Consider the following 72,089-nt stretch of genomic DNA (forward strand, 5'->3'; position numbering starts at 1 on the left):
AAGAGCAAGAAGTTATGCTTAACTATTTAAATAAATTGTTGTTGATCTGGTTTCTGGAGATTAAACTCTGTAATTTTATCTGTCACCGATGGGAGAAACTTGCTAGTACAGTAGCATGGTATCTTAGGGTAAAAAAACCTAACATGCATATGTAAGTACACCAAGAGTGAGTGTTTGAAAATGCTGTATAGGCAATATGTATTTCCACGACTCCCCATTAAATCCCGTCTGGTCCAACACAGCCCATTTCTGGTATTGAGCACTGTTTTTTTTTCTGTCTGCTGTAGCAGTATCTAGTAAATGCCAGATTAAGTCTGAAGACACACAGAAAAAAGGGGGAAAAATTGCTATTTGGAACTGATTTTGATTTCAATAGATTAAAATCCTAAGAAACAGCCAACTGCTGAGGTTCCACTAGTGGTTTCATCTCCAAAATAACTCTGCGCTGCTGGATGCAGCATGCTGAACCACTAGCATTCAAACTTAGCAGAAACAGGTCCCTGTGCTAGTTATGTCATCCAGAGAATTGTGAGATTTTATTTACCATCTCATCTATGTAGTGGCCTCAAAAAACAAAAATTCTCCTTATTTCTTTATTGCTTATGAATCTGTAGAGTACACAGCTGATTAACCCCTTCAGTAGGAATACAGTAACTAGCATCAGCTTGCAGTTTCTATAACAATTTTGAAATTAAGGTGCATGAATATCAAACTGTATATTTGCTTCTGTTCCTTGTTACAGCCATATAAAATGATCCAGGGATTGGTGGGTTTTTTTTGCCAATTTGCTATCTTCTGTGAAACAGCAAAAAAAAATTGTTACAAACTTGCCAAAAATGAATTTAGGGGAAGGTTACTGGTTTATTTGTATTGTTCCACTAGCCAGTGGGCTATTTTAAATGTTAGTTTTTGAATTATGATTTCAGAGCTAAAGGAAATAATGCCAGTTGTTCAGGCATTACAGCATTCACTAGAGGACCTATATTGGCATCGTAACTGCTTACTGTAAGTTAGAGATCTCTCTCTTCATGTTTCAAGATGCTGTATTCTGCAGTTTTATTTCCTTCTTGGAAAGCAAGCAAGACATTAATTAGGAAAATACATTTATTGGGAAATATTGGAACTTACTTAATTTTTTGATGACCCACTTGAAATGGGAATTATGTCATTTTTACCTAAGCCTATCTGGTGATACTAAACCCATATAATCAGCTTTGAAGGAGATCAAGTCTTTGTTGCAAACTATAAAAATACCTACCTGCCTTAGCCTACAATTCACATCAGAAAACAGTCCAGTATTAACAATGCCGTGAGTTTAGAAGCTTTAAATCCTATGAGAAATTTTCATATTTTTGTTCTACATAATTTGAGTTAAACTGTAGGGGTTGGGAAGCACTAATCATGCCACAGGATTATTGAAGCCACCAAAGCTGTGAGGGCATTGATTTCTTTGTTGAGAATTCATACGCAAGCAGATGTGTGAAGAGTGTATTTAGCTCATTTCCATTCCACTGAATGGTACTCTGAGCATCTTGGAATCCTATATGAAAGAACTTACCAATTACTACAGAAATTGGATATTTCACACAGGTTTTAGAAAGTCTACAGAGTGGCAAAATGTAGTTGGATGAGGAAGTGAATATTTGTAATTAAAGTGACTGCAGAGGAATATATCTAGCAAAAAGTACTCTTCCGAGTATTTTGTAGTTTGTAATTGCGCATGCAGAATAAAGTACCATCAGATGTAAAATCATCATTATCCTTACAAAATACCAGTATTATGGAATGACACAATTACATCCTATTCTGACAGCATCATCAGAATGCTGATGGATAAATGGGAATTTACTTTTTACAGAAATACAGCAGTTTAAATGAAGACTTAAAGATCACAGTCACTTATTGGCAACCAGATTTCAAGACAAAGTGGATTGTCACATCAAGAAGTATTGGTGTTAGTATGCCCATGGAGAAAAAAGCTGAGGGAAATGCAATTTGCTTTTCCTTCATGGCAGTTGCACCTCTGAAATCTTGAAAATAATTAGAGATGCCTTTTGTGCTGAAGTGGAGCACAGGAGTATGCAGCCTGTCCAAAGTCACTCTGATGTAAAAAATAACATTTTTCATCCAGGTTCTTCCTACTGTTCATGTCCACTCACAAGATGTGGAATCACTGCAAAAAATTTGCCACTGATAAACAAGTGTCTGGTAATGCCAAAATGGATCGCAGATCAACAGAATGGTTTGCGTTAGAAGGGATCTTTGCTGTCTAACTTCACACCTGTGACTAGAGTCTCAATACTCAATCAGAAAGTTGGGCAATTAATGGTTAGACTGATGTCACTGGGAGCAAGTCTCCAGCACAGGAGATTTCGAAAGAAGACATTAAGACACAGAAATCTGTGAGAATGTATTTTAATGAGCAGTTTGATTAAATCTATCTTAAGCTGGCTAATCATAGGTCATAAAAATGCTGTTTTAAAGTTGTAATAAACAAAATCTTTCTTATTGAAAGGGAATGAACTTAAAGAAGTAAAAACCAGACAAGATCCAGAGCAGGCAGTCAGTAACAACTTCCAAATGCACGCTATAAAATTGTTTCCTACTCATTATAATGACAATTGAGAGACTTAAAAAATATACATGATACAGGCTTAATTTTAGAAAAAACTCCTATTAATATGGCAACAAATCACCAAACAGTGCTTTCAACTTCTAATTAAGGGGTTGTTCTCACTTTCTTCTCAAGAATGAAGGCTATTATTACTTTCAGAAATGGAGACTTAGAACACGCTTAATGTTGCTGCAGTAGAGCAGGATCAACAAATGCAGGTTGTTGAAGTATGAATTTCTAAAGCACACCAACAAAATGTCCCATTAGTTCTCAGTCTTTTTTCAAAATCATTTTTTGCATCTGAATTTTCATTCCTCCCACTGTAGCATTTGTCAGGATAAAAAGCAATGATTTTTCAGCTTTGTTTGTTTCTTTGCTTGTTTTAACTCTCCTTTTCTTCTTGGATGTGTTTACAATAAAAACCGACTGCTAACATCTGTCAACCAGCTGAGAATAACAGCACCCCCTTCTGGTTTTAACAGTGCGAGGTCGAATCTGGAACTCTCATCATCATGTAAGAAACCTGTGTAGGAGAAACAAGATAAAAGTAAAAATATTCCAATAGTAGACATTGTGTCATAAGAAATAGGCAAAGGAATATTAGTGCCACTATATTAGCTCAACCTATTCGATTTCAGGGGCAGAGGAGCAATTTTAGGATGGTTTTCGTGGGCCAATCTCTGTGCAGATGTGGTAACCAGCATGTCTTCATCACTGTATGCAGTGGCAGCACTCCAAATACCTGTTCATGCAGAGACTCACTTGACAGCAAGGCTCCTGTCCCACTGCTTCCTCCTGTAGTGTGGGCATACATACTTATGATTCAAGTGCCTGTCTGTCCTGGGCTCACACTGCCTGAGCAGCCATTTTTCATCTCTTCTGATGCAACCATGGTGGGTGGAGAGGATTATCTGATGGGCCAACTGTGCAACAAGTGGCCTATCCTGTTTAGACCACCACTTTGGCCTAACAACTCCTTTATAATCTCAGCACTGGTATCTTTAAACTTGCTTAGATTTTCAGGAAGAAGTGTCCAAGACTTTGAAATGTTATGCTACTGCTGTGTTTTGTCATACCAAGCAGTATATTGTTTATGTGAGAGTTATTTCAGGGATCCTTCATGTAGAGAACTGTATGTGTTATGCCTGATCAGTACTTCAAACTTCACAGAATCACAGAATGGTTTGAGCTGGAAGGGACCTTAAAGATCATGCAGTTCCAAACACCTGCCATGGAGATGGTCAAGGGCAGGGACACCTTCTGCTAGACCAAGTTACTCCAAGCCCCATTCAACCTTGCCTTGAACACTGCCAGGGAGACTGGACAGCTTTTCTGGTCAAGCTGTGCCAGCACCTCACCACCCTCACAGGGAAGAACTTCCTGATACCTCACCTAAATCTCCCCTCTGTCAGGTTAAAGCCATTCCCCCTTGTCCTCTCACTACAGGCCCTTTCAAAGCCCCTCTTCAGATTTCCTGATGGCCCCTTCAGGCACTGGAAACTGCTCTAAAGTCTCCCCAGAGCCTTCTCTTCTCCAGGCTGAACAAGCCCAGCTCTCTCAGCCTGTCTCCATAGGAATGCTTGATAGAATTATGTTTAAAAAAGCAATTGCACTTCATGCAGTACATAGATGCTAAAATACACACAGCACATACTTAACTATTAATACATATCTTTTTGGTGCATTTGCAATAAATAAGCATTATTTCAGGCACAAATACAATTGCAGCAGAAATGGAGCAGGGTGGGGGAGATGTGTAACACTGAAGCTTCCTAAGTGGGAAAAAAGGCTGAAGTAATGGTGTCATGTGTAGTCTCTCCCCCCAAACAGATAATTTCTATAGATAAATTCACACCTGAATATAAATGTTGTGGTCATTTACAAGATTCCATTTTCTCCTGTTGGATGTTTTGAAGGATCTAGCCCATGCTGCTTCATCTGCACTGCGATATCAAACAAATAATCATAACACTCGCACCTAGAATTAAAATGAAAATAGAAGCAAAATGTAAAGTAAGGCCCAAGTCTTGCCATGTTTTTCAAAAAGTAGTGATTTACTTCCTTGAGCTTTACATCACCAATGTAAAAGTCTGAATGTACCGCCCCATTACCATTTATTTCCATTACTGCTGTAAATGAAGCTCCCAGCATTTTTGCTACACGATCCTGATTTGCTGCATTTCCATCAGCAAATGAGGAAGTAAATTCCAAAAATGGGACTAGGGAAAACTAATCAAACAGTATTGGCTGGTGTCATATAAAAGCAGAGATTGCCTGCAGGTATCATATGAGGAAGGACTTGTCCCTATGAAAAGAAAATGTTGGCAACCCTATCAGCCAGCATTGATATGAAAGGAAAACCATGTGGTGGTATCATGAATGAACCCATGGCCAAAAGCTCCTTATACATTCAGTGAGGCCAGAACTTAATGTTCTGAATAATTGTCCATGGGTTGGAAATACACACGCCATAAAGGTCATTATTAAGATTTTGAGGTATAATGGCAAAAGATACCATATTCCTAAATTGTACTCACATCGTTTTGGCTTTTTCCCATGTTTCTCCCCATACGTAAACTCCATGACGTCTGACCAATACAGCACAAGAGTCTGGGTATTTTTCCATTGCACGTGCCATTCTTTCCTTGAGATCCTTCTCTTCTGGTGTGTTCTCAATAATGGGAACCACTAGTTTATCATCATAACTAAAAGAAAAAATAATGGTCATGTGTTTAAATAAAATGCTGTGTCTGGATGCACAAAGCTTTTCCTTAAGAAACAGATCCTCTGAGTGTGTAAAGATGTTAAATTCTCAGCATTAGTCACTTTATGCTCTTCTCTTTTGAGTCATGCTGTAACCCAAGAACTCTCAGGAACACCTTTCACTCCCAAACCTATGTTATTCTGGCAATACCTAAGCTATACTTGAGGCACAAAAAGAAAAAACACTTTCATGTATAAAGTGTAGCTATTCAGATATATCACTTTGTAGTTGAGGCCCTTTACAACTTTTTCAGACTCTTCATCCTGTATTGGCATCACCTACAAGTTTTATCTCAGACTAAATTATTTAAAGGAATCACATCATGAAGAAGGAAATGAAACTGTTTGCTGGAGAGCAGAAAAAAAATAATTTTGGTAGTCCAAAAAGCCCCTGGAAATAAGATTCTCCTGCTAAGGCATATAAATAGAAAGTAGAGTCAACACATGAAAAATAAATTCTCTGTGATGGAGTCATTGGTGGGCTACATGTGAACTTAAGGAAGCCTGAGAACCCTAGTTCCAAAGACAAGATGATGCATGTTACTCAGTGGAACTTACCTAAGAGTTTCTTCTGAAGGAGGACTATGATATTTGGCATTGCTTGTATCTTAATTAACACTGGCAGAAACTTGTTTAAATAGTTTTAATAAGTCCCCAGCTCAAGTTCAGATTTATCAGTGAGATCACACAGATATTTCATGAGTGGATGCTAAAAGTAGTTACTTTATAAAACAGAGAGGAAGCAACAGTAAAAATAATACAGCTTGTACTTTAATTCAGATATTCAGAAAATTAAGAATTTTTATCTCTTACAATTTTCAATGCTGATGCTTTCCCAAGGAAGTCTATACAAACAGTGAATGAAGAAAATTAAGTGGCTCTTGTAGGTTTACTTGGACTCTTACATATTCTGATCATTAAAATTGGATTTGGAGTGTTTGTTACTAGAGAGGCCAAATGAGCTTAGACACTGGTCTCCTAGGTTCTGTTTTCTACTCAAATGTGAGTTTGGAAGCAGGTATAAATAAATACCATAACCGATTATTAATCACAACATAAGCTTTTTATCACAAACCATTACCTGTAAACCCCCATGGAGACTGTGAATGACTAAAATACTTGGTATCTCTAGTTTCATTGAAATTTAAGCAGCCTGCATTTAGCCAAACCTTCATATAAAATACTGTGGACAGTCTGAGACTTTCAAAGCTATTTACTTCAGATCTAGTTTTCTTTCTACTGAAGTCAAAGGTATAACTATTCTTGCATTGCTAGGATCATATTTAGGCTGACATATACTTCTGATTATCCTACCTGCAGCATTTTCCTGGATAGCTTTCAGAAAAGGTTAATGTAATTAGAAACAATATATTGTCAATCCTTGTTTTGAAAGGTCCTATTCTGTACTACTGAATTTCTTCTGAATTCAATGGGGAGCCTTGTGAGAGGCAAGACAGTGCAGTCAGTCTAGTATAAAAATATATCCTTAGGAATCATGTAATCTGGAACTCTATTTCTTTCGTTTTTCTGGTAAATTAACAGCATGACTCAGGATAACTCAGAGATATGGAACCTAATAAATATAATGTCTCCTGACTAACATTTAGGAATTTTTGAGAATTCAAAATGCACATCCAAAGAAGAAAATTGTTGTGGATGTTTTTTAAAAACAGTGTTGTGAGACAGTTTGTTATGAGAGGTGTATTTTGCCACATTAAAAATACAAATGCTAATGCTGACAAGAAAGTATAGCTGGCAAGTTAACCGAGTAAAATGTGCCCGGGTATAAAATCACATGCCAGACAAATGGCTTGCTCCCTTGCCAAAGGGCAATTGATAGTTACAAAAATTAACATGAAAAAGGGGAAAGAATTTAGCATTTCAATTTTTCATCTAATTGTCACATATTATATACCTCATAGCAGCCTTCCAAGATCTGAAGAGGGGCTTTAGGGATGCTGGGGATGGACTCTTCATTAGGGACTGTAGTGATAGGACAAGGGGTAATGGGTTCAAACTTAAACAGGGGTAGACTGGATATAAGGAAGAAATTCTTTACTGTTAGGGTGGTGAGGCACTGAAATGGGTTGCCCAGGGAAGTTGTGAATGCTCCATCCCTGGCGGTGTTCAAGGCCAGGTCGGACAGAGCCTTGGGTGGCATTGTTCAGTGTGAGGTGTCCCTGCCCATGGCAGGGGGTTGGAACTAGATGATCTTAAGGTCCTTTCCGACCCTAACTATTCTATGATTCTATGAAATGTTTGCAGATCCCAATTCAACACTCTGTGGTTGGAGTCCTTAAAACAAGCCATCACACATAATGTGAGTTTGGAGTAACTCTGCACTTATCTCAGAGCTCATCCTTGAAAAGTAGTAACATTATCTTTAATGAGCTGTTTATTCTGAATTTTCTTTCAAAGTCTGTCAAGTAAAATTTCAAATTCTCCACTCAACATACTCTCAACTAGCAGAGGCAGTGATACATGAAGTCCACCCAAATGTAGTTTGCACGTTATCAATCCAACCTAATGTTGGTTGGCTCCAGTTTCAATTTAACACTGTATAGATGTGTTCACACCTCTGTTCTTGAGATATTTGTCAGGACGCAGCTCTTTATTTGGTTTGTTTCTATAGCTCAACAGACGGCCATAGCCTTGACATTACAAGATTATATCTCAGATCCCTTCCACAGGCTTGAAATCTTCTTATAGAAAGCCAATGACTGATTTATTCCAGACATGTTTTTACTTCTATTACTACTACTATTCCTAATACTTCATATTACATACTTTTAACACATGTAACTCAAATGACTTGTCATCTACTTATATTTTTGTAAACACACGATCAAACAGCATGCCTCTTTTCTTAAATATAGAGAAGTACCGGTAATAGCCCCCTGAAGTACACTTCTGGATTCCTTTTATCATCTCCTGATGGGTAATAGTGAACTCACTTCCTGGGTAAAGAAGGGTAGCCATAACGGCAGCCTTGGAATGAGTATGGATCACTGCCCCTGCCCCTAAGAACAAAAAAAGAAGATAAAAATATATTTTTAGAATTAATTATAAAACATGTCTATTAAGAAATTTTTTTTCACATACTTGATCAATTTCAAGTATTTACCATTATTCTGATAACGATAAATATTTGAAGTGAATGGAAATGATGGAAAGACAGGTAGACAGCAATTATTATTTACTTACAAAGTTGCAATGTTGCCAAAAAAACAAAATGAGTTTTCCTTGGGTACAGATGTAAGTTTCTTGTGTGGGAAGGTCAGAAGAGACTCTCTAAATCCTTTCTAAAGCAACACAAGTAAATCTGAGCCAACAGCAAAAGCTGTCTATTACTGTCTGCTTGCAGAAAATGTTTCCTATTTTTTTCACCTGTTCATAATTCAGAACCTTCTATCCCAGCCAAGTGTTGTAGAAGGAATTAAACCATAGCTGCTGAATTGGCAGAACTACTGGTATAAAATTGCTGTAAATCCTCCACCTCCTTGCCCAACCTACCAATATACTGCACTAAAAATTAGTGCCAAAAAGATGATCACAGGTACAGCTACATGAGAAGATGAAAATGTAAATGACACTCACAGGATGCTACCATGGATTACTTTCCACTGTACATACTCCTTTGCAAATCTATTTATTTTACAGTTTCATGTTTATTTCATTGTAACTTCCATGTGTAAATAATATAATGAATATCAATTTTGTAGGTGTGTAGATACAATATTTCAGTCATCAGTGGACTAAAAGCTTTTGCTACACACCTCTCATAGTGTAAGCATTCATAAAGAGAGGTGTGCACTGGCTCTTCTTCAGTTTCTTGTGCGGTGGAGGACCACTGATGTCTTGTTCGTTCATGTCACAAACAAACATATCTTCTGGCTGTATGAAAGAAGAAATCATTTTAGGCTGTGATGACCCCTTCTACTGAGATAAAACATATATACACCATGTATTTAATACAGAATGTGATTCTAACTTTATAAAAGTGCTGTAACACACCACATTTATTGTAGCTTCTAATACTAGTTACTGATAGCATGAAATGTGAATTAATATTAGGTCTTTTTATTCAGACTGCTGCTAAGCAGATATTCGTAAAACTAAAATTTTCTCAAGAAAGCCTGTTTTTAAATAACAGACAACAGATAAAAAGGAAAAGTAGTAACTGATAAAGGAAACGTAGATGTACTTTTCCTTTCCCCCTTGAAGAACCAACAAAGGACATGATTTAAACCTACATATAATATATTTAACTTGACAAACAATTTTTTAAAATATTTTAGTAATTGTATGTGAATATAACCTTTGCCTCAATCAGGTAGTAGTACAAATAATAGTACAAAGAATTGTTCAGGGCAGCAATAAAACTTTCTTCTTTAATGTTATTTTAAGTATCAGCAGGAAATACAAGAGATTTCCTTACTGTGATGAATTCACTGCTACTGCTAGCAAAGAACAGACCACCACAATCTTGCCATATCACCTTATGTGCCTTCACCTGCCTTACTTGCTAACATCCACAACAAGGACTGCTGCGAAGCTTCAAGTTTCTATCAGTGAAGAGATTCCTTTAACTTCTCATTGTATTTACCCTCAGATCTATAAAACAACAAAGTCCTTTCACATATTGTTCTATTCTGGGGGAGTTCCTGCTGTCAGAAAATAGTTACAATTTACCATTCTCCCCCCACTTTGGGGGTTTTTTTGGACAGGAGGCAGACAGGTAAGGTCACCTTTTCATGGGCAGAGCCTATATATTTACTGCGAATATTAAGACAGAGATTTGTAATCACTCAAATGAAAATAAATAGATACAAGGTGTTAATGCTTAATTATGTATGTGCCACTGTAACTTGACACTGCAGCCAGACATCTAGAAAGCTTTCCAAGCTTGAGGAAGAAAATTATGTTCAAATCTCACAGTCTTCTGCATTAATTTAAAGCAAAAAGACCATCAAGACTAATCTACACTGGCCACTGAAATACATGTTGGTTTGCTGTTCTAGTGGAGTACTGGGTGAAACCCTCAGTTGTTTCAATAAGACAGTCAATAGTATAACAAGTTTCTAACTTTACATAAGAAAAAATGAAACTCTGAACAATGGTACTTTCATCTATTTCAAGATGAACTCTGTGGTAAAAACACAGTTGAACATACCTGTATTCTTTCTTTTTGGACTCCTGAAGGAGCGATGTAGATTTCATCCCTATGAAGAGTTACAGACAGGGAAAAATTACCAAGACAGGGTTGTGCAACTGCATGGGCATCGGAGCTCTCAATCCACTGAAAAGTGAACAGTAAATCTGGCTCCTCGTATTGTAATAACTTTCTTGCTCCTTCTACAGGTTGACACATAGATGGTTTTCAGAACAGAATCAAATCGTACAAGGGCATACAAAATCTCTAACTTCAAAGAGTACAAAATCGCTTTCAACAAGATGAGATCCCAAATGTACACAGGAACAGCAGCTTTGTTTTTCCTACAAACACCTAGCCCCCACCTGCAATAATTCCAAACTCATATCCCTAGAATTCAGAATAAAAAAGAAGCTAGAGAAATCGCAAGCAGATAGTGATTTGACAAAACAGATGACAAAACTATTACTTAAAAATCTGCAGGTTACCTATAAACAGTATTATCTGTAGTATTCTACAACATAAATATTTTACATTTTTGTTATAACTGTATAGTGTAGGTTTTTAATGCATCTATATTACCTGTATTGATAAAAAGACAACACTAATTCAATGCAATTAAATGATGGAAATTTAATTCTAATTGCATCAGTTCTTGCAAAGACTTTAAAATACTTATTTAAATGAGGATGATTTTAAAATGTAATCTGAAATTATTTTGATATTAGCAACCTTCCCCTTCCTTGTCCTGTCCCCCCCACCCTGCCCCCTGCGCCCTTATCTCTCTTGATTGTAATCACTGTTTGGTTTCAACAGTAACATACTAAATTCAGGAGCACAGAGACATCTAGTGAATAATTGGTCAAGTTACAGACAGACTATCTAAGGAACATGAGATGTTTGTATTTCTGGACAAGAGAAATTTCCGAACACTTGCAGATCAACAAAGCTGGTGAAGGGTCTCGAGCACAAGTCTTATGAGGGGAGCTGCTGAGAGAAATGGGATTGCTCAGCCTGGATAAAAAGAAGCTGAGGGGAGACCTTATCACTCTTTACAACTACCTGACAAGAGGCTGTAGTGAGGTGGGGCTAGTCTCTTTTCCCAAGTATGAAGTAATAGACCAAGAGGAAATGGTCTCAAGTTGTGCCAGGGAAGGTTTAGACTCGATATTAGGAAAAATTCTTCACTGAAAAGGTTGTCAAGTATAGGAACAGGCTGTCCACAGAACTGGCGGTCACCATCCCTGGAGGTATTTGAAAAACATAGACATGGTGCTTAGGGACATGATTTAGTGGTGGACTTGGCAGTGTTAGGTTTATGTCTGGACTCGATAATCTTATGGGCCTTTTGCTATTTAATTGATTCTATGATTCTAAATCTTAAAAAAATAAAGCTCTTTAGGATGATTTACTCTTCACAGTGGTAAAATGGCTGAGAATCACATAAAAACATGGCTTTATATTTGTAGTTATTAACATTCATGAATTAGCACTGCAAACATCACATTAATTTACTCTTAAATTCTTTGATGAGCAAAATGAATGAAAGTGCAACATACCGAGAATTCAAATGGTAATTTGGTTTCTGACAAAAGACATGCATTTTCTCCTTAAAATTATGTTTTCCTTCTTAGAAATAAAAAAAAATTAGAAATTAAATCATAAATGGAAAATCTGATGATGAAATACAGCTTTCAAAATACATGATACCTTTGAAATACAGAACACCTGACACAGAATTCTAGATCCCTTTTTAATATGTTATCCCATGTCCGAATCATCATTTTTGTTCTAGGTAGTTGATACAAACTACGCAGTGAGTAATGCTGATTAGAATTAGCTGAGAAGACCAGTTGTTAGAATTTCAATCAAATTTCAATCATTCTTTCACTATTTCCAATGCAACAGTTCTAAGCCAGTTTGATCTCTGCCTTATAGCTATTAATTTTGAAACATTTATGTTATTGTAGCTATAGAACAATACAGCCACATAGATTCCAAGACCATGTACAGTATTGGTACCAACTTGAATACGTATTTTGGTGTAGTCTGTGCAACCAAGCTATAGAACTGCTGGGGGAAACTATACTATGTCAGTGTGCTCTCTGTTGACATCATTTGTCTTGCCACAACCAACATCACACTGAAATTACAAAGAACATAGGCTACATTTAGCTACTGATGAGAAATTAGTGCTAGAAATACATTTCCATAGACAAAGAACTTTAAAAACAAGAAAAAAAACCTTACAATTCCTGTAATTACTACTGCTGCTGCTATGCTTGCAAAATCAAGCATGGAAGTGAAATTACCTGCACAAAGCCATCAGAATGGCACAAATATTAGCATTTAGAGCCTTTCCTTCATATGTATCTCTCTAGTATATTTGAATAGCAATGGCTGCATGTGTCTGTATGCAAGTGTATGTCAGAAAAATGAGAGGTCGGTCCCTTTAGAGTTAGAGTGTCACTACACACTGTGACTGGCGAGAGAACTGCAGGCACTATGGAAGGTGTTTTGAAGAATGAGGACTTGGCCTTTTTCAGTGGCCACTGAGAGAGCTCTGTCTCCATTGAAAGCCTGGAAAGTATGAACACTGGGAGACTAGCAACTTAAAAAGCAAACTGGTGCTTCTCAGTAGTGGATACAGACCAAAAATTATTTTGCTGTTACCCGTTCTGCTTTAGTAATATTTTGAGAATATCTCCTTAAAAATTAACTCAGTAGAACAGTAATTTCCTCCTAAAAGGAAATGTCCTGCCTGCAAAATGGACATTTGAAAGCTCTGTGCCAGGAGTAACCCACCCTAAATTCCATAGTCAATGAAATGAAAAAGGCAGAATGCATCTTCCCTTAAAGACAATTCATCTACCTTAAACTAAGATAGGAAAAAGACAGAAAAAAAGACACTCTGTGAATATTATCTCTATTGAAGGGACTGCAGCAACTAATTCAGACTAGCTACCTACCACCTTTCTATATGGTAAAATTTGGTGTACTGTTCATTCCTCCTCTACCTTCTTGCTCACTCTTGACTTTCAAATATTTTTTATGCAACTGAAATGCCCTCACCAATTATTAAACACAGCCATCCCCACCCCCCTCTAACCATCACATTCTTTTTCTTCTATGTTTACTCACCCATGTTTCAAGCTGATTCCTCCACCAGTTCCTGTTACCCAGCCTAAACCATAAAACAGTCTACAAAGCTCTGGGATAAGATTTCTTGGATGTAACTTCTCCTAAAAGTAAAGAAATAAATTAAAACTCATGAGAAACATCATAAATCTAAGCATTTCAAAGCTGAAATTAAGTTTAAGGGGACCATACTTTTATACTGCAGTATGACAGTCTGATTTATGTTTATGAACTTCAGTTACAACATGACTGCATGTTTGTACAATGCCCTTTATCCTTTGCAGGAGCCATTCACACCTTGAAAGGAACAAACAAAAGCCTCCCCACTCCCCAAAATGCATGTCTGATTATCCTTCACAGGAAAGATTTAATCTCAAATTTATTTAAGCGCAGTGGCCCACAGGTCTTATCCCAGCAAGGTTAGGTTGTAGACTATTGCTATTAAAAAAGAAAAATAAATGCATCTAACATTATCCATTTTGAAAAGTTCAACTATATTTTTTTCCAATTGAATCAGTTTTCTGTAGGTTTATTTTGCTTAATTTACAAATTTCAGTAGAAGAGACTTTATTTGTTCTGTTCTATATTTTTACATAGCAGTCAAAAATACCATAGAAAATATAAGCAAATTATTTGATGAAGTTCACATTCCTACATTTTTACAATGTGAGGTTACCTCACATGCAGTTTAGCCAGAAGGCAAATAGCATTTTTTAGTATTTCTTTCAGAAGGAAAAAAGTTCTTAATTTTTTCAATATGCCACTGTTCAGTACATCAATAAATATCTATTAACCAAAGTATCTGCAGTGTCACAGATTAATCACATAGTTCATCTAAACCAGAATGGGTTTACAGTACAAGACAAAACTATTTATTAGAAATTCTAAACATTACTTTGTACTGATCATACAAAACAAAAAAGCTGTACCTAACAGGCAGTGATCTTTGATTGAGTGCTACATTACAGAATTAAACATTTTTCATGTTGGATTTATTCACATAAGAAATATAACCAGTATACATAGAGAAAACTGTGAGAAGTTACTTTAACTCATGCTGTGTGCTTGAATATATGCATTTGCATGTTGTTTGAAGTATTTCTTTCAGGTTATCTGAGAAAACAAAAAGTGAGATTCCCTCCCCCCCCCCATTTACCAGTGTAAAGATAAAAATCATATGTTCTTTCAGAAAGATCCTGATACGACTGAACCCATCAAGTAAGGAAGTAAACAGCAAAACAAAGCAGCAATTTTATTTATGACAATTTATCTCCTTGGGATAGAGTAAGATTTCCACCATATTATCCCAGCAGTACAGATGGGTTTGTATCTTAAATGGGTGTGTGAGAGAAATCAGAAATTAAGCATAAGAGATGTGCTTCTTGCACTGCTTTCAACAGAAAAATGGAATAGTTTTAGGCAGACTAAACCCTTAGGTCACCAAACACAGTCTCCTCCTAATGCAGACAACTGTCACATAATTCTTTTTTAATATGCATTACACCTGATCAATACTTCAAACTTCACAGAATCACAGAACGGTTTGAGCTGGAAGGGACCTTAAAGCTCAGTTAGTTCCAATCCCCTGACATGAGCATTAATGCAGGTGTTGCATGCTTACAAACACAAAACAAGCACAGCTATGTGTAAATTATGGGTTGCTGTTTCATTGTTCTGATTTATTGATACAGAATAGCTGTACCTAATTCACCTGTTGCAAAACTGAGTTCCACAGTACCTTGTTTAATTCTTATTCAAAATTACATTGCTGTTGTCTATTCCTAACCTAGGTACTACAATCACTATTTTTTATTTCAAAGAAAAAATATGTCTTATACCAAGTAGATTTATACTGTTATTATTTATTGAATGTACACAGCCATGAAAACAAAATAAATTATAACATTCCCACAATTGTTTCAGGTTTTCCCTGTTGGATGAATCTAGGCATTTACTGCAAAATTTATATTAATGGGATAACATGGGCACTTTTCACCACTTTTATAATTCATCTAAAATAACTCTGTAAAGTTCAAAATCAGAAGCTACTTTAGAAAAAACATATGAAAAGACATAAAATCAAGGAATTTTGACTATTTTGCTGAAGAATTCCAGGATTATAAATCAATCCTAAGAGTTCAACAGTATTTTTCCAGGATCAGTCAATACTTACCATAATCATAAACTAGCTGAACAAAAATCTGACTATTTTATGTTTAAAATTGCTGATTATGAAATTAACACTTCTTTCCATAATTAAAAGTGCGTAATTGCTATAATAAGCCTGGGAGCAAACATGCGTGAAATCAGAAGGTAACTCAACAGGATTACTCTTTGTCAAATCTCAATTAGCAGCATTTTAAGTTTGATTTTCCAGTTGAAGTACAGATCCCATTGATTGTCTCTTTTTTCATATCTCCAACTCAGGAACTGGCCCACCAGTTTCTACATGTTGTTATGTATCAATGAAAACTCCACAGATTTCTATGAACTAAAAGTGACTATTTTTTCAACCCATTATTCTTTTGAAATTTGCTGGTAAATCTCTACACAGACACTGACTGGAAGTATTCACAGAAAAAATAGCATCTATTTCCAGCAGTCAAGTCTATTTTAAAAATATATATTATTACATTCTGGAAGACTGTGATGGCTCAAGGAATATAAGCTTCTTCCTATTTTATTTAAATTACCTAATACGATTTAAAAAACCAACCAAACCCACCCTCCTGACCCAAAACCCCAGAACAGAGGGTGTATCCAATATAACAAAAATCAAGGTGGACCCAGGCTACTTGTAGAACAAACACAATTTGTAAAGGTTTGAGGATAATTTTCAAAAGGCATGAAGCTGAACTACAGTGTGGATATTTTAAGATATTACAGTAAATATAAATGCCTGAAATATGTACTTGCCTTTCCTAAATTGTTTAGAAATCATAGATTTTTGTCAGAAGTAAGCACAGGCTGCACAGATGGAATCATACCATTGATATTTCATATTGACAGGTACTAAATAATGACGAGGTTTCTCTGAATAGCCATGTAGTGATAAGTTTGATGTAGTAAACCAGATTTGTGCTACATTGTATACATGAAGTGAGAAAAGTACCAATAATAAGCTGGTAGTTTTCTGTTTAAAATCTGTATTTAGCATAGAAATTCGTCAACTAAACCAAAATTGCAAAAATAATGTCATGATCCTTCAAAAAAGTTTATTTTTTACAACACCTTCAGCACCATACAAGGATTCTATAATGCAAAAGAGAATTTTTTAAGTGAGGAAAAGGAATATTTCTAAGGAAGAGACAGGAAAGCATTGCGGTGTGGATTCTTACTCTGCTTAAAAGACATAGACTGTCAATTTTGTAACCAACTAGAGACCTCCAAATGAAACAGATCACTTATGGTTTGCCTTTTTTATGTGGGTTTTTTTGTTTTGTTTTGTGGTTTTTTTTGGGGGGGTGGTGTTTATTTTACTGCAGCAATTAGAAACTTTAATAGGATTTTTTTTACAAGTGATTAGCTGCTCTAGTGCTCAGTTTAGTCATTTATGCCCATGAAAGACCATTTCCAAGAGGAATGCTTGTTTAGCAGGGGGAAGGCACATTACCAAGGTTAAACAACCACAGACTAAAGGGAACAAATGCAAAAAAAAAACCAAAAACAAAAGTCAAAAAACTAGCACAGCCAAAACTGGGAGACAGGTAGTTACTCAGTATAATTCCTTTGCTTGAAACATCAAAAAAAAAAGGTGCTGCTGTCTCTGTTCCCTCTCCCCACCCCAATATCACAGTGACTCTTAACACTGAAGACAGTGATCCTTGATGGTCTGAAGTGAGACCATAAGACTACAGCAAAAGGGAACTGGGATTTTGTGAGGAGCTCGAGATTGTTCCCTGTCCCTTGGAATCACAGGGAGCAGAAGTTTTGTTTAACGCAGTCCCTCAGAACAGACAGCCCACAGACAGACCACTTCCATCTTAGCGATGCTGCTACTGGGGCTGCATGCCACACGTAAGTGCTTCCAGTTGCTGTTGGGCCATCAACAGCTGGGAAGGTGAAGTGTTGGAAATGTCAGCCTGGGGTCAGTTTGACAAGGTTTGGAAGCTCCTACTTTAACCTCACCTTTAAAACCTCATGAGTCACAAACTCCACAGGCAATTTGTTTAGCTGCCCCAGGTTAGAAATATTTTCCTAACATCTAATGTAAACACTGCTTGCTAAAGCTTAAGCTTGTTATCTCTTTTCAGACAGTTACAGGCATAAAGATTTTGTATATTTACAGGCTGCCCAGAGAAGCTGTGGCTGCCCCATCCCTGGCAATGTTCAAAGCCAGGTTGGACAGGGCTTGGAGCAACCTGGTCTAGTGGAAAGTGTCCCAGCCTGTGGCAGGGGGTTGGAACCGGATGAACTGTAAGTCCCTTTCAACACAAATCGTTCTTTGATTCTGTGAAAAAAAAAACCCAAACAAAACAACCCAAACAATCAAACAGAGAGAAAGGCCAAACTAAACCAAACTTAACTCCCCAGAGCTACCACGAATAGAAGGGTCACGAGCCCTGCAGGCAGACTCTCAGCCGGCAGCACTTTGGGAAGTGTAATACATTTCCTAAAACCTCTGTGCTCGCTGATAAGTAACAACGAGTGCGCCTGACGGGCAGAGCGCGAAGCCCTTAGCAGTGCCCAAGTGTCACGGCGGGGCCCGGGCACGCCAGTAAGGCTTATGCCGGTTCACTGTCACATGTCAGGCCACCAGCAGTCCCTCCCAGCCGGCGAGGGGACCGTGAGCTGCCGGCAGGGGGCAAGGGGCGGCCCTACGTTACCTTGGCAGCAGGGGTAGGGGGCAGCCCCGCGTTACCTGCACGGCATCCCGGTCGTTGGCGGCGATGCCGTTGGCGGCGATGCCGTTTGCTGCCATGGCGCCCCTGTGGGCGGACGGAGAGCGAGAGGGGTCCCCTTCCCGGGGCCTGCCCGCTGAGCGCCTGTCTACCGCCGCTGTGTATCACCGAGCCGTGCGATATCCTAGTGGGCTGGACGTGGTGGGACGTGCAGACCAGTCCCTCTCCGGTCTGTTGTGCGGAAAGGAGCAGTACCGGGTGAGGAGCGGGCCGATCGTTTTTCTGCACAGGCAGTGAGAGAGACAGCCCCGGCACCGGGGAAGGCAGGGACGCGAGGAGAAACAAGATGGCGGCTTCCTTGTGGGTGAGCTGCGGTGGCAAAGTGGCGCGGCTGCTGCTGGGGCGGCCGCCAGCTCTGGGCACTGGCGTGGCCTTCGCCCGAGGGGGCTGGAGGTGTCTGCACGGGACCCGGGAGCTGCTGGGTGAGTGATGGGTGCATTCTGCGCCTGTCGTTGTTAGTCGGGTGCCTGTACCGACGGCTCGTTGCATGGGTGTGTGTGTAAGAGTTAAGTGAGGGGTGAGGGTAGGTGGTGCTGGGGAGAAGTAAGGTTGTGTGCAAGGTGGCAGAGAGATGAGAGTGCCTGGTGCTACCAGGTAGGTAGCTTCTTGGGCTTTGAGTACACATTGCTGGCTGATGTCCAGATCTTCATCCACCGCTATCCCCAAGTCCTTGTCCTCAAGTTTGCGCTCAGTCCCTTCACCCTCAGCCTGTGTTGATACCAGGGGTTCTCCCAGTAAACCCACGTGCGGGACACCTTGCTCTTGGCCTTGCCGAACCTCATGAGGTTCACATGGTCCCACCTCTCTAGCCTGTTCAGGCCCCTCTGAATGGTATTCTGTCTCTCAGTTCATGTCAGTTGCATCACTCAGATTAGTGTTGTCTGCAGACTTTGAAATTGCACTCGATCCCTCAGTGTATGTCATTAATGAAGGTATTAAACAGTGTTGGTCCCAGTATGGATCCTTGAGGAACACCAGTCATCACCTATCTCCATCTGGACACTGAGCTGTTTACCACTGCCCTCTAGATGTGACCATAACCGATTCCTCATCTACTGAATAGTCCTCCCATATACTCCATCTCTCTCCAATTTGGAGAGAAGAATGTTACGGGAGACCATGTCAAAAGCCTTACAGAAATCCAGATGGATGGCATCCATAGCTCTTCCTCTTTCTATGATGTAGTCACTCCTTCATAGAAAGGCCACTAGGCTGATCAGGCAGGACTTGCCCTTATGAAGCCATGCTCACTGTCTCAAATCACCTCTCTGTCCTCCATGTGCTATGACAGAGTTCCTAGGAGGATCTGTTCCATGGTTTTCCCAGACACAGAGGTGAGGCTGACAGGTCAGTAGTTCCCAGGGTTCTCCTTTCCACCTTTTCTAAAAAGGGCTGCAATGTTTCCCTTTTTCCTGTCACCAGGGACTTCACCTGACTGCCATGACTTTTCACATATCATGGAGAGTGGCTTGGCAACTACATCAGCCAATTCCCTCAGGACTCTGGGATGTATCTTCTCTGGTCCCATAGAGTTATGGACATACAGGTTCCTCGGATGGTCACGATCCTGATCTCTTACAGTGTGAGGGGCATTGCACCAAGGATGGGCCTTGAGGTCCATCCACTAGAGAGGTGAAGGAAGAGAGATTAAATAACAATAGAAATAATGGAAAAATATGTAATTTCTTTAACTTTACCTTATCTCTGAAATGTTAAATACCTGTAGTCTTCTACAAATGCAATGATTTATTCCTTCATAATCCTGTAGCAACGTGACAGACAAGGTCAGTTTTATTGTATGTATTAACATTAGTGAATTACAGAACATGGGTAAAGCATTGTGCATTAGTTGAAGTTTCAGTACTGTCTTTGTGCTCTCTTGAGTTCTTCACCATGGTGACTTTTAGGACTTGGAAGTAAGGATGAGAAGCACTTTCACTCCAGGTAATGTGCTTTTAAGCACATAATGGGGAGAGAAGGAAGGGGTTAATTTTTGCGTTTTCAGTCCTACTTGCTGTAAGCAATACGGCAACTGGTAGAAATGTGGTCGTGTTTCCTATAGAATGATAATAAGCCTTAATGCTGGTTATCAGAGAAGCAGAATTGATTCTTGCTGATGTATACAATGTGCTTTCTATGTGTCTACTTCTGTTCTCTAACTGAATAGAGATTCAGATATATAGTTCAAGAAAGAACCTCAAAAATCTGTCAGGTTCTGGGAAACTACTCATACAGAACAGTATCTAGAAAGATATATTTATTTGGCCTCAGAACTACCCTTAAAAGCTCAGAAAGGTAATGTATTACAATCTGTATGACAGAATGCTACTTGGGTATAACTGGTTCAAATGACAAGAGATACAGTGTGCTTGGCCAGGGCATGGGCTGTATCATGAGCTCTGTCCTTGGAAGAACCCCCTGCCATGGGATGGGTCTTGCTGCTCTATAGTGCCACTTTTCCAGGTCTGGGTTTACTAAATAGAATCAATCAGCTGGCAGATTGAAGTGATCTGCTGCCTGGCTGTGCCTAATATTTGGTGCTGCAGGGTCTGAGAGGTTGTGGTGGTGTGTTGCTTACCTACACTGAACTTCTCATATCTTTATATTTTGCTTGTCAAAGGAAAGAAAAGGCTAAGAATTGACCTTGTCTCCGTATATAGACAGTCACAAGGAGGGAATCTGTAACAAGAAATCTTTCAAGCTTTACAACAAAGACATAAGATTTAACCACAGAAACTTGAAATTGGTCAATTTCAACCTTTTCTTGGTGTAAGCCCAGCTGATAACTCAGTACCATGCAGCCCTTCACTCACTCCCCACCTTTTTCCCCCTGCTCCCAGAGGGATGGGGTGGAGCATCTAAAGAATGTAACTCTCATGGATTGAGGTTAGAACCATCCAGTAAGTAAGGTATAACACAAAACCACTACTGCTACCACCAATAAAAATAATGATAAGGGAAATAACAAGGGAAGAGAATACAACAACTTGCATGATCAATACGGATCAATACTCAGCTTAACCCAAGCAGTGATCTAGCCCTTCTGGGTAACTGCCCCCAGTTTATGTAGTGGGCATGATGTGCTGCGGTATGGAATGCCTCTTTGGTTAGTTTGGGTCAGGTGTCCTGTCTCTGCTTCCTCCTGGTTTCCCCTCCTCCCTGGCAGAGCATGAGACTCAGAAAGTCCTTGATCAGGGTAAATATTACTGAACAGCAAGTAAAACCATCAGTGTTATCAGCGCTGTTCCCAGGCTGAAAGTCAAAAGCACAGCACTGCACCAGCTACTAAGAAGGAGAAAAATTATTGTTACTGCTGAACCTAGGACAAACCTGAAGAGTAAATATGGTTTCCCAACAGAAAGAATAAGTATACATGGAAAAGTTAATCGGTGAAAGAGGTGGATTGTCAGTGTTTGGAGTACTAGTATCATGGGGGCTTTATTAATTTCAAAGATACACTTTAATCCTGAAAAAAATTCCACAGCCTGTGGCCAAGAGGAGGAGAGAGGAATATGTAGTGTCTGTGCTGGATTTTGATAAGACCACCAAAGCCTATGGTCTAGGAATTCAAGGCTCTGAATTCTCATTTCTTTTTTTAGTGCTTGAATTTTGGGGAAATGGGATTACGTGCTTTGCATTGGTGTGCTCTTAATGTTGCAGTTCAGCATTAAGACAGAGGTCATAATCAGGGCGTGAGTATCTAGACCTTGGTAAAGAGTCAGAAAGGATTCTAACAAGAGGCCAGATATGTTCTGCACATTTACACCTCATTCAGTCTTCATGCTTGCAAGCCCCTGTCTAGAAGCCTGAAGATGGAGCAGTCCTCTGAGACAGAAGATGCTTGTGTGTCTGGTGCGTACGTAATTGTACTGCTGGCATACTGCATAACTAGGAAGAACTATGGTAGATACCACAGAGGAATTTGTGAGTGGACTTACACTGTCCTCTAGTGCATCATGGTTCATCAGCAGGGAACATATCAATACCTCTAATCCAATTTCTTCTGAGTACAGCAGTTTTGGTCTCTCTTGAGGACTGAGGTATGTGTGTGTGTGTTCTCTCCTCTGGGCTTGCTTGTATCTGGCAAGTCTTATGTTCAGCCTTCCTTTTCTGACAAGTGGGAAATAAGAGGACAAGTCACAGAATCATATAGTATGAAGTAATCACAGCTTCAAATAGAGGCTGTTTTGTTTGTTTTATTTTTCTAATGTTTGTATTTTATAGCTGCTTTTTCTTTCTACACACAATAAGGCTCCAACCACACATGAGCTAAGCTGTGGGTTTTTTCTGCTTACATCCCTGTTGACTGAGTTATGTAACCACGTTTCACTTCCATCTGCTGAAGAATGGTTCAGTAGGTCAGGCTGAACTGAGGGGTACTTGGAAACACTAGTTTGTATATTTTTAATAATGTGCAAAATCATGGACAGAGCTTCCATTAAAAATTGTATCAAAGCTGAAGCAGGTAAGTATCTGAAGTCATCTTCAGCAGAGCCAAAGTTTATATGTCATATTTTTATGTAAGAGAGATTTTAATTTGCTTAATATTTTGTATTATTTAAGATTGCATACTGAAATTGGCCTTGTTCTCTATGTAACATGGAGGTTCTATTCTGAGTGCCATGTTTTCTTTGGTGTTCTTGAGGGTGCATGCTCATATGCAAGCCTAAAAGAGCATCATAGTGAATCTTGTTCAAGTGTATTTCAGATTCATGCACTTTTAGTTTCATTTGTGTTAAGCCTTTAACTGAAAACATAATTATATTGAAAAAGTATTTATTCTAGATAATCTTATGTGCTTGTTTTACAGGTATACCTGGTATTAAAGTCCTCATGCCTGCACTGTCTCCTACCATGGAAGAAGGAAACATTGTGAAATGGTTAAAAAAGGAAGGTAAGATAGTATTTTTCCATGGCCACGTTTGTTGTCACTCTTCAGCTATATAAATTTGTTCTGTAAGAATAAGATCATTCTTTCTGGGTGGATTGTAGTATCTTGAAGCAATATGTTTGTTACATGGATGCTGTCTTTTTGAACAATGCCTGCTTTGAATTCTTAGTTAATGAAGCTTTTTCCCTTTCATTTTCTTTCAAAATGTTGCATTTGGGCATATTTTTGAAACATTTCATTAGGTTGTTCCAAGGTGTGAGATTGTGTGTGTTGTTTTTAATTGCAAGTGTTGTCATGCTGAACTTTGGAAGTTCGAGAGCCTTTGACTTTGCAGAGGGTCTCTGTTTTATTATGCCTCTGCGTTAGAAAATAATGTGAAAGATGCAGTGTTTCTATAGTTGCTATTCAGGGCTTACTTTTGCTTTGCTAAATTATAGTCTACAATTAAAGCTGATAAAAAAAATTGCTTTAATAGTTCAAATTCCAAATGCGGAAATCTCTTTCCAAAAAGAAAAAAAACAGCCCCAAATCAAACCCAAGCTACTCTTCCACAAAGAGCCTTACCGGCCATGGTTCTTCTGCTCTGACAACTGAAAAGTAATGTACTTGTGTTAAAATATGTTGGAGCAGCTAGATAAGTAGTCTATGTTGTATCTTCACATCAGTTGTATGTAAGTCAAAAATGATCTGCAGAAGAATTGGTAGTCCCTGTTACGTCAGGAGATGTTTCTCCCTGACATTCCACCTCTCCAGTTAAAACTGGATTTTGACTGTACTTTTGGATTCCATGTAGCAGTTGTCCATTGGTATATATCTTATTCTTGGACAGTTTTAGATGTCTAAGATGCTGAACATGTTCAGGAAAAGAGAAAAATCCCTTAAAGCAAATTATTTTTAACAGACACAATTTGATGAGCCTGACTTGTGTTTTGACTGTTCTACCTCTATAAGCCATTTCCTCTAAGTGTTGATCCAGCCTCCATCATTGTATTTCTAGGAGGTACTTTCTTTTAAACATTTTTTTTAATACATTTTTGAGATGTGTGGAAGGCAACTTGTCACTGCAGGAGTGGACATGACCTTTTGCTTGTAAAACTTCTAGTAAGAATTTCTGCAGAATTTACTAGAAACAGTATGGCAGTCTGTCTGCAGGGAGGGGCCTTAGCAGAGAGGGTCTCACCAGAGTGAAGTAGAAGGGATCATAAAAAGATCTTAGAATGCAGCAGCTATGCAATGTCTTTTTATTTTCCCACTCTACTTTCCACTACTTCTACCCCAACATAAAAGGAAAAAAAGAAAAAAGCTCCACACTTACTCTCATTAAATTAAAATAAAATCTTAATTGATGGTTGGACTTCGAGAGAAAATGACTTTAGGATTTTATTATGCCTTATTTAGAAACAAGCTCAAAACTCACTAGTATATTCTCTTTATTTGGACCACTGGTGGCCTTAATTAGTTCCTATGGATATTTTTTTTCCCCTATGATAGTCTGGAAAACAAACATAATTTCAAAAGAAGTGAAGCTAAATTTTGAAGAAGTAGCAAAGTAATTTAATGCTTATACTCCTGTCTGCAAGGGATGCTCATAACCACAGAATCTTCCAGTGAGTTGTCCATCTAATTGTAGTGGCATTACTGAATATAAATATTTATTTTCTTGGATATGAGATTATCAGATATTTTAGAGTAATTGATAGAAGCAAGCTGTTGATTGCATAGGAAATGGTTTTCCCACTGTTTAACCAGCAGGGGTCAGAAGAATACCGTTTTGATAATTTTTCTGCTCTGTGTAAGTATAAAATGTTTTCATTTTTATGCTTTGACAGGATGGCCAGTACTGCAGAAGGAAATATTAATTTAATTGACAGTTTGACTCTTTCCTTCTCTCTGGTAATGCAGTGTAATATTGATTCCCTGGGGGGATAAAGTCCTCATAAAAATAAAACAGTATTTTTTGAAAACTTATTTTCATTATGTATGAATTCAGCGTTCATGAAAGGTGTTTGACTGACATCCCAGGAAACTGAAATCCTTTTGTCATTGTGGGCAGGAAACAGAATAGGTGACAGTGCTAGCAGCTTCTTGCATTATAACTCCTGCAGAGTAACTCTGCAGTGCAGTGTGACTCTGCTACCTTCTGAGACACCCTCTCCAGGTACTTCAGGTCTCTCTGCTCAGTGAATTTTGATTTCCAGAGTACAGCAAAGAAGAAAGTTTATATCATGTGATTTGGATACTGGTCTGTCAGTAGTTAAACAGAGAATCACAGACTGGTTTGGGTTGGAAGGCACCTTAAAGCTCATCAAGTTCCAACCCCCGGCCATGAGCAAGGACACCTTCCACTAGACAGGGTTGCTTCAAGCCCTGTCCAACCTGGTCTTCAGCACTTCTAGCGCAGCTGCAGCTAGGGCAGCTATAGCTTCAGCAGAGATCCTAATCGTTCAGCCTAGCTGTAAGAACTTAATAATTTGAAAGAAAAAAAACCAAACCAACCAATGAACCAACAAAAAAAAACCCACAACATAAAACACCACAAAAACAAATAACCTCCCTCCACCAAACCCCACAAAACCCAGCATGGTTTTTCAAGTGTGTTATACATAATCTTGGAGAGTTGCATTCAGGTCAGGCAACTTCTGCTGCAAATACTGCTCTCTTATTACAGAGCAGAAGAGCAAAAATATGGTCTGCCAAAGAGTTCTTTCCAGTCCTATCTATTGGAAAACCTGCTGTGAACAGCAATATTTGGAACATGTTTGTCGTGGTTTAAAACCAAAACTCCACACAGCTCGTTCACTCACTCCCCCCCTTGCTCCCCCAACTCCCGGAGAGTTAGGAAGGAGAATCCAAAGAATGTAGCCCCACGGGTTGAGATAAGCACAGTTTAATAGCTAAGGCATAACACAAATCACTACTGCTACTACTACTACAAATAATAATGATAAAGCCAATAACAAGTGAAGAGAATACAACACCTCACCAGCCACCGACCCATAACTCACCCCACCCTGCCCGACTGAGCACTGACCAATACCTCCTCCATCCCCCCAGAGCTCCAGCCCTTCTCGATCTCTCCCGGTTACCTCCTGGGTATGACGTGCTATGGTATGTAATACCTCTTTGGCTAGCCTGGGTCAGGTGTCCTGTCCCTCCTTCCTCCCGGCCTCCCCTCCTCCCTGGCAGAGCATGAGCTCAGAAAAGGCCTTGGACAAACCAAACACCCGAGCAGTAACTCAAAACATACTTGCTATCAGCAAACGTTCTCAGCCCGAAAGTCAAAACACAGCACTGCACCAGCTACCAAGAAGGAGAAAAATGACTGCTACTGCTGAACCCAGGACAATGTTCTACTGCAGCATGAATCTTGGAGTTTTTATTTGGAAGTGAAAGATACAATATGATAAATAATTATCGGTCATAAACTAGCTATAGAATATGTTAAAGAATGTAAAGTGTCTGTCTTTTATGGAGAAATACCTATCTTCCATGGTTAAATATATCTGAAAGGAAGTTTAGGCTAAGTATTCATTAGTTCTGTTATGTTTTGCAGGTGAAACAGTGAGTACTGGAGATGCTTTGTGTGAAATCGAAACGGACAAAGCAGTGGTTACCATGGAGTCAAGTGAAGATGGCATATTGGCTAAAATACTGGTAGGGGTTCTTCCTGTCTGATAAGGATAGTATCACTTCTCTTCAGACTGTCGTTCGATGCATTGCCTCAAAACTTAGTTTAGATAGCTCAGTTTCCTGCTGCTCAGCTTTCAGTTATGTCTTCACTTGCATTCTTAATGAGAAATAATTGCTGTATTTATTTTGTACATGTACCAAACTACTGGCACATGGTGCAGGATTCTATATATATTGATCGGTTTTTCAACTGACCTGATTTGAATTATGTTGCTTTTTATGTTTTATACCTTATTAATTATGTCTGGAAATGTTGCATTTTATGACATCTTTTTCAGAGCTATGAAAAAATGAGTTGCAATCAGGTAGGAATATGGAATTTTGGGTGGTACTTCACCCAGGCTTGTGTGATCTCTGTGCTACATTATCTTGTGTTGGCTATTCATGATGAAACTTCATACAGGGTGGGCTGACCCAGAGGACAATTCTTAGAATTATTAATTTCCTTTATTCTTGAAATTATATTGACTAGGCCTAACTAAAACAAGGAGAGGTGGTATGAATGTTCTCTGAACATAATTTTGGAGTATCTGTATGTATGTGCATATACAACAGAGATAATGATCAGCTTTTTAGATTTTTTTTGTATATGTTTTGTATATCCTTTTCTGTACTAAGGTGGAAGCAATAACAACCAGAATACAGGGATAAGGATGAAGGGCAAAGTTCTGACCCTGCGTTGCTTAGGTCTGCTTGCAAGTCCTCTGCTATGCTTTATATACTGTATTCTAAAAACACAAGTAAAATTCTATGTCTTTTCCTTTCTCTTCCACCTCTTTTGTAATATTTTTAAAAGATGTTTCTTATTTCAAAATGACCCAGTGTTAATTCTCATTAGAATTTAGAAGGGGGAAGCTAAAACTCTGTGGCCTTCTGTTGCTGCTTCTGTGTAAAAGTAAATATTACATTTTCTGCAAGCTCATGTTTGATGCTTAAGAATTAAGCGAGACTATATTTTTCCTGTCCATTAAATATGTGTAATGGGAAATATATTTTAGAGTATATTTTCTTTAAGGAGGGATGGAAAGTTGTTATTAATTGTGTGTAAGGACAGAGAAAGTGTTTTCCCTTCATTTCAATACTTTTTTTTTGCTCCCTAAGATTTTCCCTAAGCGCAATTCAAATTTGTGGAGTTCCCTAATGTATCCTGTGAAGGCTTGAACTCTCACTAGCCTCCAGCACTTCCAGCAGTACTGGGTTTTTTGGTTGGTTTTTTTTTTTTTTTTTTGCTTTTAGAAATTGGGTAGATAAACATGGATAATCTTAAATAGGATTTTGCACTGTAAGTAGCATTAGTATTTCAGAAGCTGTGTTTATCCTGTTTCCTGACATGTATTCCAAATGCATTCCAAATTCCAAAATGTCTTTGTGTGAATTGCTGTCATGGTATGGTTTTTGATAGATTAAAACCAGACTCTCCAGCAATTACATGGTATCAGTATCATGGAGCAGTGACACTCAGATGTCTGCATCATCCGATAACAATCATATGCCAAGAGCTGAGTCTGAGAAGGAAATGCCAGGATGTGGAAAATCATAGAATCATAGAATAGTTAGGGTTGGAAAGGACTTAAGATCATCTAGTTCCAGCTACAATGTCTTTCAGATTAAGGGAAGAGGGGCAGCTTTAATGGAGTAACATTAACAGATTATTGTGCAATCCCCATCTTTAATGGATTCTATGATTCTAGTAATGCCTCTTTTTGGAATCTAGAAATGGTGGACTCAAGTATTACAGTACACAATAGATTACCAAATAGGCTTTTATTACAGTCTCCTAAAAAGCACAGAAGAAACCTGATGGTTTGGAAACTGAAATTATAGGAGAGCAGTAAGATCAGATATTTTATGCTTTTTTTTTTTTTTTTCTTCCTAGCTCAGTTGTGATCCTTAGTGCTTCTGCAGTATCATGTGGGTATTTCTGCAGTGTTGGGTATTCAGTGGATGGTTGTGTCACATTTTAACATGAGGCTGCCTCAGTTTTGTGGGAGATGGGGAGTTGATTTCTGATTGAGAAGACTGTCCGTTCAAGGTTGATGGGAAATTAAGAATGTTTGATCTGAGTTACCAGCATCTGTTTGAAGTTCACTCCCTTGCTAAAAGAAATGAGGCAAAAATTTTACATTCTTTGATGCCAGCTACAATTCTGTACCATCTTGACTGAGTTCAGCATTTAAAAGTGAGTCAAACAGTCTGCCTAACATTTTGATTTTTACCTCTAAAAATACAAGGCTCGTTAGATGAAATTAATTCAACTTCTGTAACCTTTCCTGTATTTTCTTGACTGTATAATGTAAGTATATATGCTGTAAGAGTAGGTTAAAAGTAAAGTAGATACTTGTGAATATATTTCTTTTCTGTCTGAATAGGTGTTTTAATGATCACTTCTAATTCAGTGTAAAATGCAATCAAAAATTAAACGGCTAAGAGTATCGGAAGGGTGATTTCATAATGGTGATCATTCTTTCAGTAGAGCTGCTTCTTAACACTTTTTTCCTTAAAATACTTATTCCTTCTATTTGGACCAAAACCAGATGATGAATGCTTGTTGAAGATCTGGAGTTAATATCCATTTTATCATTCATGACCTAAATGAGAATTTGTATGAGCTGAAACTGTTTTGTATTAAACTTCCACTGCAGAGTGAGCTTTTCAGGGTATTAACAGAGAAGAATGCATCAAGAAATTAGTGGTGTACACATCAGCCCTAAGTGCTATCACTTTCTTGGTGGACAGACTTGTTATTTGGCACCAGTTATGTTAAAATAGACAATCTTGGAGGTGAAAGTTGGTGGAAAAGGAATGTTACCTTCTTAAAAAAAACAGTAATGGGGCACTGCTGTTGTGGGGTTTTGGTCTCTTTTTGTTTCATTAGTGTCTAAATTTACAAGATTCTATGTACTTTAAGAAGTAACATTCACTGCTGGATACAGGGGAGATATGTCAAAGTACGTCTGCTCAATGTGTCCAGCAAAATTTTCAGGCTCTGTTTGCAAAGATTAGGCACCCGCATTTCTTTTCAGTAGCTAATGTGACTTTATTCTTGGAGGTACTCAGTTGTCTGTAACTTATTTTGATTTCGGATTACTAGCTTTCCATGTATAAGATTCTGGGGTATAAGTTAATATTCCTCACCTTATAATAGCAACTGTAATTCATTTCATTCATGAGTCGTCTTATTAATAGTAGGAACAAAATGCGTTCTATTTCCTTGATGAATTGTCGTTAATATGCTTGAAATTTTCCCATCTACCATTTTTGGTCATATTAGTCTAGACAGCACAATATGTAACAGTATTCATGTTGCTTTAAATTTAGGTGCAAGAAGGAAGCAAAAATGTACGCTTGGGCTCAGTAATCGGTCTTCTGGTAGAGGAAGGGCAGGACTGGAAGCAAGTTGAAATACCAGCTGATGGTGGTGCTCCAGCTTCTCCAGCTCCACCAGCACCTGCACTTACCTCAAGTCCTGCAGGTCCTTCAGTTTCAGCCCCTCCTAAGCTAGAGCATCGACCTGGAAAATTGCCGTAAGTTTTATGTTTGTTGTAAAATGGAGCTATCTAGATCAGTGGAGCTGAACCAAGAAGAGTCTTTGCCCCTTTCTAGCTATTATTAAACTTTTAGTTTAAGGGAGTGTTTCAGTATGCGTGAGGTAAAAACACTTGCCTGCCCAGAATATTTCATTGGTTGGAAGCCCGGTAAGTCAATATGAACAATGTCGTTTTATTAGAGCACCTTCTATGGATGTGTCTTTATTTTGACTTACAATTGCTTTGTGAAGGATTTTAAGCTTAAATTAGGAAGAAGTTATCTTATATACAACAGACACTAACGCTTATGCATCAGGTTCTCAGTTTACCTACAGCTTATTTTCTGTTTCTTTTTCAGGAAAAAACCCAAATAAATGACACACTCCAAAACCCTTCCAAGTTCTTGCACTTTTGATACTAGAAAAATTTTCTTCTTTATTCATAGCAGTGGAATGCACAAAACAAACCTGTGGATTTTTTTGTGCTCTGTGTTAGTTTTGTTTTGATAGTTAAGGTACTCTGAAACATTACAAACATCTCAAATGGGAGAGTAAATTAACTCCAAAGTGTTAGTCAGGTAATAGTAATCTATCACTGATTTAGATTGCAGGATGCACTTCATTTGAAAGTGTTGCTCCTTGTTTGGAGTCAGTTGTAGTAAAACCAAAGCTGTAAAGTTACAACCTATGAAAGAAGAGAATAAGAAACTAATTTTGGTAACATGTGCTATGCAAACAGTTTGGTTTTCTTTATTTGGGGTTGGGCTTTTTTATCTTAATTTGTGGGTGTTTTTTTGGTTTTGTTTTTTCTTCCAGCCCTCACTACTTTTTCTGGCTGGTTTGCTATGTTTGGTTTTGCTGTCATCATTTAGGCTCTTCTCATGCAAGTGGAAGGCAACTAATTGAGGTTATCATTGCCGAAATGTTACCTGTAGTAGTTGGATCGTTCACAGAAAGGATCCTTTAAAGGACCGGGTTTTGCATTTTAGTGTGAAAGAACATCCAGATGCCTCTGTTTCACTGCAGCTGTTAATTAGAAATGTATCAGAATCTTTGGAATCAGTTGATCATTTAAGACATTTTTTTCTGGCATCTGCTTATGGACAGTTCTTAAAACTCAGTGTGGTGTAAATATGCTCGCCTTTTGGAAATAATGAGTTTGAGATTTTGTGGAAAGTCTTGAAACTAATTGTTAATACTTTTATGAAAATGTTGCTGCGTTTAAGAATTCTGAATTCTCTTTTCGAAATGCTTGGTTTTTCCCCTCATTTCAGGGAGCAAATCATGCTGAGGTGCACAGTGCACTCTGTAGTGATGTCCTGTTCTTTGTAGTTGATCACTGTTTCTGTTTCCAGTCAGAAGTTTCATTGTTGACTGATCTAGGTCAAGATGGCAGATACAGGTTTACTAGTACTATAGCATAATTTGAGTATATGCTGATTAAAATGTATGCGTGTGGGAAGGCTTGATATTTAGTCTTCTAAAGCAGACACTGAATTATGCAACTACATCTGTATGGCATTTGCTTTCCAAAAAAGTAGCCATTTCATCAGTGCTACAAAATAAAATTAAATCTGGGGCAAAGGTAATGTTATAATTGGAACTAAGCTGCGTTTATGATGCAATTACAGCTAGCCAAACAAATAGGAGGTGAACAACACTCTTGTCTGAGCTCCTAAAATGTATTTTTTAATATTACTAAAACAAGTTTGTCTTAAAATATATTTGGTTTTTCACTGATGACCCTTTTCCAGAAGAATCCACCAGAATATTGCATCACTGCTGTAAGAGGAAAGTTTGCAGCCTTGGCACAGAGCTCCTTCCCTGCCTGTTCCTTCTGAAATAGAGGGCATATTTTGTAGCTTCTCCTGATATACATTAAATTAAGTAAATTCATTTTATTGTTTAAATAGTGTATTTTTTCTCCTCGTTTCTTTAGGGTTCGCCTAAGTCCTGCAGCTCGCATCATTTTGGAGACGCATGGACTAGATACAACCAATCTTAAACCTACTGGGCCTCGAGGAATCTTCACTAAAGAGTATGTAGATAGTTCAGTAATGTTTCAGCCTCATAGTCCCTTATTTCTTCCTTTGAGCCTAGAGCAATCTCCGTGAAATTGAAATGTCCATTTATTGAAACAGCCAACATTTTGTTCCATTTTTTTTTCTAAAGGGAAATGGCTTATTTACATTTGAAAGGCCTGTTGAGAATGTGGAGAATAGGTTAGGAACTATTGCGCAAAGCCTTTGATTAAAAATAAAAAACCCATGTCTTTTTGTTTTTATGTCCTGTCTGAGCTACATGGTACTGCTGTTATATTTCTTGCAGCTCAGGCTAATGATGGCTATCAACTCCTAGGCATCGTTAGCTGCCATTGTGGATCTCACAAATTTTGCTACTCAGAGATGTATTCAGAGCTAAAATAAAATGCCAGTGTCATATTTTCTTCGCCTCCTTTTCTCTAGGGAGTTCAGATCTTCTTTCACTGTAGTTCAGTTATGAAGTCTGTCAGATTTTAACTTGTTCCCTTTTTTATTAGTCTGGGGAGAGCATTGAAGTGTGATGGTAAGAAATCCTGAGCTGTTTTTTCTCCTATCTTTGTTTTTTTTCCCCATCTTAGATTTAAAGGGCTTTTGTATACAAACCTGTGGTTTGTTACGATTGGGCTTCTAGTAGTTTAGTATGCTTTTTGACTATTCTGATGTAAAGATTGGCACTCAACCCTTGGAGTAACAAACTTGTGTATAAAAACATGTTGCGGTAGGACCGGAACTCTTAGTATCAAAATGGTGCATTACCTTCACATTACCTTCACATTATGCTATTGGAGGTGAAGATTTTGGGAGGAATATTATTTTTGTTCTCAGTAAAATTATTCCTTTTGACAAATGTTATCATTCGCCTACACAGACCTTGTTAGCTACTGTAATTTTAGTTCTGTTCAAAGACAACCAGGTCAGCATAACTTGGAATTGAGTCCAAGGAAGCAGACAGTAGAAGTCTGCTTTTTTTAGAGAAAAGCAGATTTTTTTATTTTTTTTTTTACCATTTCCTATGGTCTTTGGCTGAGTTGAGGTAAAATCGGGAGTTGAATAGATAAATTATCCTATGTAATTATAAGAATTTTACTCTTAATTATGTAAGTATAGTAGTAATTTAGGGTGTGTTACTAGGCTATGGCAGGTGGAGACCTTCTAGGACTTTGAGCTGCCTCATTACTATTCCCTAGTTGTCATGGAGATGTAGCAAAGATTTTTCAGTAGCTATAGAATTATCTAACAAAATCTTTTTGCAAAACTGCTTTCTTCCATGCAAAAGATACGACTTTGAAATGTCATTTTCCTCACCACCCTGAGAAGAATTTCTTCCTAATACCTAATCTCAATCTCCCCTCTGTCAGTTTAAGGCCATTTCCCCTTGTCCCGTCACTACCTGCCCTTTTCAAAAGCAGCTCTCCAGATTTCTTTTTGATTTCTTTTTGACCCCTTTAAGCACTGGAAGCTTCTTCTAGGTGTCCCTGGAGCGTTCTCTTCTCCAGGCTGAACAAGCCCAGCTCTCTCAGCCTGCTCCACTGCAGAGGTGTTCCAGCCCTTGGAGCATCTTTGAGGTCTCCTCTGGACTTGCTCCAACAGCTCCATGTACCCTCTTGTGTTGGGGGTCCCAGAAGTAGTAGTTGAGGTGAGGTCTCACCAGCACAGAGGAGAAGCTTCAACCTGCTGGTCACACTGCTGGTGATCCAGTGCAGGACACGGTTGGTTTCTGGGTGGCAAGTACACACTGCAGGGTCGTTGTGAGCTTCTGTTTATCTTGGGTGTATGATATAGACTTGTTATGAGAACTAGAGTAGAGAGGTGGTCTGACTGATACAGCTCTTCTAACAAATCGCTAGTACAGATGCAGTTAAAACTGCAAAACTGAAATTTTACTATAGCTTATTTCCCTTGAAATCTGGTGAAGGGGCTGTAATTGCAGTCTTCTCTATAGCCTTGTAGGTGCTAATCTTTAGCATGTTGTTCTACAAAAACCATGCACCTGGGCTGGATGTAGTGTTACAGCTTAAAGATGGGAGTTTACTTATGTCTGTCATACTGTGCCCACAACAGGGAAGTCTTGTGGTGGTAGCTATATCAGTATGAAGACCCTGAGAGGGGTCTAGGTTAGACAAGGTTCAGTCACACTGGGGCCTGTTAGATGTTACTCAGTGTTTTATTTATTACAGTGGTGCTGTCTTTCAAATTGCTTATGAAGTATGGACTTGTATGCTCTTTACACCTTTTGTACCTCTTTGTCAGAAGGGTACAGAGAAAAATTCTTCTCTGTGAGGGTGATGAGGCAGTGGCACAGGTTGCCCAGAGAAGCTGTGGCTGCCCCATCCCTGGCCAGTGTTCAAGGCCAGGTTGGACGTGGCTTTGAGCAACCTGGTTTAGTGGAAGGTGTCCCTGCCAGTGGCAGGGGACTGGGACTAGAAGAGCTTTAAGGTCTTTTCCAACCCAAACCATTCTAGGGTTCTATGGTAACAGATGAAATAACTATTATTTGAGACCTTATAGCCTGAGTAAGGGTACTCTGGTATCTTTAGAAGAATTGTTAGTGCAATTAATGGTGATGAATGTTACGCTTCTCCAACACAAATGTTTTCAGTTACTGCATATTCAAGCCCTTTTATTCACCAAAGTTATTGAGATTTACTGAAAAGACATCACAGAAGAGAAAACAAGGTTAATGTTGATTAATGATCATGTTCTTAATGTTTGGTTTGACTACAGAAATTTAAATGCACATAAGTGGTATTGGTTAAAAATTGGTTAAATTGGTTAAAAAACCCAGACAGAAGTTGCTAACTAGTTAAAATAAGTGATGGTTTAGTAATACTTTGAGAATTTTTGAAATAGTTTCTCTGTTGTCAGTATTTCACTCTGTTTAATCACCAGGGATGCTCTCAAACTTCTGCAAGAGAAGCAGAAGGGCAGGCCCACTGAATTGAAACCTGTGGTTTCTCCAGCTCCTCCCCAGCCTACTGCAGTGCCTTCACAAGCAACAGCTGTGCCTCCTGCTTACCCACGGCCAGCAGATCCACCACTTTCAACACCAGGACAACCTGCTGCACCGGTAAGGGTTCTGTTAGGTCCTTAACATTGTTATTCCTATGTATTGCCATGACTACTTCAGTAGCTTTATGAGGTTTCCAGAACTGGAGAGACGGGAAACTAAGGCTCCCAGATGCCAAGCCCAGACGTGTGGTTTGAGTATGTTTGAGTGAATCTAAAGCAGTATAATTCAAACTGCAGAGCTATCAAAATTATGGTCTGCACAGCACTTTGTGTAATTTGCAGAACAAAGCCATGAAAAACTTGCATTAGAGGCCTGGGAAAGGGGGCAGTTAGAGAGGCAACACTTTTATTTCAGTCCCCAAACAGAGATGCCACTATGTAGGAAATCAACAGTTCATCCTTTCCCTGCAGGATCAGTATATTAGTATGTATTTCCAAACTCACAGTAAAAATAAATCAGGCTTTGAGTATCTTTACTTCATTTCCTTTCCTTTCCTGCAGTGTAAGTATAGGTAAATGTCCACAGAGTTGTCTGGAAGCAAGGAGGGAAAGGTCTTAATGGTTGCTTTGAAGAGTCATTTTGCAAACTCTATCACCTAAGAACAGTTTCTGTGTTAATTTGAAATGTTAGAATAATTGCCTGTGTTTAAATCCACATTAGGAGCAGCTGGAAAGCTTTTGTGGAAAATGTAGGGAAAAAAACATTTCTGGATCTAGAGCTAGACTTGAAGTATCTTTACAAGTTGAAGTTTACAATGTAGCTACACTTCATAATATTCAAAAAATGTTGCTTTTTTTTTCCCTATACAGAGAACTGTGCAAAGTATGTAAGGCGCAAACTTAGATATTTTTCCATTATTGAAAAAATGGTTCTGTGATTGCACGAGAATATCCATATTGTAATTTATTGTGCTGAGTACTACTCAGATGGTAGCATACATGCTATAGATGAGGTGTACAAAATAATGTTCTGCAAAGTCATGTATTTTCTTGCTTTCTATAGTCACTTCTATTTTAAGAGATTCTTTAAAAGTTGACTTGCTTCTGTGAGCATGTTGGGAGAACTTCTGCACTGAAACACTACTGTATATATGTCTGGAAGGAGAGAGGAGAGTAACGAAAAGGATAAGCAATAAAGCCTGTCCTAAAGAACCACTGAAAAAGCAGTAGCTTACTGAGAAAACACTCTATTAAAGTTTAAATGGAGCAGAACATACTGTGAGCAATATGCCAGGTCTGGCAGACGGAACAGTGCAGTGTAATAGTCTAGAACACTCAATGGTCTTAATCATATTCATTTCAGTAGCTGAAATGTATTGCTTTTTGATACCTAGGAGATTTTTAAAGTGAGCAGTAGTCACTGATGATAACGCATAAGTGTTGAGGCCTGTTTCAGCAAATGGGACGCATGCTTGCTCTCTCAATATTTAATACACAACATATAATTTCTTTCAGGGCACATTCACAGAAATCCCTGCTAGCAACATCCGAAGAGTTATTGCTAAGAGATTAACAGAGTCTAAGTCTACAATACCTCATGCCTATGCTGCTGCTGACTGTGACATTGATGCTATTTTGAGATTAAGAAAAGAATTGGCCAAAGGTTAGTGATTAAACTGATTTACTATAACATGTGGTACTAACACATAGTTTGCCTTGTATCTTTAATCTTGCTCAGGAGGTGTAGATTTTTGTATATTCACTGTGCATTCAAAGAATCCTTTTAAATATTCTGTACATTGGACTCAAGCTGTACTTGCCTGTGATTATTGAGTTGTACAGTTTAGCAAGATACAGGAAGACAGAGGTGGAATGGAAAACTGTCCCACAGAAAAGTGAATAATTTTAAAATATACATTGAGAATTGCTTTAAAAGCTTTAGATCTCAATATTCATGTGTAAATGTCAATATTGATGTGTAAATCCCAATTTTTCTGTCTGCCATGTCTTATTTATACAGAAATGTTTATGTATAAGACTAAGAAGTTAGATTTTGCTATTTTATCTCAACTTGTATTCACAGAAGTGATTTACTTAGAAAAAATTCTTGAAGTTTGAGGTCATAATCAAAGATAATTTTTTGCCAAAACTTTTTGATTTTGCTAAAATCAGCTCAGTGTATTTTGCACTAGGATGCTTAATAATTTAAAAATTAACTCCGCAGGTTAGAATCTTCTTTCCAAACTCTCAATTCAACAAAGTGTATATGACATGCATTTAAAAAAAAAGTGAGATTTTTTTAATGGAACATTTTTCAGACAGACACTTCCATTTTCATGCAAAATATCACTAAAGTGTTGTTTGCTTAGTGTCCTTTTTTTTTTAAGGACTTTCACTTAGTTGGGTAAAGAACCTGCGTGAAAGCTTTTATTACTTTAACATTATAATCTTCTTAATGTAAATTTTATTATATTTAGAAATATTTGGTCAATATACTTGATAAATTAGTCAAGATCATGTAGTATGATTGACTGTAATATCTGTAAGTGATTATTCTGGTCTTAAATTTCTCTAAGATGTGGAATATTCTTCAAAAAGAATAATAATTATTCTTAGTGTCTGAGGTTAGTGTTATTTTTTCTGATAAAATTGGTGGTGTTTTCTACTGTGTGATGAGGAGTAATGTAGAAGTTTTAATGCAGCATTCCCTCCTGTAAGCTGCTTTATTTTGGGGTTAAAATATAGCAGTTTCCATTACTGTAAACATCAATGAGGGTAAAATATTATCAGACATATTTCATTTAACTATATTTGTGTATTTTCACTGTATTGCTGCCCCCCCAGTGGAATGTGACGTTTTTGCCAAGAGTGAGAAATGTAATACAGAAATCATAGTATGAAAAAACAAGATATATCTGATGACCAGGATGCCGGTTTGTCTGATGTGAAATTCTGTCAATGCAACATAGTGCTTGCAAGTTCCGTTATGTTACATTTGAATTCTGGTGCTCTTGGGTATAGATTGCAGGTCAGTTATGTGGTAAGTGGGTACTTGGTTCAGTCCTCCAAATTGATGATCACTTAAGATGATTTCACTTAATGATCTCTAAATTTTCCCTCTACAAAAGCATTTTGAAAGGTATAGGTATTGCATGCCATAAATCAGACTCAAAAATTAAGCATCTGTAGTACTTGGTCTATTCAGCTAACAGCAGTGATGATGATAGCAGAATAATGTAGCACTTTTATTGTGAGATGATACATTTGATATTGTGCAAATACCATGTATCTTCAGGATAATCTTATAGCGACTGTGGCATATTCTGCATTGTATGTATAGTCTTCACTTCTGCTGGTGGTCTGATTTTAGTTAGTGCTGTGGGTCTCCCAAAACTTGGAATAAAATAATGCAAAGCAAATATAGCCATTGTTTCTGTCCTTCCTCTCTCACAAGGTTTTGGGGAAAGAAAGCAGGTGTTTGAAATGTTATGCAGTATTTCTTAGGGTCACATAAAAAAAAATCCAGTCCTCTCAAGGTTACTTTATCTGTTTCTGGCTGATGCTGACTTTTTAGCGTGTAGCTCTGCTTGTAATTTAATAAATTTACCACTTGTATTGTTTTGCAGCCTCCTCTATAATATATTGTTAACCCATTTTAAGGATTGACAAATGCCTTCACTTTGCTAATTCTTACATTATAAGGCTCCAGGTGTCACTGGACAATAACATTCTTCTCACTTGCAGCTGTATAAAAGCTGATCTCTGCAATTATTCCAGTTAATGCATCACACTACATAAAGGATAGTAGTCTTCAGTATTGTCTCTATATATGTAGATCCTACAATAGATTTCTATGTAGGCAGTAAATATGTAAACCATAAACCATGTATGGACTGCTACTTATAAGGATGATTAATAATACTCAAGTTTGCAGCTCTTTTGACCTTCTAGTTACAGCTAGTCTCTGCTCAGGAGACTTCCTTGGTGATACTCCTTTTGCCCCAAAGGAGAGAAAAAATTTCTTGCTTTTACGGTTGTAGTTTGTCTTTTCTTCACACAAGTGATCATTGTCTTTTTTTTTTTTTTTGCAGATGACATTAAAGTATCTGTAAATGATTTTATTATCAAAGCAACTGCAGTTACTCTGAAGGTAAGTGAATAATTGATTTAAAAAATATATATTTTATAGCAAACTGACAAGGAGGCGAGAAGTATTTTGTGAGCCAAAATGGAGATATGAATATGATCTTAGCAAAGCTTGTGATTCTTTATCAGTTGTTGTAATGTTTTTTTAAGCTCTCCAGTTAAAATTTTCTACACTGTCTATGCCGTAAAAATGAGAACTTCTTAGTAAAGATCCACTTACTACAGATAATGGCAAATGCTTTGTCAGCAAACTAAAGCAGTTGCCAGGATGAGTCTTCTTTACTGTTGCATTTTATTTTCGCTTACGGTTATGAACAAATTTTTATGCAAGTCTTACAGCAGTCTTGTGTATACCTCAGATGTATACTGACGGCACATTCAGTGAGTTTTTTGAATTAAAAATTCTTCAGGCAACCAATCTTCTGCTCATTCAGGATTGCTGTCGTTCCATTTGTCAATATAAAAGTTAAATGATTGTAATACATCCTGAAGTTAAGATCTTAAATTCCATAAGAGTCTGCTTACTCCGTCCCAAGCTATAGAGGTTTTACTGTCTATTTGCATGTTCTCTGGGTAGAGCTGGTTACATTACTTCCCAAGTTGTGTTGATTGCTCTGCTTGGATTACACTCTCAGTGTTACTTAATTTTTTAAAACTGAAAGGCTTCAGAGATCCTTCTTTAAGAGTACTCCCATGCTTTGGAAATGTCTCCTCTTAGTCCAGAGCGTCTCAAATATAATCACTTGGAAAACATAACGTGAAATCAATTTTATTTTCAAACTTCTTAAAAGAAAGAACTGTGGTGGTTTTGGTTTAGATGTGGAGGGGCTTTGATTTAAATTCAATTTGCGCTTAATTTTTGAATAAGCCATAGCTGGGAGCTCTGAGCAGCCTGAAGGCCGGTATTTTTAAGATTCAGGAGGAAATAAGTGTCTTAGAATGATCACTAACAGCTGCAAAAGATCTTTGTTGTGTAGAAAGATAATTAAAGGGGACACAAGCTTGACTGTTAAAATATCCTATGGAGTTTCCTTTGTCATCACTTCTGTGTGAATGAATGCAGATTTTGAAGCAGTCTGGTAGTGCCATGGATTTGTTGCCTATGTCTTCTTGATTGCCCAGTGATCACACTTTCTAGCTCTATGGTAAATGCCTAGAAAAGCTAAACTTTTCTGTTACTATTGCATTGTTTGAGTGGCAGTTACAAACAGACAAGATAACACAGAACAAAGATCCAGACTAGTTGCACGACGTCACAACAATATAAAACCATCAGAAAGGGAGTGAGGCCCATTTTTCTTATTTGAGAAGATTATTTTAAATATTCAAAAGCTGAAGGAGGAAATTATGTTTCAGTTGGGGGATTATTTCCATGGATGTATGAAATTAATTAAACATTGCACTGGAATAATCTAAATATTAATATATAATTGCTAGAAACACAAATTTTGATAGAGAGTAGACGGGATTCTAGGCAGTTCCATAGCAAATGTTTGAGAGACATTCTGGCTTTGTAGAGACTGGAAAAAACTTCACAAGTTATTCTCTACCAGAAACAGGAGGAACTAAACTGGCTATGCATTTGTTAGATGTGAACACAGCAAGAAACTTTTGTGGCCTAATAAGACCTTATGTGAGGAAATAGTGACAACCAAAAATTCCTGTGAACTGCTAGCTGTGAGGATGGGATCACAAATCTCTGCACCACAGAGAAGGTGGAAGGAACATGAGACAGAGGGAAATAGGAATGAAAGATCAGATTTTGTGGGTTTTCTGTTATATATAAATAAAGCCAGGTAAAGGAAGATGATGGGATGTAATCCTAGCTTACAAGATGCAAGCTTTCGATGTACTTGTTATTACTTCTGCTTATATAATTAAAGGGGTTTTTGTTTTTATTTGTGGTTTCATTTAATTTGCTGCCTGAAACAGAAGATGAGTAGCTTCCAGTCCATTTAACTGTAAGGTTGCTTTACTCTACTTTGAGCATACATGGGGATTACGCATGTTGATCATTGCCAGTATTTAAAACAAGATTTCCTTATCTGCCATCACAAAGTGACCTAACCAGTGAATTCTGTAAATATGTCTTCTCTTTCTGATATACAAATAAAAATATTTTGTCTGTGATTAGATTTGTATTCTTTTTCCTAGTATTTTTCATTGACAAAGTACAGAATTTGAATCTTGAATTTAAGGATTAGCTAGTTCTATGCTGAAAACTTTTTAAAAAGTCATCTATACCAAGTCAAATTTAAAGGAAGATCAGTAGGCAAGCCTAGTAAATTTTAGTGCATACAGCTTTGTGAAATCAGCGCATCTTTGGCTATGCATGAATTGGTGCCCAAGTCAGATTCTGAGAAGCTGGAGTTCTTGTTTGTTGAGTTAGAAGAAATGTGTTTTGCTTTCAGGGATTTTTGTTTGGTTGGGGTTTTTATGGGACTTGAATGCTGTGTTTGTATGGAAGTAATCATTAAGCTACTCTGTCCTATCCTATTGCTTTTGTTACAAATCTATGCTAGCATATGTTCGACTTTTAAAATAATAAAAGAACCCCAAACCAAATGAACAAACAAATAACCCAAACAGATTTAACTCAGTATACCAGGAAATAAGTTAATGATCAAGCGGATGTCTCAACTACTTCCTGTCAGTGTTTCAGGAAAATATGTGGCCTACTAGATTAAGAAATGAAATCTACTTCCACTTGCTCCTCCCCTCCCAGAATTTGGTGGTATGAATACATTTGGAAGTTTAAATCCAAGGCAGTTTTATGGACTGTTTTCTGGGCACTGTTCAAATCTTATGTTGTTAGTATTTTCTTCCCAAACAATGCAATAAATGTTCTTCTAGGTTTAATGAGTTGGTAGTGACTGGTTTGACAGTTTGTGATTGGTTGGCAAACACCTCAAGATGCTGTTTGTATTGGTTCTTTAACATATAAAATTTCTCCTCCACGGTTCTTAGGACCACTAGTCCAATTATGAATTCTACTTTCCAGCTGGGTCTCACTGTTTGACAGACAGAGGTTTGTGAATGTGCCAGTGGGCTCACCAGGTGATAGCCTATTAGAACAGTTCTGGCTTTCCGGAACAAGAGGGGAGGAAGGAATGAAAGATTCCAGGCTTACGGCCATAAGTGAGTGGTTGGGCTTAGTAATGACAAACACTACAGTAGCTGTCCTTTAAAGTTTTTCATTGTTGAAATGATGGGAGAAATAATACTGTCTGATTTACATCAGAATTGAGATTATTTGAATTAAATTAATAGGAAAAATTCCTTGTCCTTACCATCTCTTTTGGATAACTTACAGAGAGAGTCATACTTGCACAACACTCACTTGAAGGCATCTTACAGCCGTGTGTACTCTGGGACTTTCCTAAAGTTTATATTTAATTTGCAAAGAGAAGTATTGCCCATTCTTTTTTTTGTTTGGGTGGTTTTGTTATTTTTTTTGGGGGGGGGGGGGTTGGTTGTTGGGTGTTGTTTTGTTTTTTTTTTTTTTCAAAATACCCATTCTAGTATTGAAGAATAGTTGGAAGGCCAGGTTGGACAAAGCCTTGGGCAATATGGTCTAGGTTGAGGTGTCTGTGCCCATGGGAGGGGGTTGGGGCTAGATGAGCTTTAAAGTCCTTTCCAAACCATTCTATGATTCTATAATAGGATCTGAGAGTACCATTACACTGCTGCTTCCAGGAACTGAGTTAGTGTAGATAGATAAATTGTAGATAATGGGACCGGGAGGAAAGTCATTAGTTCCAGCCCTCCTGTCGTGGGCAGGGAGGGACACCTTCCACTAGACCAGGTTGTTCCAAGCCCTGTTCAGCCTGTCCTTGAACACTGCCAGGGATGGGGCAGCCACAGCTTCTTTGGGCAACCTGTGCTAGGGCCTCAGCACCCTCACAGAGAAGAACTTCTGCCTAGTATCTAATCTAAATGTCCCCTCTAAATGTCAGGTTAAAGCCATTCCCCCTTGTCTTGTCACTATGTGCTGTTGTTTGTGTTCACACACACAGAAAAGTGCAATGCGTTCTAACATTATCTGAGTAACAGTGAGTGTAACTGCAGCATATCCTATTGTAGCTTCCTTTGTTAAGAGTCCTGTTTGAGACATGAGTGGAAATAAAAACACATGAGTGTAGTAGGGTGTCTGTTTCCACGCTTTTCAAGTCAATATCCTGTGATTTATTTTTGGGGGGAGAAATGACACTGCTTTGTAGCTTTGTATACTGGGCATCTGTGAGGTGGTATCGGTGACTCCTGAAGGATTTTGTGGGTTTTTGTTAATTTTTTCCAGCAGCACCAAAAAACCTTCTGTCTGCACTGCTGTTTTCAATTCCTGGAGCATGCATTAATTCTTTTTGATGAAATAAGTTTAAATATTATCAATGCAAGCTAATCATGTACAGCTACTCTTAGACCCTCACAGGGATTTATTTTCTGTCTTGCCTGTAGCAGTCCTGATGACAGATGTGACCTCTTCTATGCCTTCATTTACAGACAATAGTCTGTGATGCACTAAGTAATTTGGTAAATGCCTGTATGTAACTGTGTGTCTTTCTTGATAATTGATTGCACCACAATTTTTTTAACAGCTGTCTTTTTTTATTATCTCTCTTCCAGCAAATGCCAGATGTGAACGCAACCTGGGATGGAGAAGTCTGCAGGCAGCTGCATTCCATTGACATATCTATTGCTGTAGCAACAGACCGAGGTCTCATTACACCAATCATAAAAGATGCTGCTGCCAAAGGAATAAAGGAAATTGCTGCTTCTGCAAAGGTAGGTCTTAAATGTACTGTATGCTGAGGAATATAGTAGCTGTAGAATTTTCTGTGGCAGAAAATGTAGCATGACCTAGATACACATCAGTAAGAACAGAGTGGATGTAAAGCAGTTTCAACATTCCTTACACTTCAAAATTATTATTAATTTTGCAAGTCTTTTCATTTTTAATGAACTATAACTTAGCCATCATGTTATTTATTTGGATTCTTACTAAACTAAAAAATAAACCTGCACAGACTTCTGCAAATTAATATAATTGTATTTCTTTAGTCCTTATGAGAAAACTAGATAATGTTAATTTCTTTAGTATTACTGGTATTTGGGTTTGGGATTTGCTTTGTTTGGGAGGGGCTTTTTTTCCCCCCTTTCCCAGAAATTTGCTTGTAGCTGCTTGTGTTACCCTCTGTGCAGTTACATTATGGCACTTATTTCTGTCTGCACTTTTTCAATATGCAGTTCAGTTGAGAACATCACCTGATAAATAACATTAAACTCCTTAGGCTTTGCACTTTGCATAGTCCAAGTGCCAGTTAGAGTGACTTGGATCTGTGGCAGTTGTTACCAGCCACAGATGTATCCTATGCAGGCAAAAATAAAATGATGAAATGCCCCAACACTGGTTTTTTTTTTTTTTTTTTTTGTGTGTGATTTAATGAGCGCTAATCAAAGGCCTGCAGTATCTGAGGAATGCAGTGGAAGTAGATGCTAGGGTATAAAAGTATTCCAGAACTGGGCACAAACTGCACTATGCAAATTTTTGTCTTTTACCAAAAACTACAGAAATCCTGATAGTCTGTGTTGGCAGAGAGGAACAACCAACAAGGTTGTAGCAGAAGAAGGTGTATCATGCTGCAAAGCATTTGTAATTGTATGTTTTTAAGATCTTTCCAGTCCATATTGCTTGCTTCATGTTGAATGTGTTGTGAAAGCAAATCCTTTAGCTAATATAACAGCCGAACAAAGAAGGTGGTTAGCTGAGATTGTTTCATTATTCAGTGATTAGTCATAGAATGACAAGAAGAAAAATATTATGGGAAGTGAAGTATATCACATATGGGAAGTTCATTATCATCCCCAGTAGCTGTGATACTGGGATGCAGTATTACAGACCGACCTTTACCATAAATTCCAGCATTCTGCCATTCCCATGATAGGAATGTAAGCTTGCATTATGTTTAATAGGGCCTCAATAAAGTAAGCATTCCCCTTTTATTTCAAATGGAATGTGTGTGACAGGGCACACTGCTCAATATTAAAGTCATTGGGTCACATAGATTGTAGGTGTCCATACCAGCATAAGTTTGCTTTTCAGCTTATTCACTGAATTACTGAAATAAATATGTACCTGATGTACGCACGTGAAAGGCAGAAATTGAAAGTGCAGCTGCTTCTTTACCAGTCTCTCTGTAGTTTGGCAGGCACTTCCTTTGTGTAGACTGCTTATATGTCTCCTTCTACTACGTGTTAATTTTAACTTCTTTCCAGGTCATGTGCATCCTAGCACCATATTTTCATCATTCAACTAATGCAATGCACATATGCATTATGCGCATATTGACCCTGTTGTGTGAATGTTGTTCTGTCCTGGTTTGAGCTGTTCCCATAGCTATTGTCTTCTAGTTCACTACTTATTCAGAGATGGATAAAAGCCTGAAATATAATTCAGTGTATGCTTTTAATTTTGAAATTCATCACCATAATTTAAGTTCACAGGTTTTGTAAAGTTTGGTATAAGCTTATTGTTTAGTGGGCAATTAATTAGAATGAGATTCTCTTAAGCTTCTTGGTGTTTATTTCCAAGCTGGTCACTGCAGTCATTCAGCTGCTGTGGTCTTCCAGAACTCTTGCCCGAAAGCGCTTTAGAAATGTATACTGGGAAGACAGTTATTTACCATTACCATACTACAACATAAAAGGGGATTAATCTGTATATATAGCTAATGAGCCACTTTCACTATCTGTGAGGAAGTTTATCTTGTAATGACTCTACCTCCACCCACATGCAAACAAAAAGAAGTCAATTCAGTCATAGTTTCCACTTACTGACTCTGGTCCTTAAAGGTGGGGTAAAGTTTCATGGCAATTGCCTCTTGGTAGATTGAATTGACTGGTAGATGGGATATTTATAGAACACATGTAGAAAATCACTGGGAAGCAGAATGGGCAAATCCTGGAAAACAATCTAGGAATTAAAACACACAAAAAGCGATGGGGGAAAAAAAAAAAAAGGTCAATTCCTAGAAAGAACCTGGGAAAATCCTAGAAAACAATTGTAGAAGTCCTAAAAAGGGAGTGGAAAATTCCTAGAGGGATTCATGGAATAATTATTTCCAAGGAAGTTTCACAAATGTGATATATCACTTTTTTCATGTTGTGATAAAGAAGATCTTTTGAGTTTTTGTTCACTTCCACCAGCATTGCCCTAACATAAGTAAATTATTGGAAACTTACTAGTTTTACTTTTTTTACCAGAAGAAGGAAAATGTAAACAGACTGTGTTGCTTCTATAATTTTTTCCCAGAGCAAATCTGATTCTTATTTCCCTGAGTGTGCTTTTGGAAACAGTTATTTTTATCTTAAAATGTCATAATGTTGCACTTGTCACAACGTGACATTTTCCATGTGCTTTTCCACCTGCAGAATAAATATGAGACAAGCCAAAACCACTGAATATGTTCTGTATGAACATGGCAGTTCACCTCTCCTGCATATATTCCAATTTCAGTACCTGCTGTCAGTTGAAGAGTTCCTGATTTTGAAAAGGTTGCTACTAATGGAGAAGTCATCTGACACATTGCCAGTCACTGCCTTTTCAGTTGGGTACTCATGGCTGGGTGTGAGGAACGGATTGGTGGCTGAATAACTGGCTCTTGATCCACCAAGGAGTGCCATTTCTCTTGAGATCCACACAGTCCTTTCTTCCTGCTGTAAGAATTATTCATCCTGAATCCCCACTGCTTCCATCTAAGGAGATCTCTGAGCTAGAAAAATCCTAGATGGGAATAAGACTCTTTGTGATCTTCCCTTGGAATATAGCTTGAACTTCTTGGGCTGTATTTTGAACAAAATGTTTGTGAACAGTTTCGTGTGTTATATTCAGAAGTAGAAAAGCATCACAAATAAAATGGAGGTCACAGGGTGGTCCTTAAGGTAGTGGAATGCTTAGCTGGACAAAATGCATTCTCTCAATCTGCTAGAAAGTTCTGAGGTGGTACATGGCAGTTTGTTTAAATAGATTTTTAGAATACTCTGGATTTGTCTCCTCAGTATTTTGCTAAATATTTTTGTCATCTAAAAACACCAGGGAGAATGGTGGTTCCATTGTAAAAACTGGAACAAGGTTTTCAGGGTGAGAGAACAGCATTTATTGAACAGCCAATATTGTTGGGAAAATGAAACTTTCTCTTTGCCAAGTCATTGCAGTACAACAGTGTTGCTAAGGTACTTCCCTAAATCCAAAAGCAGATGACTTTTTAATGGCTGTATTGCCATAATAATGTGTTACTGAAGTAAAAAGAATTAGTCTATTACAACACTTTATTTTTTTCCTCTCTCCTGTTCTTTTACTTCTTTCATTTTCCTTAGGCTTTAGCAAAGAAAGCAAGAGATGGAAAACTGTTACCAGAAGAATACCAGGGAGGATCTTTCAGGTAAAACTCTAGCAGCATTTAATACATGCACTGTGGATTCAGAACCGTTTTATCCTCAGCTATTCCTCTGTGTTAATGCATTGCTTTTTGAAATCTTCCATGTGACGATTTTGAGAGTGAAACTTAGGCCAAGTGTCCTTTATCAGCAGGAAACAAGTATCTTGATACAGGTTTATTTAATCTGAGCCTCATGTGAAATTAATGTTTTTCATATTGAGACTAATCTGCCTCTTATTTTTGTACCTAACTTTTCCCAGTTGCAGAAGAATATTGGTTTTCTTGTGGTTTGTTTTAGGGGAGTGATTGTTGTATGTTTGGGTTTTGGGTTGGTTTTATTTTTTCCCTTTTGAGGGGAGCAGAGGGTCCAATATGCCAGACAGACCCTCTCCTGTGGTAAGTTTGCTGCCATTGTGGGCCCTGAGTTAAGAACATCATCAGGAAACTTTCTAGCTTGTATGGTTCTTGAGCTATTACCCATTAGTGCTCTTCCATGTTGGTGGTGATAAAGCTGCAATGCATAGTCCAAGGCCTTAGGATGATTGGGAAGGGAATTTGAAGCACAGGTTATTTTTTCTTCTATTCTTCCAGTTGTGGGCAGTGACACTGGAAAAAGAAGCACAAAGTTCCTTCCACTGTAAGAGAAGATCAGGGTAGTAATCACCTGAGGAACCTGAGCATACATAACTCTGTGGGATCTGATGAGATGCATCCCAGAGTCCTGAGGGAATTGGCTGATGTAGTTGCCAAGCCACTCTCCATCATATGTGAAAAGTCATGGCAGTGAGGTGAAATCCTTGGTGACTGGAAAAAGGGAAACAATGCAGCTCTTTTTAGAGAAGGTGGAAAGGAGGACTTTGGGAACTACTGACCTGTCAACAGCCATTGAAACTTCAAAGTTGTGAGGTTCAGTCTAAAAGGCCTTTGGCTTGGAACATAGATAGGCAAAGTTTCTTTGGAGATACTGATTTCCTGTCCTACTTTCTGCTTTAGTACATGCAATTCAAGGATATATTACAGTAAAGAAATTGGATTTTTAAAAAGGTGCATTGGTTGTAATTGCAAAAATCCCAAACGCTTGAGAGTGTAAATGTGCCCACCTGAAATCGAGTTTAGATATATTCTAAAGTTAATGGGTTTGGCCTTGGGAGAGAATTAGGTCATAGTAGTCACTGAATATAGATAATTTCTTCTAGGTGTTGCATAATTTCTGACATTACTGGTAACCCTTTTCTCTTTCATTTAGCATCTCTAATCTGGGCATGTTTGGCATCAGTGATTTCACTGCAGTCATAAACCCTCCCCAGGCCTGCATCCTCGCTGTGGGCCGAGCAAGAGTAGAGCTCAAGCTTGTGGAAGATGAAGAAGGAAATGAGAAACTCAAGCAGCGCCAACTCATGACAGTGACTCTTTCAAGCGATGGTCGGGTGGTAGATGATGAACTGGCTTCAAAGTTTCTGGAGACTTTGAAAGCCAATATAGAGAATCCAATACGACTTGCCTTGTGTTAAACTCAGTGGAGATTTCTTGTTTTGACAGTGTAGAAAACTGTTATGTACTTGGATTTTCCTTTATCGAGGAGTAAATAGTTACTGTGAGATGGACAATTAAAATACTTAATTTATTGAATTACTGTGAAAAACTATTAATGTTCATGCTTTTAGTCTTTTGAAATGACCAGGCTTTATACTGTAAAGCTAAAAGACTAAAGTCAAACATACTGCTTTTCTTTAAACACTTAGTACTAATGTCACATGTTTGTATAGAAAAGTCAGTCTTATCTGCATAGGAAAATTCAATAAAACTTTATGAAATTTAAAAAGGGAACCATAGAATAGTGTGGATTGGAAGTAACCTTTAAAGGTCACCTAGTCCAACCCCCCTGCAATAAGTAGAGCCATCTTCAAGTAGATCAGGTTGCTAGAGCAAACCTGTTCAAACCTGACCTTGAATGTTTCCAGAGATGGGATATCTATCATGTCTCTGGGCAACCTGTTCCAGTGCCTCACTGTCCTCACTGTAAGAAACTCCTTCCTGATACATAGTCTGAATCTACCCTCTTGCAGTTTAAAAGCATTACTCCTTGTCCTGTTGCCATAGGACTTGGTAAAAGTTTGTTCCCATCTTATAACCCCCCCCTTGAAGTACTGGAAGACCATAATAAAGTCTTGCTGAAGCTTTCTCTTTTCCAGGCTGAATAACCCAAACTCTTTCAGGGGTTCTTCATAGGAGAGGAGTTCTAACTGCCTGATCATTTTTGTGGCTGCCTTCTGGACCTGCTCCAACAAGACCATGTCTGTCTTGTACTGAGGGCTCCAGAGCTGGATGCAGCACTGCAGGTGGGGTCTTTCCTCTACTCAGATGGGATGATTTTTTCTTTAAGGGCAAAACATCTAGCTTTTAGAATGAGGCAAGCAAGAATCATAATTGAGCAAAGTGCTGCTGTAAGTCGTGGTCAATAGTGAGTTAGAAATGAATAGCTAAATTATATTGCTGCAGTGGAAAGCTTGTCAGTCTTCAGAAGACTTTTGTGATATATTGTGCCATAGAAATTAGACTAAAATAAGGTTTATAAGATTTCCGTCAGATATTTCAATGGCTTCCTATATAACAGGAAAGACATTACAAACCAAACAAAGTTGTAATTTAATTTAATTTAGATCTAACTATTCTTTATCTTCTCCTTCACTATAAGCTACATTGAAGAAAGCAAGATGACTGTGGAGATCAATGGGGAAAAGAACAGGAAATTCTGAGAAAGGTGAAATTAGATCACAGATAAAAAATAATTATCAAAATAGTAATCTAGTGACATCTACAACTTCATATCATTAGAACTCATTAAAACTCATTTGTACTGTAGGAGCATATATTTTTCCCAGTATTTTAATATAACTGCATAATCTAATGCCTTGCAAAGGTGTGGAGTAGAGAATAAACTTATCTGAATAAACTCATTCTACAGAAAGGGTCAAATTTCTGCATTGTTGATTTTCAGTTTTTGATGGAGCCAACATTTAGTAAAAACATTGTGTAAAAGAAAAAAAAAAAGGTTTTATTTGACTTAATTTGGAGTCAATTACATTTTTTTTTTAAGTTTAGAATTTACCCAGTTCAGATCTTTTCAGTACCACAAAATATAGCAAATATTATTTTTAAGGTGCTCTCCTTAACTTGAAACCCAAGTTCATTGTGTCAGCAGTATTGTGATGAAAAACTAGCCGTGATCCCTTAATCTCATAGGGGTTCCATTATGAAAGGTCAGATATTGCACACTGAATATTGCTGATTAATGCTGGTTTTTGCACGGATAGAATAAAGATGTAAGTAGAAAATGTTTCATCATCGGTATATATTGAATTGTAACTCAGGCTTAAGTGCAATGGCCTCAAGTTTAAATTAACAGAAGTAGATTGGTTTCTTGTAAATAAATATGGAACCACATATTCTGTGTGTCTGTAATGAAGTAGCTGCATTTACAGGACCTGGTAAGAATATAAATTGTGGGTAGGAATCTAGAGGTTGTCTTCTGGTTTGTGCAAGTACTTCTTTTGTTTTTAAGATTTGGAGGACTTGTTTGTTTTACTGCTACCTTAATTAAAAAGCAAACTGCAGGACAAAAACCTTCAGTTAATACTGAGTTGAGAGTTTTTACTGAGATCCTTTCTTTGATTTGTCTTGCTATAATAAATTCCATAAACTACTAACAGTAGGGAGAGATTTTGATTACCAAATCTAGCTTACTGTGCAATAATAGACATACCCATTCTGTATTTCCAAGAGTTTGTCACTGATAAATTATATTCAAGATTGGCTTCTGAGGATCAATTTGTAATTGTAAATGGTTAACCATGAATTTCTCCAAAGTCATTTGTCAATCCCATATTACTTTGAAGGAAAAAACAAAAGAACAAAACCATACCAATTTATATGTTGTCCTTAATGGTGTACAAGAAGCTCTCATTGTTTTCATAACTAAATCTGCTCTCTCCAAGAGAATTTGTAGGATAATTTAAAATCTGATCTACTCTATTTTTGTACTTGATGCTCTAGTGTTGTTTTGTGCTCCCCAGCATTTGTATTTTCTGTTCTTTAGCTGGCTAAAGAGCTGCATGACTGATGTGTGTGACTACAAATTTATGAGCGTGCATGTTCATGTTGTGCAAGTCAGTAATATTTACTTTTGATTTTGGAGCCACTAGAAGGTGCTATGGTATGTAAGTATAGAATGTTTATTGTGTTTCCTTCCTGTAGGTACTGTTACATCCACTCAACTTTCTTTGTTCAACATAATCAGGTGAAGACAATGTAATGTTTTAAAGGATATGAAAAGCTGTAGCATAGAATGAAAAACTTAGCATAGGAAAAAAAAACTGGGGGCTGAAGAGCTGACAAGTGCTGCAGTGTTGTCTTTGCAGAAGGAGCCATATTACATTACATTATCATCCTCTTACCAAGCAGGCATTTTTCCCATAAGCAAGCAGGTTATATGACACTGACAGATGTATAGTTACTCAACTGATAGCTCATGCTATAATTTGTTTTTTAATTCAACTGGTTTTGTTTTAAATTAGGTCTATGGGGTCTCTCTTGTTGGTGATGGTTCCCCCCACCCACCCTCTTCCCTAAAACATAAAAGTATTGTCTTAAGAATTCATAAGAATGCATGTCATTGACTTATTTATCAAGGAATGTACTGTCTGTGGGTTCAAAATCCTCTTTTACCAGTTTCCAGACCCCATGCACTACATAGAAATGCATGTGCTAGGAAAAAATACAGGAGATGAGTTGAGATGAGAGGTGCTCTTCTATTGTTCAACTGAGCTGCCCCTTTCTGTAACCCACACAACTGTTTCTTCTGGTAGTGCTACATCAAGAGCAAGCATTTTTTGAAATGTGGAGTAGTGTTGGTGATGTCATTTGCAGACTAACACATGCAGTGACCCTCTGTCTCACATAGCTGGATAATCCTAGACGTATTGAGTGCAGGATTGAAAATTGGCATTGAATGTTCTGCAAGTGCTTTTTTAAAAAAAAAAAAAAACCAAAAACAAACAAAACCAAACAGCTGTTAGGACTCGAACCACAGGAGGAATTTGAATAGAACTGCTGTGACTATACATGAGTGATTTCCAAGAGCATCGCAAGAGACTGTCCTTCACAGGGTTAGGACACCTTGTTATTTATCTAGACTTCTGTAAGGGCTTTGTCATGGTTCCCCACAGCATCCTTCTCTCTAAATTAGAGAAAAGTGGGTTTGATGGGTGGACTGCTCAGTGGGTGAGGAGTTTATTGGGTGGATGCTTCCAGACAGCAGTGGTTAACGGCTCCATATCCAGATGGATATTGGTGATGAGTGGTGTTCCGCAGGGGTCCATGCTGGAACCGGTACTGCTTAATACTTTCATCAATGACAGACAGCGGGACTGAGGACACTCTCAGTGAGTCTGTACACAACACCAAGCTGAGTGGTGCAGTTGACGTGGCCGAGGAACAGGATGCCATTGAGGGGGACCTCGGCAAGAACAGTAACTTCTGCCTTTTATGTAGATAATATTTCAGCTGATGTTCTATACTGCTTTCATGTTGTGGTAGGGCTGTTCTTCAACCTCTTGTTCATGGCTGATTTGCCTTAACTGCTCCAATTCCTGCTATTTCTTTATAAAAATTAGAGAATAATTTTTTCAAGGCTTCGAAACAAATTGTTCCTTATCTTCTTATGAAGTACTGCAGCACAACCAATAAAATTTAAGTAGCCGTCTACCTGCTCTTACTATTTTTCTGAGTTTTCCAGAATGGGAGAGATTCTTATCTAGTACTATAGTGCATCATATATCAGAAATAAATATTATTTCCCTCGCCCTGAAGGTTGCTATCAAGCTTAGATAAGAACTGTCCTAGAACCACCAATTTCCTATTTCCCAGTGCCTGTATGTAGACTGCTGTTTGCATTTCCTTTTTGTTTTTGTTTAAAGAGGTATTGGGTTGTACATGAATTATTATATAGTGCTGTGCAAGTAGGATGAAACTGGTTTTTCAGTGTATGTTCTTGTTTGTATGCTTATGATGATGATGGTATTTAATTTTCCTTATTTTTTTTCAGATATTAGCTAAATGATAGTCCAGTAAGATGAGATTAATGTTCTAATAACCCTTCCTAAGTAATTTAAACATTCTGGTCCTTTTCTTTTAGTCTTTGTATACTAAGTTAAATTTCAGAAACTTAATTTATGACTGTTTTCTTACTTAAATCCAGCCAAATAGCAGAGTTGAATAGAATTTTCTTTGTTGGTTTTAAGAGGCAAGGCCAAACCATTTGAGAATGTGTCATTTAAATTACAGTCCTATCAATCATCTTGTAAAAGTGGCCTAAAGTGAGCATGACAGTGATCTTACAATGCAAGGAAAATGAGCATTGCTGCAGTAGTAATTGTAGTAATATGATTTTAGCATAACAGAGGGTATCTTCAGTGTGTCTCCTATCAGTTTCCTTTCTGACTATAGTAAGGTAGCCTGAAAAGCAAAATGTTCTACAGGCAAATACGTGAAGTGTGCTTTTTTCTTTTGCTGCATTTTGTAAATCAGCAGAAATACATGCATACTTATTAAAAATTTGTGTCCAAAAAAGTATATTTATCAATCTATTAATCTCTGCACGTAGAGCTGTTCAGTGAGTCATTCTTCAGAAAGAAAAATCAAGGTACTGATGTACTCCTCACTGGTAAATTTGTTTGGTATAAGCCTTGATGGTGCCACAGTTTTCAGTCATTTCAGTGAAAGAGTTGTTTTGAAGTGGAAACTGAAATACAGAAAAGCCAGCAGAGGGCAGACCTGGATTTCTGACTCTGGATTCCTTTAAGTTTCACCAAACTATTTGAGTATGTAGCTAGTCTTTAATGCTTGGTGATTTGGTGTTTGGTTTTGAAGTGTTTCAGAAAACACTTGAGAAGAATAAATAAGGAATAGTAAACACTAACTTGCCTGGGTCTGTTAGAATTAGGATCAGACAGAAATCTTGGTCATTGTAATACACTTACTACAGATCTGGATTGTAGAAACATAAAATATCTCAAGTTGGAAGGATCGTTGAGTTCAATTCCCCACTTCTTGCAGCACCACCTAAACCTGAATCAAAACCATATGACTAAGAGGCATCATCCAGATGCTTGTTGAACTATGACAAGCTTAGTGCTTCTGGGGGGAGCCTTTTCCAGTGACTGTCCAGCTTCTAAGCATCAGCATCTGCCCCTCTGCTGCCCCTCTTGAAGAAGCTGGGCAATAAGGGCACCCCTCAGCCTTCTCTAAGCTGAAAATGCCTAGTGACCTCAGCTGCTTTTTGTAAGTCCTTCCTTCAAGAACTTTTACTGTGCCCTCCTCTGGACATACATTGTTGTCCTCCTTATACTGAGGTACCCAGAAATTCACACAGTACTTGAGGTGGGGCTGCACCACTTCACACAGCTGTGCTGTTTGATGCACCCAGACACAGATGACCCTTTTGGCTGCCAGGGCACACTGCAGACTTGTATTCAATGATGTTTTATTCCATTTGTTGTAGGCATTGTAGCAATTACAGTAGCAGTCAGTGTGGCAATTACATCATAATAGGTTAATAGAAAACAACTGATCAGTTGAAAGTGCCTTTCAATATATTCTTAGTTAAGCATACATTTTAAACTTACAGCCTCTTCTGCTTTCTTTCATTGTGATCATTCTTGAGTAAAGCAGGACGATGCTCATGGTTGCTGCTGGAGATTTGTAGAAGTAACTAGCCAGTAAATGCTCCAAGAAACAGAGAAATTTAGGATTTGTGTGAAGCACCATGTGTTGATTTGGGGTCCAATTCATGTACTGGTTACTTTGCGTAGTCACTTTACAAAATCTGCCTAGCCTGTACCTGGGAAAGGCCATCTGCTTGAATTCAGTTTGTGCTCTTTCCCTTTGATGTCAGTTTTGCTTTAACTTGTAGGTATAATTATTCAGATAAAATAACTATATTGTTCTTCCCTCTCTCCACAGTTATTGTTCTACCTAACAAGTTGAACATTTGTGTCATTGTGAGAAATAACTGGCTGGAAATTGACAGACTTTTCTGTTTGTTCCTTACCAGTTCTAAGGGAAATGATTCATGCTATGTTAATGAGTACTATTATTTATCTCCTTAAAGGTTAGAGATCAAGAGAAGATTTTTCTCTTATACCTAAAAAGTTCCTCTCATATGCCCTAGACCTAGGGAGGAAGAAAGGGCAGTTGTGAACGTTTTTCTTTATACCCATTGTAGTATGAGGAATATACCGAGTTATTAGTTCAGCGGATCTCTCTTCTACAGTTTCATGATTTTAACATCATCATTGTAATGTTCATTACAGTGTGCTGTTCACTTCTCTTTCCAGGGATCCAAGCAATTGAACCTTGTAAGATTCTGTTGACCTAGACAGCAACCAGTTCCTGTTTCAGCTGCCTTTCTTAAGAAAATATGTATGTTTCATTTTGCATCTTTGATGTACTTTTAATTTGTTCCATGTCAAACAAATTATAAGCTTAAATATCCATGGAGGCTGCTTGCTTGTGCAGATGCTTATACTTGCTGTGTCATTCCCAGTCTATCTTAGCAGCATAGCTTTCTCTGGGTTTCAGCAGACATCATCACAGTGTTTCCTCTTCCTTGCATGGAAAACAGGAACTATAACAGATCCCTTGGTTGATCAAGAAAGAAATTCCTTATACTCTTCTGAAGTGTGAGACTTCTGTCTTAGAGTGTAAATTTCAACAACATACTCTCAGTGCATTGTGTTGCTTACCCACTTGTTCATTTTGACAAGGATTCTAGAGTACCAAAACCATTCACTTTATAGTACAAGCAATACACAGATTCAGATGAAAATAATATTCACAGACACCTCCCAAGTGTATTTAGGAAGACAATTTGTGTACAGAATTATTTTGGGGTCAGTTCATTAACAAATTGGTTGTGCCCACAGAAATTTATCAGATGTTACAGCATCTTGCATTTCCCTGTTGACAAGTATGCAAGAGTCACTTCTTTTTCAGTCAGGTTAGGAGTGCTTCCTCTGCCCATTCCTGTTTTGAACCTAATCTAGCTGTTACACTCTACAAAGCAGGTGATGTAACGGGCTAATGACTCCAAGTGACTTCCAGCCTGGAGCAGGAGAGATATTTTTGGGATGTGATAAATTATCCAAAGTAATGCTCTAAGACACCTTCCTATATCTTTGTACAGGAAGATATACTTCCTATACATATATATATCTTATCATATATATAAGATACATATATATATATTTGTATCTTTGGGTGCTCTTCCTATATCTTTGTATGCTATCTGATAGACTTCAACCACTCTGACAGCTTCAGGCCACAGACAGAACATCTAGGCCCTTTTACTGAAGTGGCTAATACTAATAAAGGAGAAGAAATCTGATTATTGAAATGGACCAATGAAGGACATCTTAAATATTATTCACATGGCTTAAATATGAAGTGAGATCTGAGCTGTGAGGGAGGTGTTTTGGCCAAAAACTTCACTTCAGCAATTGCAGGAAGACTTAATTTTGGAAGACAGTCACTGTTGTGCATGGTAGAAAAGATGAAAGAAAGTCAAAACGAAGTTGGGTTTTTTTTCACCTGCGCTTGAACATCTTTCTATAGCATAATATCTATTTTATTGACTATCAAGAAATGACTGTATTGTTTTTAAGCCATTAAGTATAAACAGATGATCTCTGACCATGTACTTGTATTAAGTAAATGTTAAAGGAAATAATGCTTCAAAATTTTAATATTCCACAATACATTTAAGAAAGTGAATTTTACTTCTTGCACGTCCTTTTATAGCATGTGTGCATACTTGGCCTATGTGCCTGTGCATATGTGTGTCCTGCAACAGACTGGTAACGTGGACCAGCTGCTATTTCAACCACATTTTTAAAGGCTTTCAGATTTGGGCTACAGGATAAATGGAGAGACAGGCTTCTGAATTCTCCTTCAGCATTTCTGCTTGAATGTGTGTGTGTCAATGTTTGTGTGTATAGGTGCAACACTGGGGGAGGCCTAAGAGAAACCTGCCCTGATTATATCTGAAGAAAATAATTGCAGTGTTGCATCTGTTGCTCAAACACATGACGGTTGAAATGATGGCTAAAAGCAAATGCTCTTGGCTCAGAGAGATACCATGGAGAATCTATGAAGCAATCTTTGTGTGAGAAGGCAGCTTTCCCTTATACGCAACTCATCACAGTAGTTTTGGAGGGATGTGGCAGTCAAGAGTTGTGTGAGAATAATGTGTACAGAGAGATTTTAAATACTAGTTTTGTTAATAAAATAAAAAAACAGTCAACTGACCAAAATCTGCAACTGTTTCAGAGAACTTATATTAAGTTTGTTGATAAATCTATGAATCTAGAAAGGGATATTCTTGAAATCATGTGGAATTAGGGCTGATGGAGGCGCAGCCTAAACCACTATTTTTTCTGTGCTTTGCGCTTTTCTAAACCTAGGTCCTATTTAATTTTTACACTTTTTAATGTGGTGATTGTCTGCTTGTGGATGTGCGCTATATCCAGCTCGGTAGTATGTGTGTATACCATTTAGATCAAAGTAAATAGTCATGGATAATGTAATAACCAATTTACTTGTAATTTCAGAATTTACTAGGTAGGCATCAATGCCACAGAAGATGCCATCTTTAAAACCAGAACCCTAAACAAATACTGAATAGCCATATCCATGAGTACTGCATGCCCCACTGAGACAACAGTTTGTCTAACTGGTGACAAAGCAAGAGAGATCAGGACAGGAAAACAGTAACTGTAGAGAGCATGGTGGCAAAAGAACTGGACTCTTGCATACCTAAACACTGGGGGTTGGTGTTGTTTTGGATTTGGGGATTATTTCTTCTTCCCTCCCCCCCATTTGCAGATTAATTACAGAAAAGTTTAACTTTGTCTTGTTAAGTTCTTTGCCATATGAACCATGAGTTCTAATTAAAAACGCTAGAATATGACTCTGGAGTTTTTGGGGTTTCTCCTGAAGTTTTTGTGACATTAAAAACAGATGTTGTCATGTGGTTTGTTCTTATTCTTGTGGTTATTTAGAATGCTTGACTGGAGTTTCATATGCGAACAGCAGGTTAAAGAATTGGGTTTTTTTGCTTAAGATACACAACTGCTAGGTAACTTTTCTGGAGTGGGTCTGCATGTCGCCAATGGCAGGGAACGTAAAGATGGCCTTTTTAGGCTCTCAGCCAGGTGAGAACAACATCTAATTTTCTTTTAGTCAAGTTTTGGTTGTTTGGGTTGGATTGCTTTATTTTGGTTTGGGCTTTTTTTGTCTTTCAGAATTAGTGGCCTAGTTTACAAAATCATTTGTAAATACACTGATGTTTTCACAAAACCGTGAATCTATATAGTTAAAAATGTGTTTGTTAGAACCACTATGAACATTTCAGACGTTCTTTTACAGAAGTTTTTATTTAGATATGGATTTATATAAATGATAAAACTCTGCATAACAGTTATTTTAGTATTGCCCACCACTTTTTAAAATAAGAAGTTATTTATGTGTCGGTTCTTTAAATAATTTGAAGAATTTTTTATCTGGTAATGCTTAAACAGTTTTTCCAGTAATCCCAGGTAGCCTTGGCTCACCTTACCATGGGGTCAGTTTCTTTTCCCAAGTTACAAGTGATAGAACAAGAGGAAATAGCCTCCAGTTGCACCAGGGAAGGTTGGATTGGATATTAGGAAAAAGTTCTTCATTGGAAAGATTTGTCAAGCACTGGAACAGGTTCTCCAGGGTAGTAATGGAGTCACCATTCCTGGGGGTATTTAAAAACTGCATAGATGTGGTGCTTATGGTTTAGTGGTGAACTTGGCATTGTTAGGTTTATGGTTGGACTTGATGATTTTAAGGGTCTTTTCCAACCTAAACAATTCTGTAATCTATTAATATGAATATGTGATTTAGTTTAGTACTTGGAGACATTATAAAGATTTGAGAAATTAGAGGTGAAAGAAATTTTAACAGACATAGAGATTTAGATTTACTTTTCTCTTGTGATGATTTCACCAGTGTTCCTGCACATTTAAGATAACAGTTTCTCCACCACCATAAATGTGAACGCTGGATATTCCTGGCGTGGAGCTTATTCTGACTGTGGTGGAGATATTCTAGAGGCATTTTGTTCTTGTTTGTTAGAACTTAAGTCTTGAAATCTCGACCAGTTTGTAAGTCATATGCTTAAAACACCCAGAGCCCTGCTACCTACTTTTCTGTCAGTTTGGGTTGCCATACTTTCTCAGGTGTTGTTAGCTCATCTTCCCACTGGCCTTAATAATCTCTGCTATTGCTGCTTCTCCTTCAAGCTATCTTCTTTGCTTACCAGCCCTATGTCAGGAACTTGTTGATATTTATCTTCCCAGATTCTGTGAATAAAGCAGAGGCTTAAAAGTAAAATTTTACTTAAAATTTTAGGCTTAAAAGTAAAATTTTACTTAAAAGTAAAATTTTGTGACTATTATATACATCTATACACACACATATATATACATATATATGTATATGTATTTGTGAATGTTGTATTCATCTACCTATCCAGAAAACTGTTTTCTTTTGAAGCAACTATTGAAAGCCTATGAAACAAGAGGAAGTATTTAATTACTTTATTTCCTCCTTGATAAACTTTTCTCTACCCACTGTAATCCAGCAGGATTTGACACCCATTTGGAAGGATTCCTTTATCCACCTGTAAAGTGGTTAAATTCCTCAAGATTCCTTAAAGCAGGTCTCTTTAATGTATAGCATATACTTTGTTTTATACTTTAGAGCAGGGTACCTGGAACTGTTGCAAAATCATTTTGATAGAAGCTGTTTACTGGGAGTTGTGTAAAATGCACCATTGTTAAAGACAGCATAGAATCACAGAATGGTTTAGTTGGAAAGGGCCTTAAAGCTCATCTAGTTCCAACCCCCTGCCATGGACAGGAACACCTTCCACGAGATCAGATTGTTCAAAGACTCATCCAACCTGACCTTAGGTGACCATGGTTTATAATTTGCATTTGCTGATGAAATCTGTTTTACCCCCTCAAGTTGCGTGTTGGGATTGTAGTGGCCCTTTACACCTGGTTTGAAAAAGAAAAAACTAAAATAGAAGGGGACAGTAGCTGCTCTTCAGGAGCGACAGCTGGAGGCAGGTGAGATATCCAAAGGAATCTAATGAGGCTTGTGTGAAAATAGTGAACTCTAATTTTAAGTTACATCACTGAGTAAGTATGGAGAGAAACCACTGCGAGGTTTTGACTTGCTGTTTTTTGTTTCCCTAGAAAAAGAACTTGAATGTGGTGGTGGTTTTGTTTTGGTTTTGTTTTGTTGGTTTTTTTTTTTTTGAGTGTTTGTGTTTTGTCAGGATCTTTTGTACTTTCACTGTGATGTATGATATAAAAAAATATTTCCTTAGACTTGGAGACAAAACTTGTTGTTTCTAACAACAGTAGTAGCTGTGCATGTCCTGAAGATCAAGATACACATGCTACAAGTAACTTCAGCATTTCTGGCAGAGAGCCACCTCATACACAGGTAAAAAACCAACTTGCAAGCTACTCTCAAAATGAGAAGCAAAGGACCTTCTGGAGAGCAGCTTGATGTGATTATCTTTCTGATAGATTTCAGATCATTTATAGCAGTGAATTGAGTTCAATGGAATGGAAACAGCAGTAAGGAGACACTTTAATCTTCACTTTTGACTAAATCTGATCCAGTTTTCAGCGTTAACTATTGTTATCTGTAATTTTGAGATTTGGATCATGAATCAAAGAGAAGGAAGTTCTGTTTAGTAACTCTTGGCACAAAGCTAAATGTTTGCAGATGATCCTTGAGTTTTGAGTGTAGGTGCCTAGGAAGTTCCAATCTGCAAACACAATCTCACCCCAGATTTCCAGGCAGCCTGCTTACCAGATGCTTACCAAGTGATTTACTGAGGCATATGAAAGAAAATACGGAAACTTTTTAAAATCAGAAAACCATGTAACTCCTACTGACACTGTGTAAGATGTATGTAAACAATGAATTACAAGTTTGCTCTAATTTCATATTGAAGACATCCAGCCAAGGCAACAACTGGACTACTTTATTATTTAGAGTGGAAATAAAAGTTTAAGAGTGCTCCTCAGGATAACTTCATTACATGGTAGATCAGTATAAAACACAGCTACTTCCTCTGAATACATTCTTTGTTTTATTTTTTAAATGAAATAATAACCTAAACAGAGAAGAAAATCCTACTAGAAGTATATGAACCTTTCCCAGCATACATGACTTTCCAAAACCTAGGAATAATTAAGTATGCATCTTCCAAATACTTTGCACTTTCACAGTAAAACATTTTTTTGGTGAATATAAGGCTGAAACTGCACAAGGAAAAAAGTAGGGAAAAAGGCAAAAGATGATGTTATATGTGGATGCTTATTACAGCATAAGATGTTTGTTGTCTTAAACCAAAAGCATGACATAATCAAACCAATGCCTTTACTCCTAGATTCAAAGGCAAATGAATAAAAGGATTTTTTTCCAGTACTGTTCCAACTGATTACTTGGAATAAGAAGTAACAATTAATTAATATGATTGCAATTTATAAAAACAGTAATGTAATTAAGTCTGCAATTAGGCCTGATTTTTAGAATAAATGAGCATGTGATTCCTATTATATTCTGAGGAAGATAAATTGTCTGGAGGAAGAGTATGTGCCAGCAGGTGAGCCAGAAGGTTACAGAAGGAGACCATGTTGAAGAGGGTTACGGAGTTTCCAAGAAGAGGAACATATGTCAGAGATTAAAGATGGATATGGAAAATGGAGATGCAAGTCAACTGGCTGGCACTGTAGGAAGCAGAGCAGGTCTGGTGGATGGAAGAAGTGAATTGTCCAGTGACTCACAGCCAACCCTTCTGTGTTTCAGGAACTGCTCAATGAGCTCCAGAACAGAGCACTTACATTCCATGCCTCTTTTGCATCACGGGTTTTTATATGTGATAAAATTTAACACTTATACAGCCATTGTGAGTATATAATGCAACAAGTATTTTGAGATTTCTTATGTGGACTCTCTTCAGTGCATGCGTGATCAGCAGGACAGAAATGGAGTTATTGAATGGCATGTCTGACCTAGTTGAAGCATTCAGCAAGGACAATTTGTGCCTGGGATGCCAGCCAGGTGCTTTTTCAGTTTGTGTTGATGGAAAACAATGCTTCCTTGACTACAGTGTAGTTAGTAAAAATAAGACCATTTCAGTTCCGAAGAAAATAGCTCTAATTAACCACATCTTTTCTGCTTTATAAAGTGGTGTCACTGTGTGAGTGCTGTGGCTCTCTGTTGTCACATTGTAGAGCATCATGAGAGGTTACTCTGACGTGGCTCAGAGGGAGACGGTGAGTTATTAAGTGCAGATACTCAGTCTAGACTGAACGGTTTGTTATTTTGCAGTTGTCCTTTTTTTCACAGCTGCTGCACTTTAGCTGTTCTGGTGTTTTGTGTGTAATGCATGAGGTGTAAGTATTGTATTGCGTAAAAGGCAACTTCCACCAGGAATCAATGGAGGTCTTCCTGAGATGCCTTGTCCTCAGAACACTGCCATGAACATATGCTATTCGTTCCAGATGTTATGGGCCTGTTTCTGTGGGGAAATCAACAGATACACAAGTACAAATTCCAAAGCATTTTGATTAAAGTCCCAGAAGAATCAGGCCACAACTCTATGCCTCAAACATACTCCAGAGATACAGGCACTTTGCCTGTACCATTTGGATGAAATGTTTTAGAAAATTATGAGCAGTAAGGGTCTATTAAGCCTATGTACATGTGTGATGTGGTAAGCAAGGATACAAGAAGCTTCCTCAGTTTCTCAATCCAAAGGAGTATAATCTTGTCTTCGACACTACTCTGAGGTGTCTGCAGCATGGGACATCACCTCTACGTGTGGAGGACAAACCTGCAACAGCAGATACACTGCTTTCTCTAACACACAATTGTGCATGGTTTGAGAAGCAAAGATTCTCTGAGGCGAGCAGTTCTTGCACTTCTTTTAAATGAGCTATAGACAACAAAATCATGGTTAATTTTCATAGAATTACAGAATGGTTTGGGTTGGAAGAGAACTTAAAGCTCATCCAGGTCCAACCCACTGCTGTGGGCAGGGATATCTTTCACTAAACCAGGTTGTTTTTCCAAGCGCAGTTCAACCTGGCCTTGAACACTTCCATCATTCATCATTCCCTTTCCATTTTTAACAACTAGTGAACCTAAATGAGTTTCTGCTCACAGTATCATACGTTGATGCTGCTACTCAATGCTAGCAACCATCTAACCTGGCTTTCCTTTTAACAGAAAAGATACCTGCTCCAGTGGTCTTGATGAAAAGTTGTTTGCTGTAGTGTAGTTTGCTGTATATTCACCATGAGAACACTGTACTGATTCTCTGCCTTTACTTTCTCTAACAATTTTACTCAATTCTGACATTTCACAGAGTCAAATCTGTCATCCAGACATCAACCCCTTGTATGGCAGATTATTTTATAAATTTGCTGTTGCTCTTTAGCTGGAGGGGAAAGAAAATCTGGACTTTGCACAGAAGATAATCTTCAGGTTTATTAGCAGTAGTGTGAGTACTTGAGAAGGAAAGATTTTACTTTATAATAACTAAATGTATGTTATTTTACATCACCCGTAAGCATGATTAAACCCCTGAGTATCAGACATTCTTTTCAGAGCTTTGAAAACAGTTGTAACTTTCCAGGCTGCATTTCCACTGTGTTTGGTTTATCATGAATCTGCCAGGGCTTTAAGGATGTGTACCCTAGTGTTAAAATATTCTATAGCACCTACTTCACCAAGCAAGTTCAGTTCAATGTACTGTAAAGGAAGCTTTATTTTCAAAATGCATCAAAGAATGTGGGAAACTAAATTTGCCCGCACTAGAGACAGAAGACAGAATGACATAGGAGGAGGAGAATTCCAAAGACTGGTTTTAAAAAAATGCACACATTAACTTACTGTGTTTCCTTATTAACAGCTGGAGTGATGCAGAACAGGATGGTTGGAAAATGAGAGCCATTTACAGCTAAGTATGGGGATATGTATCAGACACATCACGTTCAAGTTCCAGTATGGGGAAAAAAGGAAACAGGAGTCAAAACTTGTAACACAACTGTCTCCTATATTTAAAAGAAATTTTCTTATTGTGTGACCTGCATTTTCCACAGGCATTTTTTTTCATCTTCAGTACGTAATAGCATAAGACATTATCCTTAAACTTTAAGAAAGTCACGATTTCCATCTCTGACATTTAGATCCACTGCCAGATCACAACAGCAGCTGTTATCTCTACAGCAGCACATTCATCTCTGTGGCGGTGAATAAACTAAAGAAAAATGATCAGTGTATTAGAGAGAGGGTAAACACTGCTATTTCTTGAGAAAAGTTCTGCTTCATAACTAATAGACCTCATCTCTACTGTTTACTACAGTGTTATTGCATCTCACTGAGTCATTAATTACAGTTTGTTTTCAGAAAGGAAAATGATGTCATTGCTCTTTTCTCAGCAGCAGAATTATTCCAATATGCCAATACTTTTGGCAGCATGCTAGCAATTCCCGATTTCTAAGAATGCCATGACCTACAAACAGCAGACTCTCTGTAGTTTTCATAGACTCCAGAAGGATCAGAAGCTTGATTTGCTGTGCCTGCTGGGTAAACACATAGTGGTCAACCACAGCACTGTGACTGTTGACTACAACAAAAATAAGGCAAGAGCCATCAACTCGGTCTTCTACCCAGGGGTCATCAAGTTTAGTGGTAGAAAGCTGGAACAAGGGGCACATTTCTGTTGAAAGCAGAAAATAATCCTGCTGGGTGTGTTACTTGAAGCAAAGTCCTTACCTGGAGAAATAGCACCATAATTATGCAAATTGTATAACTATTCCTCATGTAGCTTCTCAGACTGTAGAAAGCCATTTGTTAAGAAAAATGAATTACAAATATCAAACCATGGGTGTAGGCTACATGTCTTCTGGAACAGACTGTTTGGAAGTAGGGTATAGCCTTGTTTCTGGCCCTGCCTTTTGCTCCTGACTGGACTCCCTGGATAGACTCTACCTGGTTTATCACTTGCCTTGTCTGGGAGTGTTGATCAGTGCTTATTAGCAGCATCTGGCTCTGCCTTCCATTTTCGGTTCCTGTGGGCGTGCTCTGGACCTTGCTGCTTCCATAAATTAGTCACTTGTTTTGTGCAGCTTTTGAAGACCTCAATGCACTATGGTTTCCACATGCAACCTCCCTTGCTGCACCTTTACCAAGATGAAAATGTGTTCTCATTTCAAGATCAGCCTCTTTCAGTTCCAGTCTTTTCTTAATCTCAGTATTTGTCTTTGCTTATTTAAGTTTATCTCAACTTGTATTCAAGATTAATCTTCGTATTTCCACAAATACATTTTCCCAGCAGAATATCAGCCTTCCAGCTCATCTTTTACAGAGACTTCTTTTGCTTTTCAAAATTACTGTTGTATTCATTTCTTACATCCCGCTTTACTAGATGGGAAATATAGTCTCAGAGATCCATTTATAACATACCCATCTTTTCATTTGACAAATGAGTTGTCATTTTTGCCCTAATTGCCTGTGTGTACTTAGTGTTCTAGAGCCAGTTTAATTCTATCTCAGCATTAGAACTCTGTTCTAGAAGCCAGAAGTATAGTAAATTCAGGATGCTTTTACTTTCTGCCTTGCTATGTTTTATGTTTAAAACTTTTTTTGAGAAATATTAGGCCACACAGAATTGGCCTAAATAAGAAGAAATAAACTAAGTTGCCAAGTGCACTGGAAAATGGCAGATCTGAAATAATTTTTAGGGCATTACAGCAGGAGTTCATCCTGAGTGACCAGTTTCCAGCCTTTATCAGATTCTACAAACTTCTGACTTATTGATTGACATGGGACAGGGCCCACCTCATCTCCACTCAAGTGTGGGTTGAGACTCCTGAATCTCTGAGATCTCTGCAAATATCCTATCTCTCTCTTGCTCGCTTTCATGAATACTATGCTGCCTGCTTACTTCCTCCTGTAATTCCTTGACCTGTGGTTGTAGCTCATCATCAACACCACACCTCCTGCAGAAGAGTCAGCCCCAGCTGCATGAAGAGGTACCAGGCACTCCCTGCAACCCAAGACCTGCAGAGCCACCTCTATTGTCAGAAGGTCTGTCTGGGTGGACAGTGAACAGTATACAATATACGTTTACAGTAATTTAGTTGGTAGACTGCACAGCTTCACTGTGGTAGAGATTAATGTGCTTTATGGTGACCGCAGTTTTATAATGTCAGATTCACTTGGTAGTCAGCCAGCTAAATAATTAAGCTGAGAAAATAATACATAGAATGTTTAATAGGAGTTTTTGCACTTTCAGTAGAACAAGTGTACCTATTAGTGTTCACAAAACTTGCAGGTGACTCATTAGGAAGACCAGGGTCTTCCAGGTAATGTTTGCTTTGTCTTATTCAACCCCAGTGCCTTATCTTGTGCTTTCCTTTCGCCATGGCCTTGGTTTGTTTTCTTGATCTCTCTTTTTCTTCCTCTTCCCCTTAGTGTGTCTCATTTTTCTTCTTTTCTTTCCCTGTTCTTCAGTTTTACCTCCCTGCACACTCACTTCCACTGGTTCTCCCATCCTTCTGGAAAATCTCCTAATTTTCCATTCTCATATTCTTCTGTTTTCAATTTTTAAGTCTCTTTTCCCACTCTTATTTTAGACCTCATCTTTGCCAACAGTCGTGTGTTGCCTATTCAGATATTTGGTATGAAATATGAGAGGATTTGAATGGAACCAAGTGATCTTTCACTGATTTCAACAATAAGCAAAGTTATCCTTGGCTTTTCTGTGATTTTAAGAATGGTATTTTTTTCTCCAGTTGTTTCCATGGTTTATTAGTTTTTTCATACTCGAATGTTAATATTAAATCTCTTCCAAGTTGAACATGTGACCCAGATTTTAAGTGTACTGTCCTATGTAAAAAGAAAGGACAAGTTCCCTCTCTTTGCATAGTGCAAATAATAGCACTGAATAGTTTTCAAACCTGTATAATATACTATATTGGCTGGCTTTTCACACTGTGCTGGAAAGTCAGCAAAGATAGTCAAAGCAGAATAGTGGACTAAGCAGAGGACTGGGAAGGGGCTGCATAGTGGACTGTGTTGTGAGAAATGTTCAATGTTGACTAATTGTCCCCAGGCTCCTGAGGAAGCTCTTTGTACAGCTTCAAGTTGGATTGTTTCAAACTGATTGTGCTGTGTTCCTGCATGCGGTTGAGCAGCTGCTGAGATCCATCTCGGAGTCTACTGCACTTGAAAAAACAGAACAAACCAAAGCAACTTTTTCTTCTTCTGCAAACAGATATTTGCTTGCACACTGTTTACCGGCATGAAAATGTACTTTCGGGGACTTCTTTGTGAAGCACTGAGTGTGGACTGCAACATAGTAACTATGCATTTTGAAAACACCCATTACTATGACAATCCAATAACAGTATCTAGGCAGTGCTGTGATTTCATTATATAGAATCATATTATGATATCTTTCTTACATTAATTATTTTTACTTTTTCTTTGACTTGCTCAAATAAATAATATTTTTTTCTACACTAAGAGACATTCCATGAGCTGTTGTGTATAACTCCCTTTTTACAGTCTGAAAAAGGGCTGGTCCTCCACTAGTATCAGCCTGTGCAGCAACGTTGTCTTCATGTGGAGCTTTCAGCTTAAATTCTCGTTCTAATTACATATTCAGCAATACATAGTAGAAAGACTCTGATGAACAGTCAGTTTAAGCACATCAGTAGTGTTCAAGGCCAGGTTGGATGAGGCTTTAAGCAATCTGATCTAGTGGAAGATGTTCCTGCCCATGGCAGGTGAACTTTAAGCTCTCTTCCAACCCAAACCATTCTGTAATTATTCTTATTAGTTTGCAGGTTCATGAAGGGTTTGCCCGAGCCATGTTTTCTAAAATGCTCTGAATTAAAAAGGACTTTTAGCTCATTACGAACATACAAAATGGTATTATAAAAAGGGAAATATTTTAGGTATTTTACATTTTTTATGCATTGGCTGGTCCATCAGAAGACTGTCTGGTTTGTCACCCCTAGATGCAGTTTCTAGCTACATTTGTTTCTTTTCATAATATTCTTTGGGCTTGCTAATTTTTGAAAGGAAGCAACATGTTATATACTTGGTGTCTTTGAATCACTGAAGTTCAAGGCATTGGGAAAGAGGTACTCCCTAACTACTTTTCTTGATGACTCAGCGGCAGCTGCCATCAGAAAAAGTACCCCAGGCAGGATGTTCCTTTATTTGGCTACTCTGTGCTGATTGAAAGCCTGAGCTTCTTTTACAAAAAAACATTAGTGTCTGAATTGACTTTGCTACAACTCACAAAGTCTATTAAATCTGGGGATGTGCTATAGATGTTGGTACAGAGAGGTGTAAGGAACATGCTTATTGCAATATAAATCAATTAAAGCTGTAAGATTTACCAGAAATTTGGTGTAATATTGATTTAAATAACAGAGATATTATTAAACATTATTTAAGGCTATAGTGTCAAGGATACTTACTTTTGTATTGTAGGTTTACTTAGAAATCAAATGAAGTTAGTAATGAAAACAGATAAAAATCAAGGGAGCGTATCTTTGGCTCTGAGTTTCTCAGCTATCAAGCTGTAGAATTTCTAACCTGTTTTTTTTTTCTTCTCTGTTTCAACAAAAACACTTTTGCAAAGTTATTAATGCCCAAGAAATATTTGGTTTGGTTAGAGAACACATGAGAATTGCTCATATTGTTCTTTTTGTTCTTTTTCCCTTTGTGGAGACTGATGCCACATTTGACTTTATTTCTTTTCAAAATCTGCTGGTAATGATCTAATATCACGACTATAGTTTGGAAAAAGTATATCAAATACTGCATCTACTTTACAGTCCTAATCCTTTACAGTCCTTATTGATTTTTTTTTTATCCCATATTCATTTTTCAGGGTAGATTCAGTCCAGAGTTGGATGTCTTTTTAAATGCGTTATTATCCAACACTCCAAGTCAGAGCAAGGTTTTTCCTTCATTGTTTTTCTCTTGTTAGGACGTATTTCTCTAAAGCAAAGTGTTTCAAGGTCTCTTTTTTAACTATGGATTTTGAAATAGAAATGTGAACATAACAAAATCCTGAAGTTCTGGCTGATGTGCTCTTTTACTTGAGCTCATTAGCTGGTGGAAGATGAACAAGTTTTTTAAGCTTGCTGCAGATGCAGTTGCCTTGAAGATAGCCACAGTAACCCTACAATATCTTTGGGTATTTCCCTATCTAGTGAGTCATGCAAGTCTGTGGTTACTGTTTTATGCTCTCTCCATTACCTTCTTTTCTGACACCTGTCTTTGGTTCCTGGCAACTGGGTCTGTTTCCAGAACTGTTGTCATTCAAAGCACTATTTTTCTAATTCTGATCCACAGGAAATGGTCAGCAACATTCCACTGTGTTGCAACTCACCCATGGTCTCAGTTAAGAGCCTGATGCAATGACCTGCCTGCCAGTCTGCAGCAGGTCTGCACACTGACCAGAACCTGTGGTAACTTCCATCTGCATGGCACTAGAACTGTACTCTGTCTGGTTTCTTCTGTGTCTCCCAATCTCTGAGCATTAAGCTAAATTAAGTTGTCTTTGCAGAGTCTTTTCAGGGTACAAAAGTCTTCAGGTACAAAGAGCGGAAATTCACTGGGACAGAAGCTGCAGTGTCTCATTTATAGTCTAGGAATTTAACCTGGGAGACAGCAATTCACCTCTGCTTCCTGTTTTCAGTAGTGTTGCATGGTGTTGCAGTAGTGTTGCAGGAATAAGACACATGAAGAATCTGTTCAAAGTTATACACAGAGGTGGGGAGAGGGTGGGAACTTCACAGTGGTTACACCATGGCACATGAGACTTAATTAGCCCAAACAGTCTGATAACTAATGAAATTTGTTTGCATAGCTAACTCTCCTGATCAGTTCTGGGGAGGTGTGTGGCTTTCTTTCCACTTCAGGGAGTTGTTTTATAATTTTCTTCCAAAGGTGAATAATGTCATGTTCACCTAAATGCAGATAGCTTTGAGAATCAAACTTCATGTTCAGCAGCTGAATTTTCGATCTCAAATGGTTTGATGGCTGCATCTGCTACAGGAGTTTCTTTCTCCATTTCAATATGTACCTTGTACAAGCTGCTAGCTCACACTTCAGCCTATGCCATAGCATCTTTAAATTATACCTTTCTCAGAGTAAACCCATTCAGACATCACACTTGATTCTATAATTTATCTATGTAAGTGTCTGGCAGTGTGTAAGGAAAGACAGAATTATCACAACCAGTAGTTTAAATGCAAAACTCCCCTGAAAACCAGTGTTTCCAGAAAAATTTCTGAACACCTAAATTTGGGTTTTTTTTTTTTAGTGGATCAGCAAACTGTAGTGTTCATGAATAGTGATCTAACTTATAAGTTCTTCCGTACACAGAGCAGGTCATCATTTGACAGCACCAAATTCCACAGGTCAGTTAGTCTGAAATCTCTTTAATCAAGTAATTTTCAGTACGTTTTGCTCTGGGGTTTGTTCTGATCATCTGGACATATTTATACAGACATAAGAGTATTGCATGGGAGCTGGAAAAGATCAGAAACCTTTTTTTCCTTCTCATAGGCATGAAAAGAAAAAACCGTGTCCTCATGAGGAGAATAGGAAGTGAGGCTTCCCAGTCTCTGTGATCAGAGGT

At 37.9% G+C, this 72,089-nt stretch overlaps 2 protein-coding genes across 2 annotated transcripts; one reads left to right on the forward strand and one right to left on the reverse strand.

Annotated features, from left to right (window-relative positions):
- Positions 1–2,399: 2,399 nt before the first annotated feature.
- On the reverse strand, positions 2,400–18,731 carry APIP (APAF1 interacting protein). The gene is made up of 8 exons (XM_005150621.4): positions 18,529–18,731; positions 13,671–13,771; positions 10,551–10,599; positions 9,154–9,271; positions 8,262–8,397; positions 5,152–5,319; positions 4,470–4,592; positions 2,400–3,137 (listed from the first exon to the last, which is right to left on the reverse strand). The coding sequence occupies exons 1-7, from the start codon at positions 18,586–18,588 to the stop codon at positions 4,493–4,495; spliced, it is 732 nt and encodes a 243-aa protein (XP_005150678.2). The 5' UTR covers positions 18,589–18,731; the 3' UTR covers positions 2,400–3,137; positions 4,470–4,492.
- On the forward strand, positions 18,690–53,314 carry PDHX (pyruvate dehydrogenase complex component X). The gene is made up of 11 exons (XM_005150620.4): positions 18,690–18,990; positions 23,379–23,462; positions 27,013–27,113; positions 30,468–30,673; positions 32,615–32,713; positions 35,607–35,784; positions 37,182–37,329; positions 39,758–39,816; positions 44,436–44,594; positions 48,186–48,250; positions 49,494–53,314. The coding sequence occupies exons 1-11, from the start codon at positions 18,855–18,857 to the stop codon at positions 49,756–49,758; spliced, it is 1,500 nt and encodes a 499-aa protein (XP_005150677.1). The 5' UTR covers positions 18,690–18,854; the 3' UTR covers positions 49,759–53,314.
- Positions 53,315–72,089: the final 18,775 nt, after the last annotated feature.

Source organism: Melopsittacus undulatus, chromosome 8 (assembly GCF_012275295.1).
Source record: "Melopsittacus undulatus isolate bMelUnd1 chromosome 8, bMelUnd1.mat.Z, whole genome shotgun sequence".
Classification (NCBI taxonomy): domain Eukaryota; kingdom Metazoa; phylum Chordata; class Aves; order Psittaciformes; family Psittaculidae; genus Melopsittacus; species Melopsittacus undulatus.

Coding starts and splice junctions, on each gene's coding strand:
- APIP (XM_005150621.4), bottom strand. CDS start 18,588: ATGGCAGCAAACGGCATCGCCGCCAACGGCATCGCCGCCAACGACCGG. Junction 9,272..10,550: donor TCCAAAAAGAAAGAATACAG/GTATGTTCAACT, acceptor TCTTTCATACAG/CCAGAAGATATGTTTGTTTG. Junction 4,593..5,151: donor TGGGAAAAAGCCAAAACGAT/GTGAGTACAATT, acceptor TTTTAATTCTAG/GTGCGAGTGTTATGATTATT.
- PDHX (XM_005150620.4), top strand. CDS start 18,855: ATGGCGGCTTCCTTGTGGGTGAGCTGCGGTGGCAAAGTGGCGCGGCTG. Junction 30,674..32,614: donor CATCGACCTGGAAAATTGCC/GTAAGTTTTATG, acceptor TCGTTTCTTTAG/GGTTCGCCTAAGTCCTGCAG. Junction 37,330..39,757: donor AAGAAAAGAATTGGCCAAAG/GTTAGTGATTAA, acceptor TTTTTTTTGCAG/ATGACATTAAAGTATCTGTA.